At 42.8% G+C, this 71,734-nt stretch overlaps 3 protein-coding genes and 1 pseudogene across 8 annotated transcripts; all 4 read right to left on the reverse strand.

The window, feature by feature from the left end:
• Positions 1-6,376: 6,376 nt before the first annotated feature.
• Positions 6,377-25,456, reverse strand: LOC311143154 (annotated as a pseudogene). Its single transcript has 17 exons — positions 25,411-25,456; positions 22,967-23,068; positions 22,173-22,283; positions 21,138-21,215; positions 20,740-20,903; positions 17,885-17,984; positions 16,960-17,040; positions 14,384-14,505; positions 14,132-14,247; positions 13,608-14,047; positions 13,340-13,490; positions 13,024-13,204; positions 11,142-11,246; positions 10,971-11,030; positions 10,592-10,637; positions 7,579-8,182; positions 6,377-6,625 (listed from the first exon to the last, which is right to left on the reverse strand). The product of its transcript is annotated as an uncharacterized misc_RNA (transcript).
• A 2,626-nt stretch (positions 25,457-28,082) lies between these two features.
• On the reverse strand, positions 28,083-33,570 carry LOC311142036 (eukaryotic translation initiation factor 1A, X-chromosomal-like). Its single transcript, XM_084177582.1, has 7 exons — positions 33,403-33,570; positions 32,749-32,832; positions 30,953-31,056; positions 29,080-29,130; positions 28,898-28,979; positions 28,573-28,664; positions 28,083-28,364 (listed from the first exon to the last, which is right to left on the reverse strand). The coding sequence occupies exons 1-7, from the start codon at positions 33,416-33,418 to the stop codon at positions 28,359-28,361; spliced, it is 435 nt and encodes a 144-aa protein (XP_084033708.1). The 5' UTR covers positions 33,419-33,570; the 3' UTR covers positions 28,083-28,358.
• A 621-nt stretch (positions 33,571-34,191) lies between these two features.
• On the reverse strand, positions 34,192-45,095 carry LOC311142755 (ribosomal protein S6 kinase alpha-3-like). 2 transcript variants are annotated; one of them, XM_084178426.1, is made up of 23 exons: positions 45,050-45,080; positions 44,772-44,923; positions 43,247-43,291; positions 42,185-42,301; positions 41,957-42,038; positions 41,703-41,783; positions 41,516-41,595; positions 40,668-40,774; positions 40,397-40,434; positions 40,045-40,187; positions 39,814-39,884; positions 39,611-39,699; positions 39,357-39,421; positions 39,117-39,219; positions 38,256-38,374; positions 38,031-38,156; positions 37,839-37,928; positions 37,391-37,549; positions 36,123-36,284; positions 35,876-35,952; positions 35,602-35,719; positions 35,321-35,461; positions 34,192-35,203 (listed from the first exon to the last, which is right to left on the reverse strand). In XM_084178426.1, the coding sequence occupies exons 2-23, from the start codon at positions 44,835-44,837 to the stop codon at positions 35,081-35,083; spliced, it is 2,202 nt and encodes a 733-aa protein (XP_084034552.1). In that variant the 5' UTR covers positions 44,838-44,923; positions 45,050-45,080; the 3' UTR covers positions 34,192-35,080. The 2 variants fall into 2 exon arrangements, with proteins under 2 accessions (XP_084034552.1, XP_084034551.1); XM_084178425.1 differs by having other exon boundaries at positions 44,772-45,095.
• A 1,841-nt stretch (positions 45,096-46,936) lies between these two features.
• Positions 46,937-56,143, reverse strand: LOC311142825 (pyruvate dehydrogenase E1 component subunit alpha, mitochondrial-like). Of its 4 annotated transcripts, XM_084178518.1 has the most exons (13): positions 56,010-56,143; positions 55,251-55,271; positions 53,545-54,519; positions 52,836-52,904; positions 52,577-52,750; positions 52,332-52,458; positions 51,224-51,315; positions 50,974-51,066; positions 50,719-50,874; positions 50,564-50,635; positions 50,378-50,445; positions 48,528-48,636; positions 46,937-48,327 (listed from the first exon to the last, which is right to left on the reverse strand). In XM_084178518.1, the coding sequence occupies exons 1-13, from the start codon at positions 56,064-56,066 to the stop codon at positions 48,163-48,165; spliced, it is 2,178 nt and encodes a 725-aa protein (XP_084034644.1). In that variant the 5' UTR covers positions 56,067-56,143; the 3' UTR covers positions 46,937-48,162. The 4 variants fall into 4 exon arrangements, with proteins under 4 accessions (XP_084034644.1, XP_084034645.1, XP_084034646.1 ...); XM_084178519.1 differs by lacking the exon at positions 55,251-55,271; XM_084178520.1 differs by lacking the exon at positions 53,545-54,519 and having other exon boundaries at positions 56,010-56,136.
• Positions 56,144-71,734: the final 15,591 nt, after the last annotated feature.

Genomic DNA, 71,734 nt, shown 5'->3' on the forward strand with positions numbered 1-71,734 from the left:
TACACTGGCTAGTCTAACGTAATGTAGCTACTGTTGGCTAGCTAACGCGTTAAGTTCCCAAATGCTGTGTTGCCGTTAGCTAGCTATGCCGTCTAGAAAGTTAACTTGGTCTTGCATACATCCACATACGACGAGTTGTTTGTAATGGGACATTTCCATAAAAAAAACAAATTAATAATAGCAATAACTTAACTTTCAGTTTGTGTTCAACTAACGTTCCTTCCTTTTGAATCGCCTTCGCTCTGCACTGCAGTCTGGTCCGTCGAATCTGTGCTGCTGAAGTCAAGTGATGACGTCGTAATCTACATAAAAGGTGTGTGGTGGCAGGGAGGGCAAAGATTTTTTTATAACTAAACCAAAGATATACCACAGCCTGTCATTTCCAATAGGAACAACTGAGCCATAGTGGGCAGAACAAGCAAAGAGGGGGGCAGAGCCAAGCACGAGCTAGCGAGATCCTATTGGCGTGTTCTAGCATCATCGGCATAGTGTGCGTGTGCAATAACTAAATTCGCCTTTGCACTCCTTCTAAAAACTTTTGCAAAGGGTGAAGTCTACAAACCTTAGTCCGCTCTGTTCATAATATATTCTAGTTTTGGGAACAGAAAACTGTATTGAGATCAAATGATTCAGCGATGAGAAAATGTGCAGAATTGCGTTCCATCTTCTCGCAGCGGCCTTTCACATTTAAACATTCAGTGAAATATCTGTCTCATTATTCTATCTGTGGCGAGGGTGTGCCGCTGCAAACACTTAAGCTGTCGCTCAGAAACCGTCTTCTTCTATGGTATTATGGTGGTCCCCAAACAAGCGTTAGAAGTGCATGCCGCCGCCTTCTTCTTCTTTGGGATTTAGTTGGCGGATCACATCCAACTTTTAAGTGCATACACCGCCACCTACTGTACTGGTGTGTGAGGCCATTCACATTTACATTTCATTTACGTCATTTAGCAGACGCTCTTATCCAGAGCGACTTACAAATTGGTGCATTCACCTTATAGCCAGAGCCTACCTACATTATATTCTTAGATGCAATAAAACAAAACTGGGGAAAATGAAAAATGACCCTACCACCTATTAACCCTCTATAAAAAAAAAACACCACCCATTCCACTATTTAACCCTACCTAGTCCTACTCCAGACCAACGGTCTGAGAGGACATATCACTACCACTCAACACTCCCTGCAGCTGTTCTGCAGTAAATCCTCGCAACCCCAAATACTTATCTGCTGTTGCCACTACAACCTCTATTTTCTGTGACTTTAGATTAATTTATGCAGTACAATTAACAACCATGGCTATAAAAGCTAAAAAGCCCACCTTACTGAAGCACATATTCTTCCCATCACTCTCGCTTGATCTCTGCCTACTCACAGGAATCCTCTCAGGATCCCTCACCCTGTACCCATCTTTCTCTACCACTCTCTTCACTGCTTCGGCATACGACACTTTCTGTACTACTCTAACCCTGGCAACCTCAATTTGTCTTTCTCTCACCGGACAACTCCGATCTCCAGCCCCATGATCACTTCCACAACTAACACACACAACTTTCTCCACGATACCACACATTCCTTTGTCTCATGCCCTCCTGCACGTCTCACATCTAGGCATCTCCCTCCTACACACTGCTGCAATATGCCCATAACCTTGACACCTAAAACACCGTAATATTTTCAGAACATAAACTCTCACTACTTCACTCTACACTCATCTTCTTCTCAGCAGTCATCACTGCACCTGCCACCACATTTAATTCACCTTCACTCTCGTCCTGTCCCATTTCCTCCTCAAGCTCTTCCAAAAGTTCTGTGCGATCCTCCATTCCATTTTCACTCAAAAAATATTCCATGTCTCTCCTTTTTTCTTGTCCATAATCTTCTCCTTCACCAGATCTTTCAGAAGGCCTGTGCAATCTTCCACATGTTTATTCATAATATGCTCCACTTTCTTCCTTATTTCCTTTTCCAACGTCTTCCCCGCTGAGGCCTTCGCCCCATGCCGCCACCAACTATACGGGTGGTAAACTATAAAGAAAATATCCATTGTAGGAAACGGGGAAAAACCGACATCATACAAAATACAAAAATAAACGCACACACACAAAAATAACATCCCACTCCTTCAGTCACATTCCAATTCAAGTCACATCCCTACACAGGCTCAGGGGCCTGTGAGGGCAGAACATCATTTGACATGATTTCTTTCAATGCCTCGCCTGTAGCCCGATATTTACTCTTAAGGAGCCTACCAATACTCATTATGGTCCAAGGACCCAATATACAGTGCATTCGGAAAGTATTCAGACCCCTCTACTTTTTCCACATTTTGTTATGTTACTAAAATGGATTACATAAATTATATATATTTTTTTACTGTTTTTAATTTTTTTACTGTTTTTATTTTATTTTTTAGACCAGCTGAAAACATAGGTAAAAATTGATCATTTCCCCAATAGATTATGATACATTTCTGGTTTTAAAAAAACGTGGATGTGCACCCCCTATTTTAATTTGCTCAATGGCTCAGGCGGCCAAGTGGACACAAGGCTGTTTGGCTCGTCATCATGAAGAGGAATAACTTTTCAGCTATTTCTGACTAATAAACAATTCCATGCTGGTGTGTGGTAACATTCAAACAAATAAAAATTGGTCCTCCCACGAAAACGTCTGTAGCGTCCGAACGGTTTGAACTAGAAACTATTACCACTCCATGGAAAGGGTAGACTCTCACTCTCTACGACCCCAACAAGTGTCAGGAGACTCGTCTGAACTCAGAACCGTCGATGTGCCAACTTCTGTTTGGTAGCATCCGAACCGTTTTGGCTACAAACTAATGGGAACAGGGAGTTCTCACGAACATGATGGTCTTCTCCATTTTGTTCACGGGACCCGTCTGAAGGTAACCAACGAATGGCAGTATGAGGGTAGTTTTGTGCCTACCCAGAAAAAGGGGTTAAATGTGTGTCAAAAAATAAATATATATTTCCAGTTTAAAAAAAAATTCTCCTAGATTGAGGACAGACACTTCAAAACCATGTTTATGATTTATTTTTTGACTGCCCTTTTTGCCATTTATGAATGTGTTATTCAATGCGTTTCTATGGGCTTAAGTAGTAAAGGCCAAAATCAATATTTTATCAAATCATTGTTATATGTTTTTGATACCTAAATTCTAAATCAAATAGCTAAATAACCCCCTCCCCCCAGTCTTAGACACTAAATAATTAAGTGTCATTGGGGCCTTCAGATACAACAATATACAAAACACCATACATTATTGTTTGAAGGTTTATTAATAGTACTGGTATTTATCATCTTATGCTCATGCTAATGACCCATGCATAATGTCTACAATAGTTACATTTTTTAATTAACTGCAATGCTGCTTTAGTTAGAAATACAACAGAAACTCCACAGTAGGTTTGAACTGTTAAAATGTGTTCTCTATAAACCTGATTTTCTAAATCCCTGGTTGCTTAGTCTTCAGGTAAAAATCTTGCCTCCTTTTGGTGCATTATTTATCAAAATACAATACAGTCCAAGTGGATCCAGTGACTGACCACTCACATCTGTGCATATACACACCGTAATAACTTAATTTGGACAACACATCATAGGTTTTGTCCTATGTCACCAATCTAACATACAAATTATACCAGCTCAGAGGGTTCAGACTTTTGAGTGCTCAGGCACAGCTCAGTACTTTGTAGATCAAGGAAGAAAAGATACCACAAAACCTGCAATGCATGGGTTGGTGGCAATCTGGATTATAATGAGGAATGTTATTGTACAGATTCTTTATGTTGACTTTTGAGTTGCAGTACTATTTGAGCTGGGTTGAAGTATTATGGCACACATGCTACAATCCCAATCACACAGCAGGTTGGATACATACATTGTGACAAGCTTGAGTCTCTTGGGAGTTAATCATGTCCAGGGAGATACGAGCTAGCCTAAGGCATCCACAGCCAGAATTGAAAACTGTAGACTTTTCAGTGGAACAATCTAATTGAATGATCAGTGCATACTAAACTACATTAGGTGGATTCAGAGCAATATGAAACTTTCAATCATTAGAGGAACAACACTGCAATAGCAAAGGCAACTTACTGAAATGATATTCTACATCTGTATATGCCGGGTCTTTCACGATAAAATAAATATTTAAGGAGAGGAGAGGTTATCACCAGTCTGTGCTTCTACCCAACTACATAATAAATGCTTTTGTTTTCAAATGAGATTTAACTAGCTTAGCTAACTGCTTTAGATCATAACAGGTAATCAAGAGTAAATTGCTTCATGGGCACTTTCTTTCATTGAGACATACACACATCCACCCACGTTTCAGACACCACACTAACAACTGCTATATGCAATACATGGCATGACACCGATATCTATGACTATCGTCATGGTATTATTTGACAAGTATAGTAATTCTATTAATGTTATTGTCACTTAAGTTCCATTGTCCAAGGCTATGTGGCCAGATGTATTGTAGGAGGAGGTTGAAGGTTAATGGACATTCAAGGTTGGAGACCAACAAGGAGGATCAAAACTACATTCAGAGTGATTTCTCTCTCATCTCAAGAGGTGCAGAGACTTCCATCCTCAATAACATCAGACAACGCAGATGATTTCCCTCTGCTCCTTCCATCATGGCTTGCCATTCCAGGGTTCTGAAAATAAAAAAGTAATCATAAGATTCTGTGTGTTTGAGAGAAGCTACCCACTGTGCACAAACTGGTTGAATAAACGTTGTTTCAACGTAATTTGTCAACGTATTGTGACTCGGACTCTATGTGGAAAATACATTGGATTTGAAAAAAGTCCTCAACTGTTGTTTTGAGGGTGAAATGTCAACCGCAGGATTACGTCATCATGGTAACCAAATTTCAATGTAGACAAACCATGTATAAAATGTTGAATTTGTACCTTAAAAACAATGTCAGATCTTCAACGTTATAGCCACTATCAGAAAATAAACTATAGGCTGGGCAGCACCTCCTACTGGAGAATTGATCCATCTACAGCAACCCTTTGGTCTCCCATCCAGGGCCTATATAGCATTTACAAAGTCATCAAAAGCTATTGTTTCAATTCAACCCAGAATTCAACTAAAAATAGACAATACAATTGGCCTAGGGTTTCAAGCTCTAGTTGATTTAAAATGTAATGATATTTAGTGATATTGAATTGTGTTTGGTTGACAACACAACCAAATATAAACTTTTAAGGAGATCTATCTTCTGCTTGGACAGTTCCATCAGCCACTGACTTAGTCTGGCTTTATTTCAATTTTGTCTCCATCAAAACCAAAAATCAAAGTTAAAGAATGTTTTTTTTCTATAATTTGTAGACAAATTGGAATTAAAGCAAGACTAAGTCAGTAGCACAGATGGAAGTATCCAAGCAGAAGATACATCTCCTTCAAATGTTGATATTTGGTTGCATTGACAACCAAACAATTCAATATCACTTTTGAAATACAATAAATAGCCTATTAACTTGTCTACAAGTAAAAAAATGCTATGTTGGATTCACGTCTCTAACTCAACCAAAAATAAAAAGAATGGGATTAAGCCAGTGGCTCAGAACTATCCATAGATACATCTCCTTTGAATGTTGATATTTGGTTGCATTGTCAAGCAAACACAATTCACTATTACTTTTATAATACAGTAAATAGCCTAGAGTTAAGGCTCTCTCACAAACTAATGTAAAATTCAACCTTTAAACGAGTAACACATCCATGGCCACATTGAGTTTACTGTAACTATACATGTATTCTTATGTAATCATATAAAGCGTGCATGTTCAATATAGCATGCATAGGTCATCACAGGTCCGTAGAGATCTTCATAACTGCTGTAACAATCTGCGCAGAATCTCAAATGGCATTGATCACTTGTACCATGTACTTTTAATGTAATCTCAACTGCAATCCAGGTCATTTGGTTCTGCTATTAGATGAAGCACAGTGATAACACAATCTGTTGCATAAATAAACAAAATATCTGACATTGTATTCCCATTTGTACTTTCCTGTGCTTTTAGATGGTTGAAAGCATAGTGATAACTCATTGGAAATTCAACTAACTTTTGGCTGTCTTTTTGAGTGGGTGAATATAGGTTGTAATCTCATTGATCAACGTCTCAACCAAATATGACCAACTATCCACGTTGAAATGATGTGGTGTGCCCAGTGGGTAGTGTGAGTGTTTGAGATGATAGGGTGAGAGAGGTATTGTGGCAACTTGAACGTGTGTGTATTTTAACATGTGTAAGCATGCATGTATGAACAGGCTCATCGTTTTTGCATGTGAGTGTAAGATATTATTCTCATTCTCAGATGCATTTTTATGTACCTGACTACTGGATATTGAGCTTGTTTGAGGGTGGAGGATGAGCTTGGAATCGGCGCCGGGACTGCAGAGCCCCTCAATCAGGTTCTTGTTGCAGTCTCCTAGGCTGCCCATGGGGGAGAGTTTGGGGTAGGCCACATGGCCCGTCAGGTCCAGCAGATCCTCCAGGGCTCGGGCATTACTCATGCCGTTGTGCTGGACCTCATTGACTGGGGAGAACTCTGGGATGGAGATAAGTTCCTCCTTGGAAACTGGGCTGAGAGGGGAAGAGAGAGGGAGCAACATCTGTGAAAATCATAATGGTTATTCCATCGATCAAATACTACTATGACCATGTCTGTACATCTATGGGGCATGCTATCCTTGGGTATTCAAGGGCGGATTAGGTGAATAATATATTATGCAAATTGTTAAATGCGAAGCCATTTTCATTATCAATATTCCTCAGGGAATGAGAAAAGGCTGTGGTAAAGCTAAGAGTCCAAATAGGAATTCTGATTATACAATATCCTTAATACTCTACGAGTAAAAAACATAGGTGCGGTAAACAGGTCAATGGAACGAGACCAAAACAATGGAAATGCCAAGGAAAAGATGGGGGAAAGATGCCGTGGGGGAAAGATCCCAAACCTCCTCATTGCCCCCCAGCTATTATTTATATGTGTATTTCACAATATGTTGAGGTAAAAATTGGAGCATAATACTTGTACGGATGTCAACCCCAATACATGTTCATGTCATCGTCACCAATAAACTGCATTACAGTTAAAAACGACAGACTACCACCATTGATTTCTGTATGCTAGCTATGCTACCAGCTTATTCAAACAGGAGTTTTCAATTAGCAGTCACTTCTTCTAAACCTGAAAAGGGACAACTTATAAATGTTATGCAGCAAAAACAAAAGTATATCCAAATTTGACTTTAGTAACCACATTGTGGGCCTGTTACAATACATCAATCATGACAGATTTTACGAATATCCACTTTGTTAGATCAGTTTTGTTGAATGTGTGTCAATCCGGTGTCCTATCACCCACGGTCTGCTTTCCATTGACCTCTTCATCGCATCTATTGCTAGGCTGCTGGCATGGTGGGCAATGTGTATGCAAATGTTCATATTAACCAGTATCTCTTGCATTTATTGGTTCGATCCATTACACATCATGCGTTCCTGTAGATAGACATGGCCTTGCTCTGATGGCTTACCTGACCTCCATGGACTGCACCTCATCACACGCCCCGTTGCTCTTCACATCCAGAAGCTCCAGGTTGATGAGTGGAGGTGGGAGGTGGCCCACTGGTAGGGGTGCCAGGGACAGATTGTTGGGCTGCACCCCTTGTCTGATCAAATTCACGTTTACTTGAGTACTCTCCTGGGTTTTGAGCTGAGTAGTGGCTTGGCTGCTCACCTGGGTACCTTCCTGTTTCTTCACCTGTACATTCACTTGGGGAACATCCGGTCTCTTTGTGTTCTTCAGCTGATTAATTTGGTCAGTGGTCTTTGCATTCACTTGTGCACTCTCCTGCTTGGTCACGTGGGAAGTGACCTTTCCCTTCACAAAGACACTCTCTTGGTTGAGCGCCTGGGCTGCACCCTGTCCATTTACTTGTTTAGCGTCCTGTCCCTTTTCCAGAACATTCTTCAGTGGGGTCACCTGATCAGTGGCTTGTCCCTTCAGCAGGGCACTGTCCTGCTTGTTGACACAGGCAGCGACCTGCCCATTAACCTGAGACTTAACCTTTGGGTTTTCATGCACATTCACCTGAGCATTAGTTTCAATGTTCATCTTTGAGTTCATCTGCATTTCCCCTGTAGAGAACAAAAATATCACATTGCACAGGACTATTCCCTGAGAAAGAGCACCACATGACCTGGCCAAGGACGGCTTAAAGAGATGCTAATTATACACAAATCCCATGCCTCCTCTAAAATCATGTCAGAATATTTAAGCGACCCATCTTACTGCGACAAAAGCATTGTCACATTAGTTAAGTCCATGGCCCTGTTCTCTAACCTATATGTCACATTAGTTAAGTCCATGGCCCTGTTCTCTAACCTATATGTCACATTAGTTAAGTCCATGGCCCTGTTCTCTAACCTATATGTCACATTAGTTAAGTCCATGGCCCTGTTCTCTAACCTACATGCACCACTTTGGCAACATTTCATGAGCTACCTTTGTGAGCCAGAGGTGTTTCCAATATCAAGGAGACAGGCAGATTTGCTAATGTCCTCTGTTCTACATCAGCTAACAAAATAAAGAAAGAGGTCCTTCTCTTTAATTGCATTAAATTGTCTAAATATTTTCAACCTTTCTAGTGAAAAATAATAAGGATTAAGTTACATGCTGAGGGCTGCATTGTGGCGGGGCAGATTAGTTATAAATAGCCAAAGACCTTGAATGGGTGGCCTTTAACACAATCTAGGATGCAGAGTGAATCTGATCGTCTCCTGAGGACAGGTATTGGAAAAACACTGCTACATCACAGCCATGCAGGAGTCTCCTATATTGATGGAAAAGTACTGGGGTCTCTCACCCACCAGACTACCCACTGCTGCCACTGGGTGGGACTCTTACGCAACATGCTTTAGTAAGCATTTATTCAGTCGTGGTCAAAAGTTGAGAATGACACAAATAGTAATTTTCACAAAGTCTTCTGCCTCAGTTTTTATGATGGCAATTTGCATATACTCACTTAAGAAGAGTGATCAGATGAATTGCAATTAATTGCAAAGTCCCTATTTGCAATGAAAATGAACTTAATCCCCCCAAAACATTTCCACTGCATTTCAGCCCTGCCACAAAAGGACCAGCTGCCATCATGTCAGTGATTCTCTCGTTAACACAGGTGAGAGTGTTGACGAGGACAAGGCTGGAGATCACTCTGTCATGCTGATTGAGTTAGAATAACAGACTGGAAGCTTTAAAAGGAAGGTGGTGCTTGAAATCATTGTTCTTCCTCTGTTAACCATGGTTACCTGCAAGGAAACACGTGCCGTCATCATTGCTTTGCACAAAAAGGGCTTCACAGGCAAGGATATTGCTGCTAGTAAGATTGCACCTAAATCAACCATTTATCGGATCATCAAGAACTTCAAGGAGAGAGGTTCAATTGTTGTGAAGAAGGCGTCAGGGCACCCAAGAATGTCCAGCAAGCGCCAGGACCGTCTCCTAAAGTTGATTCAGCTGCGGGATCGGGGCACCCCCAGTGCAGAGCTTGCTCAGGAATGGCAGCAGGCAGGTGTGCGTGCATCTGCACGCACAGTGAGGCGAATACTTTTGGAGGATGGCCTGGTGTCAAGAAGGGCAGCAAGAAGCCACTTCTCTCCAAGAAAAACATCAGGGACAGTCTGATATTCTGCAAAAGATACAGGGATTGGACTGCTGAGGACTGGGGTAAAGTCATTTTCTCTGATGAATCCCCTTTCCGATTGTTTGGGGCATCCGGAAAAAAGCTTGTCCGGAGAAGATAAGGTGAGCGCTACCATCAGTCCTGTGTCATGCAGTAAAGCATCCTGAGACCATTCATGTGTGGAGTTGCTTCTCAGCCAAGGAAGTGGGCTCCCTCACAATTTTGCCTAAGAACACAGCCATGAATAAAGAATGGTACCAACATCCTCCGAGAGCAACTTCTCCCAACCATTCAAGAACAGTTTGGTGACAAACAATGCCTTTTCCAGCATGATGGAGCACCTTGCCATAAGGCAAAAGTGATAACTAAGTGGCTCTGGGAACAAAACATTTTGGGTCCATGGCCAGGAAACTCCCCAGACCTTAATCCCATTGAGAACTTGTGGTCAATCCTCAAGAGGCGGGTGGACAAACAAAAACACACAAATTCTGACAAACTCCAAGCATTGATTATGCAAGAATGGGCTGCCATCAGTCAGGATGTGGCCCAGAAGTTAATAGACAGCATGCCGGGGCAGATTGCAGAGGTCTTGAAAAAGAAGGGTCAACACTGCAAATATTGACTCTTTGCATAAACTTAATGTAATTGTCAATAAAAGCCTTTGACACTTATGGAATGCTTGTAATTATAATTCAGTATACCATAGTAACATCTGACAAAAATATCTAAAAACACTGAAGCAGCAAACTTTGTGAAGACCAATACTTGTCATTCTCAAAACGTTTGACCACGACTCATTGTGTCTTTCCTGCTGGGTTGATAAGGCAGGCAGAGTATCAGTGGGTGAATGGAATGGGTCACCTACCTGGTGGTGAGACAGGTTGAGTCTCCACCTGCCCCTCCTCCTTCTGCTTCAATATGGAACACAGATGGAGGCAACATTTATTATTCCACAGCAAATTAGAGGACAATTATATATAATATTGTGTGATTAAGACCTGTGGTAATCAGGACACATAAACCAATGTATCAACAATGATACAATTTAATCATGATAATGATCACAACATAGATATAAAAACAAAAGCTCTTGGGGAAAGAAATACAAGCCTCAAAGCGTATCCTGTATTGGTATGCAATACCTGACAAGATCACACAAAATCACTTGGGTAATATAGGAGTCAGCAGGTCTCTTTGCTTGAAGCCGTGCAGAGCTATGAGAACGGCAGGCATCTCTACAGTACCTTCATCTCTTCCTGGTTCTCATCACTCTTCCTGGTTCTCTTCATTATCTCCTCAATTCTCTGTGGAGATGCATCAACATACAGATTTTGACATGTACTGAGTGCTGCAGACTGGGTATCAGATATACTGATTCATTCAATAATAATAATTGAATTCTGAGTCATAAAAACCTTCTTTCTCAGCTGTCTTTCTTCCTCCTCTTGCAGCTTCAGTATCTCTCGCTCCTGACGCTGACGCTCTGCATCCTTCTGAGCCTGAAACTCGGCCTCCTCCTTCTTTATTGATAAAGATACAGGATTGATGCTTGGAATAATGTAAGACATGTACTGTGCATATACACAATGTTACACACAAACATGCACATACAGTGCCTAGCAAAAGTATTCATCCCCCTTGGCGTTTTACCTATTTTGTAGCATTACAACCTGTAATTTAAATGGATTTTTATTTGGATTTCATGTAATGGACATACACAAAATAGTCCAAATTGGTGAAGTGAAATAAAAAAAATTACTTGTTTCAAAAAATTCAAAAAAATTAATAACGGAAAAGTGGTGCGTGCATATCTATTCACCCCCTTTGCTATGAAGCCCCTAAATAAGATCTGGTGCAACCAATTACCTTCAGAAGTCACATAATTAGTTAAATAAAGTCCACCTGTGTGCAATCTAAGTGTCACATGATCTCATATATATATATATACACACACACACACACCTGTTCTGAAAGGCCCCAGAGTCTGCAACACCACTAAGCAAGGGGCACCACCAAGTAAGCGGCACCATGAAGACCAAGTAGCTCTCCAAACAGGTCAGGGACAAAGTTGTGGAGAAGTACAGATCAGGGTTGGGTTATAAAAAAATATCTGAAACTTTGAAAATCCCACGGAGCACCATTAAATCCATGATTTAAAAAAAGATTGAAAAGATATGGCACCACAACAAACCTGCCAAGAGAGGGCCGCCCACCAAAACTCACGGACCAGGCAAGGAGGGCATTAATCAGAGAGGCAACAAAGAGACCAAAGATAACCCTGAAGGAGCTGCAAAGCTCCACAGCAGAGATTGGAGTATCTGTCTATAAGACCACTTTAAGCTGTACACTCCACAGAGCTGGGCTTTACAGAAGAGTGGCCAGAAAAAAGCCATTGCTTGAAGAAAAAAATAAGCAAACACGTTTGGTGTTCGACAAAAGGCATGTAGGAGACTCCCCAAACATATGGAAGAAGGTACTCTGGTCAGATGAGACTAAAATTGAGCTTTTTGTCCATCAAGGAAAACGCTATGTCTGGCGCAAACCCAATACCTCTCATCACCCCGAGAACACCATCCCCACTGTGAAGCATGGTGGTGGCAGCATCATGCTGTGGGGATGTTTTTCATCAGCAGGGACTGGGAAACTGGTCAGAATTGAAGGAATGATGGATGGCGCTAAATACAGGGAAATTCTTGAGGGAAACCTGTTTCAGTCTTCCAAAGATTTGAGACTGGGACGGAGGTTCACCTTCCAGCAGGACAATGACCCTAAGCATACTGCTAAAGCAACACTCGAGTGGTTTAAGGGGAAACATTTAAATGTCTTGGAATGGCCTAGTCAAAGCCCAGACCTAAATCCAATTGAGAATCTGTGGTATGACTTGAAGGAGCTGGAGCAGTTTTGCCTTGAAGAATGGGCAAAAATCCCAGTGGCTAGATGTGCCAAGCTTATAGAGACATACCCAAACAGACTTGCAGCTGTAATTGCTGCAAAAGGTGGCTCTACAAAGTATTGACTCTGGGAGGGTGAATAGTTATGCACGCTCAAGTTTTCTGTTGTTTTGTCTTATTTCTTGTTTGTTTCACAATAAAAAATATTTTGCATTTTCAAAGTGGTAGGCGTGTTGTGTAAGTCAAATGATACAACCCCCCAAAAATGAATTTTAATTCCAGGTTGTAAGGCAACAAAATAGGAAAAATGCTAAGGGGGGGGGGTGAATACTTTCGCAAGCCACTGTACACTGGAGAAACATACATCACCATACATAAAGTGACCCCCCCTACTGTGACCCCTGACCTCTCTGTCCATCTGGACCTGTAGCCCCTTCTCCCGGACCTCCCTCTGCTGTTTCTCCACTTCCTCTCTCCTCCTGCGAAGGTCCTCCTGTCTGCTCTTCTCCTCCTCAGCCCGCCGAGCCTCCTCCTCCTGCCGTGCCCGCACCTCTGCCTGTCTCCTCCTCAGCTGCTCCACCTTCAGACTGAGTGACACAGACAAACATGATGACTTACAGTATACGCTATCAGTCACAGTCACGCAGACACACCATCTATGCATCATGTACAGGCACAGAGACACATGGTGACATTTACGCTGGCACACACAGTCTCCTTACCATTCCTCCTCCTCCTGCTCACAACGTTGTTTCTCCTCCAACTCCTTCTGCACCCTGGCCAGGCGCCTACGCTCCGCTAGCAGTCTGGATGCTTCCTCTGCATTTGTCGTCCCGACAACTCCTTTCCCTGTTGGTGTCACTGGCGATGGCTCTGTCACAAAGATAAAGGCAGACATCAGTGTGCATTGAAACTGGTGCCCTTTTGACAATGCACTGATCGATGTACTTAAATATTGACATACACAAAGAGATTGGTAAAGAGTTTCACCTGTGCTCTTATCTGCATTCAGGTCACTGCTGGTGGACTTTGGCATCTTCTTGTCTGGGGTGTCTATTTTGGAGGCTTTCTTATCAGAAGTGTCAGTCATAGAGTCCTTTCTTTCAGAAATCTCACCTTTTAAGTTCTTACCGGGGGTCTCAGTTTTGGGGAATCTTTTTTCTGGGGTCTCAGGGTTGGCCTGTTTTTTTTCAGGGGTGTCTGCTTGAGAATACTTCTCAGGGCTCTGGATATCAGACATCCTTTTCACAGGGGTTTCTGGCTTGGAGACATTTCTGTCATTGATGTTGTTGTGACCTTTGGCTTCTTCAACTTGTCCGTCCTCCTTCTTGTTGCCGTCGGTAACCGGGGTGGTGGGTCTGTGCCTGATGGGAGAGGAGTGGTACTGGCGCACAGTGCAGGGAGACTGCGTACGGCTCTTAGGCAGCAACCTACAACCAGGAGGACATTATTATTCTCTGTCACAGTAACTAGGACATACCATACGGATACAGCAGCAGGACAGTGAGTATTACTTGGGGGTGGCGGGGGAGGCTGAGCGTCTGGTGAACATGGCTGGGGATTCTCCTCTTCTCACAGGGGAGCCTGTCGCTGGGGAGCCAGTCCTCCTCTCTCTGCGTAACCTTTCTTTCTGAAAGCACATACAAGATAATGTGTGTGTGTTTCCGTATGTTATCATGCCAACATGTCTCTACCAACTGCTAGCAGGGTTCTGTAATGGTTTCTCTCTATTCAATAACCAAGTGGGTAGGTAAGACAAGTCTGACCTTGGGGGTTTGAGGGGTGGAGCGAGACCCTCCTGCTGACTCCTCTGCAGAGCCCTGGAGCCTCCGTCGATCAGCCCGGCTTGGCGAGCCCCGATAGGGTGCCCTGTGGGGGCTGCAGGGAGCTGCACAACGAAATACATCAGAGGTCAGAGGTCAAAATAATAATCAAGTGAAGATGTATTGTAGTCAAAGGAGATACAAAGGGGTAATTCCGTCTTTTTAGATCAATACCCACAGTATATTATGGAAGACGTTAACAATACTATCAATTGTTTAAATCAATCATACAAACTATTTTGTCTTTTCACATGGTTATCTGTGGCAAGTTAGAGTGATGTGTGGCATGCGCACAATTACCCAAAGTAAATACTAAATAAAATAGCATGTGGAAAAGAAAAACATCCACACACGCTTTGGATGGCCAAAAAGTTTATGCTGAAGCAACATTTCTTCTGCCATATTATCAGTGGTGTAGTGGCGGGTACTCGCACGTAAAGGCCGTTTATTTATCTTTTTTATTTTACTCAAGCATTTACCCACCGGATAAATGCATTGAAAGTATAGGGAGCGTTACTTTACTCCTTGCGGACGGCGATCTGCGTTTATCCGCCTATTTCTTTACCATTACATCACTGCATATTATATAAGGCATGCCCAACTAAGCAACACTTTTGCAAGTATCTTAGCATGTAGGTATTTCTTCTCCTTGTCACACCAAAACATACACACACAAACCTTGTAGACAGCAGTCCCACCAGGAGTCACACACATTTGAACACATCTACACCCTCAGACACACATGTTCAGAAAAGCCAGACCTAGACATAAATAAAGTGGATAAACAAGTGTCTATCTGCAGAACTGCAAACGCTGTCATACATTCCCTAGTCTCTGCATCACCAATGTGCACAATTTATATGGGGTATTATCAGTCTGGAAATATTTACTGCCTATGTGCAAAAAAATTGTCAGTCCAAATGTATTGTCTAGGTGTTACCTGTGTATCGGTGGCAGGGTAGATGGAGGTCTGCTGCACTGTGGCACCTGGCCATAGAGGAGTGAGTGTGGGTAAGGAGGCGGTGGACCATCAGGTTCTCCACAGAGATCAGGTGACAGCGCTGGGCTGATGGAGGGGTCAGGGGTCAATGGAGGTGTTGGGAGGGAGATGAGGATGACAAACGAAACACAACGTATGACCATGAGGGACATGAGACTAGTGGTGATACTAGTAGAAGGAGTAGTAGTACTAGTGGTGATACTAGTAGAAGGAGTAGTAGTACTAGTGGTGATACTAGTAGAAGGAGTAGTAGTACTAGTGGTGATACTAGTAGAAGGAGTAGTAGTACTAGTGGTGATACTAGTAGAAGGAGTAGTAGTACTAGTGGTGATACTAGTAGAAGGAGTAGTAGTACTAGTGGTGATACTAGTAGAAGGAGTAGTAGTACTAGTGGTGATACTAGTAGAAGGAGTAGTAGTACTAGTGGTGATACTAGTAGAAGGAGTAGTAGTACTAGTGGTGATACTAGTAGAAGGAGTAGTAGTACTAGTGGTGATACTAGTATAAGGAGTAGTAGTACTAGTGGTGATACTAGTAGAAGGAGTAGTAATACTAGTGGTGATACTAGTAGAATGAGTATTAGTACTAGTGGTGATACTAGTAGAAGGAGTATTAGTACTAGTGGTGATACTAGTAAAAGGAGTATTAGTACTAGTGGTGATACTAGTAGAAGGAGTATTAGTACTAGTGGTGATACTAGTAGAAGGAGTAGTAGTACTTTATCAAATTGGAGGACTACCTGTTCCTGTGCATGTTGAATGGCAAATACTGCTCATCACTTCATTATTATTGGGTTATGTTTTCCATATACTCATTGGGATGGGATGGGCTCTCTGAAATAAAAAATAACACTGAGTATTTGGATGGGTGATATAGAGATCGGTAAGATGCATAAAAGCACTGAGAATGTCAAACCTCAACCAGTGTGTTGTGACTGAGTGACATATGCCTTCAACAAGGAGGGAGAGGAGGTTTCAAACAATGAAAAGGTGAAGTGGTGTACATGTCCCCTGTTACTTGGTTCTTTGTGTACTGTCATTTCCCTAGTGCCTGTCATTTCCTAATGGATATCTTCTTCACTCTGTATCCCAAAAGCATCTCTATTGTCATCCTAATGCTCGCTCTTTTGCTTGAACCTGGATCGACTTGCCAGTACCAAAAAATACATCATAATACCCAAGCTGAGCACACACACACCCTCACACATGCAGTACACATACAGATGTAAAAAAAAAATGTATAAAAAGCAGCAATTATACAACATCAATGTGCACTTTGTACAGTAGTACTTGTACGAGGTACACATTGACTTTTCACACACATCCTCATGCTTTCGCACACTTTTTTCTGATTCAGCTGTTGCACATGCATTCTGGGAAATATACATAAAACTTTTTGAGTTGGCATGACATTTCCCCTCAAGCCAAACTGCCATGAGAGCAGTGGTCACTGTGGGGTGGAGAGAAGGAGGAGGGGGAAGGGGATTGGTGGACCGAACGGGAGGGGTTCATAACATTACCGGATTCGCTGGCAGCAGGAAGGGGGGCGGCGAGTTCATGGGGAAAGGCGGAGGCAAGGAGAGGGGCATTCTCACTGTCACCTATAGGTAGCAGGCGGAGCAGAGCAGAGCAGAGAGAGCATGGCGTTATGACCAGAGCTGCCACTCATGGCTTTACCTGATGACCCCCTGATACACCTCTGCAGCCAGCAGGGCGCTCCTGACGACAACTGGGGAGGTAAACCCATGCAGCAAGGCTGGAGGCAATGAGCAGGCCAGGGAGAAAGGCTCTCTCACATACGCACCTTTGTCTTCCATATATCCCTCTATGCCCCAATCCAAATCACACATACAGTACATAAGCCATAAACATAGTCAGAAAACGGTATAAAAATCAGCATCTAGGTTTTGAACATGTTTCTGTATCTCAGTCCTCCATCCCCCACCTCCATCATAATCCTTCAAACGCACCAAACTGCCAGTGCCCCAGGATAGGAGCCATCAATAATGCCCTGAAGCAGCAACCAGTATGTTGTCAATTTTAAAACTGTCTGGTTTGCTCCCCTCAGGGTTGACTGGACTGATGGCTATTTCCATGGTTCACGACAGGTCTGGGACAGGCTGACACAGAGACATTGCTGTCTGACCTTGAGTCTAGATTAGAAGGGTAGAGGAGTAATCAGCTAGCAGCAGCTTCCAAAAAAAGACCTATCATGTGTTAGTATATCTGATGGACCGCTTGTGTGATTGTATAACTGACAGAGAGCAACACCAAATTTGTATCCTATCACTTTAGAAGCCAAAAGGGACATGCCAAATTGAATTAGCCTAGAACATGCATTGCTGTCCCTCTCGCCATTCATGCCTCTCACCATTCCTCCTTCCAGTCACTCCATCATTCACACCTCATTGCACCCTCATCTCCAGCTCCCCGTTGTGGACTCACCCTGTGCTCCTCCAGGTCCGCCCCATGTCCAGCGTTTGGGCCTCTGCTCCAGCTGCAGGCTGCGTTCCAGGGAGCGTTTCATCAGAGCCTCCAGCCGCTCCTGGTTGTGCCGTTCCAGGACCGGGAAGACAAGGGACTCTGTCACGGAGCTGCTCCCCTGGCCCCACAAGGACCAGGCTAGTCGCTCCATAACCACAACCTCTACTCTAACACAGCACAGTCTTACCAGAGCAGGCTGATAAAGACCACAGCTGCTTGGGACTCCACCCCTCCAATCACACACACATGCAGACAAAGAGACACTCTCACACATTCATTCTCGTAGCAAGCAACAGTATTGACACAGGTTGGAGAACAGCTCCCCCTTTCTTTATCTGATTTTCCCCCTCCCCCTTTTCTTTTTCTGGCTGCCTGTTCTACTCAGACTTCCCCGAGTAAATAATATTTCCTCCAAGCTAGTTAACCCTTCCCCACCCACAGTGTTGCCATGGTTCACAGCCCAACAGAGCAGGAGACAAAGCCATCTGGTGGGTGATCAACCATTGCCAACATCTCTCCATTTAAATGTGCTCCATCTTTTCCTCCCATCTATATCCCTGCTCTACCGAGCTAACAAGGTAAAAATCTGTTGTTCTGCCCCTGAGCAAGGCAGTTAACCCGCCGATGACGTGGATGTCGATTAGGGCAGCCCCCCGGCACCTCTCTGATTCAGAGGGGTTGGGTTAAATGCGGAAGACAGATTTTGGTTGAATGCATTCAGTTGTACAACTGACTAGGTATCCCCCTTTCCTTTTTTTCCATGTTCATTTCTTCCTATCAAACACAGACATGGACATGTATCGGCAAATGGAACTACACACACAGATGAAGCCAGCACAGTAACAAATGTATTAATCAGAATGACACTGCACAGAACCAAGAACGGGTGAAGAAGTGAAAACAAATCTTAAATGAGTACCACAGAAAAGCTAATATGACATTAGCCACATGCCATAGGCTCCTCCTGCATTTCTACTGATCTAAAATGACATCATCCAGAGGATATAATCCATCTAATGAGAACACACACGTGCATAGATAATCAATCTGGTTGAGATTGATGGCCAAGGCAAATGCTGTGTCATCCAAAACATGTCCCAAAAATTCTCATTATGCATAATCTTATGAGAGCACACAAAAAATTATAAATCATGTTATTTCACGTCACCTTTTTAGACCAACTTAAGTCTCTCTTTAAAGATTAAACGGTGAGATCAATGTTAGCTACCCCTCTATGACAATAAATGGCCTTAGAAAGTGGCAGTGTGTGACATGGTTTAAAAAGACAGATCTGTGGATAACTTTGTGCTGAGCAGATATTTTGGGACCCATCGAGAAATGGAGGGCAATGACAAAGCAGGATAAGGATCAGATTAAACAAATGGAATGGCAGAGATATTCATTGATTAGTCTGAGGTCCCTGAGATTTACATATAGATCAACACCAATGACACCAGCATTCCCAGAAGCCAGTGTTGACTGGTGTGCAGGGTGGGAAGGACTTCTCTAGAAGGGGAGGGTGGGGGTGAAAATCCTATATAATATCTGATTGGGAGACAACGTTAAGTATGGGGCATACTGTAATTAATTAACCACAGGATTTGAGTAAATTAAAGAGCATATGTCCCTGCTTATCTTTTAGAAGGGGGCTGTTGTGACTGTTGCTGTACTTTCCCACACATACATTCACATACAATCAAAAACGGTGCATCCAAACGATACAATAAACATACAAACTTTTTACTGAAACTGAACTGGAGGTGAAAGAGCTGTCTGAGTGTGAGGACAGAGGGTGACTACATCATGCACTGGAAGATGTAGTGCAGGGTTCCCCAACTGGCGGCCCGCGGGCCGAATTTGGCCCACGGGTGGTCTTATTTGGCCCCCCAAGTTTTCTGAGGAAATAAAATATATATATATACACACACTAACGTTCAAAAGTTTGGGGTCACTTAGAAATGTCCATTTTTTTGAAAGAAAAGCAATTGTTTTGTCCATTAAAATTACATCAAATTGATCAGAAATACAGTGTAGACATTGTTAATGTTATAAATGGCTATTGTAGCTGGAAACGGCTGATTTTTTATGGAATATCTACATAGGCATACAGAGGCCCATTATCAGCAACCATCAGTCCTGTGTTCCAATGGCAAGTTGTGTTTGCTAATCCAAGTTTATCATTTTAAAAGGCTAATTGATCATTAGAAAACCCTTTTGCAATTATGTTAGCACAGCTGAAAACTGTTTTGCTGATTAAAGAAGCAATAAAACTGGCCTTCTTGAGACTAGTTGAGTATCTGGAGCATCAGCAATTGTGGGTTCAATTACAGGCTCAAAATGTCCAGAAACAAATAACTTTCTTCTGAAATCAGTCTATTCTTGTTCTGAGAAATTAAGGCTATTCCATGCGAGAAATTGCCAAGAAACTGAAGATCTCGTACAACGCTGTGTACTACTCCCTTCACAGAACAGCGCAAACTGGCTCTAACCAGAATAGAAAGAGGGGTGGGAGGCACCGGTGCACAACTGAGCAAGAGGACAAATACATTAGAGTGTCTAGTTTGAGAAACAGACGCCTCACAGGTCCTCAACTGGCAGCTTCATTAAATAGTACCCGCAAAACACCAGTCTCAACGTCAACAGTGAAGAGGCGACTTCGGGATGCTGACCTTCTAGGCAGAGTTGCAAAGAAAAAGCCATATCTCAGACTGGCTAATAAAAAGAAAAGATTAAGATGGGCAGTCGGAGATATGGATTTTTCTTTGCAACTCTACAAATGATGATCCCTGATGTAGTGGCTTAGTAGTAAGTCTGACCTTCTCCTCCTCCAGCCTCTGCCTCCTCTTTTCCTCCACAGCAGCTCTGCGGAGCTCCTCTTTCTGTCTCTGCTCCTCCAGCTTCCTCCAGCGCTCCTCCACCGTACGCTCATACTGCAGCAGAGCCCGCCGCTCCTTCTCCCTGATCGCCTGCTCTCGCACCGCTGGAAACACCAACCAACACACTCAGATTACTACCCTCTTCAATACCATTATAACAACCCACAACAATTCCAGAGCTTTGCTTCCTTGAACTGCACATTTACTGGCTGCCGGTTCTATATGGCAAAAGTATAGAGCAATTTTGCTAACCTGCTACAATACAAATACTGGCTTCAATAAGAAATGATTTCCATCAGTCTCAATACTTGAAAGCAAATGTCAGGAACATCACTTACCTAGACCTTTATCTCTCTCCTCACGTCTCTCTTTGGCTAAACGCATCCTGTCGTCTGTCCTCAGATACCCTTCCACATCTGAGGGATATGAAGAAAAAGGGATCAACACAGAAACAGACAAGCTAGACAGAAACAGAGCAAGGAGAGACATTCAAAAGAGATAGTGAGGGAGAGATGTGTTTATAGAGAGGACCCAGTGAGGGAGGGATGTGTTTATAGAGAGGACCCAGTGAGGGAGAGATGTGTTTATAGAGAGGACCCAGTGAGGGAGGGATGTGTTTATAGAGAGGACCCAGTGAGGGAGGGATGTGTTTATAGAGAGGACCCAGTGAGGGAGAGATGTGTTTATAGAGAGGACCCAGTGAGGGAGAGATGTGTTTATAGAGAGGACCCAGTGAGGGAGAGATGTGTTTATAGAGAGGACCCAGTGAGGGAGGGATGTGTTTATAAAGAGGACCCAGTGAGGGAGGGATGTGTTTATAGAGAGGACCCAGTGAGGGAGGGATGTGTTTATAGAGAGGACCCAGTGAGGGAGGGATGTGTTTATAGAGAGGACCCAGTGAGGGAGGGATGTGTTTATAGAGAGGACCCAGTGAGGGATGTGTTTATAGAGAGGACCCAGTGAGGGAGGGATGTGTTTATAGAGAGGACCCAGTGAGGGAGGGATGTGTTTATAGAGGATCCAGTGAGGGAGGGATGTGTTTATAGAGAGGACCCAGTGAGGGAGGGATGTGTTTATAGAAAGGACCCAGTGAGGGAGGGATGTGTTTATAGAGAGGACCCAGTGAGGGAGAGATGTGTTTATAGAGAGGACCCAGTGAGGGAGGGATGTGTTTATAGAGAGGACCCAGTGAGGGAGGGATGTGTTTATAGAGAGGACCCAGTGAGGGAGGGATGTGTTTATAGAGAGGACCCAGTGAGGGAGGGATGTGTTTATAGAGAGGACCCAGTGAGGGAGAGATGTGTTTATAGAGAGGACCCAGTGAGGGAGAGATGTGTAGGGGAGCTAACAACCACAGTGGGGGTGGAACTTACACTGTTTACCTGCATGGTTGTTAGTGTTGTTGCCTGGCAGAAGTAAAGGGGAGGGGAGCCCATTGAGCTGGGGCCTCTTCTCTGTGACCGAGGGTGGGCTCAGCACCTCATCTGATATAGGAGATACAACAGTCCCCACAGTTTGTCAGCAGAGGAAGGCAGTGCTGTACATAGCACTGAACTGCAGTATTACTTTGAGACTGAAGAGGGAGACAGTGCCATGCTCTTTGTTCAGTGAGAGTAATATTTAGAGGGTAAAATGGTCGCAGCCAGGGCAGTAGATAATGTAAAAGGTTGTATGCACTGCTGCCAAGTTGGCAAGCAATCCAAGGACGGACTGCAGCAGTGTATGCGGATATGCTATGTTTTAAGGTGCCAAGGCTAAATATCTATTTAAAATTGAATCAGTTGTTCTTAGTATGATAATTACTAAAGCAAAAAGATCTTGCCTTTGCCAGAAATGGCTCTCTAAAATATTATTTTAGGCCAGTTTCTTTTAAAAAAACATCTAATTGTGCTTTCGTTGTGGTCCCTGTATGAATCTTGAAACCCATCTTCTTGGAAAATAGTGTCTTATAGTAATCCTTCAAATCATAAAAATGACTCAATAATGACTCCCCTTGACATATAAGTATCAAATCATTCAACTCAACCCAATTCCGCCATGGTAGATTGTGATTGTTGTAATTATGGAAAGTAATTATGTGAAGTACCTTTCCAATTCAGATAAGCGCCCAATAAAATCCTGTTAAAACGTTAAGAGTGTGGGTGAGCCATCAGTTGGAGCATCTTACTGTGTTTCGCAGCTGGGCTCCCTGGATAAAGTACCACACGGGCTGGGGAGCCATGGCCGTTGCTTTGGGATCTCTTCTCTGCAACTGATGGCTGAGTCAATCCTTAGGCGGGAGAAAGAAGCAAACACATGAAGAAGAAAATAAATAGAAGAAAGGTAAATAAGTCCAGGATAGATGGAAGCCAGGCCATTGACTTATTCTGGACTAGATTTAAAACAGCAGCCATAATCTGGCCCTGTTACTTCTGCATCACTCACCAAAATCTAATACAGCTCCCAGTCAAGGAGAGACCCATCATATCACAACATTGGGTTATACACTGCATATGTTAATGTAACTTATTCTTGGGAAACTAGGAACTAGGAACTAGCCTAGGAAGTGAGGGGTCCTTTCCCAGACCCAGAGTAAGCCTATTCATTAAAAAGCACTTTTGATTGGGACTCTCCATATCCTGGTTTTAGAGTAGGCTATGGACTTAATCTGGGTCTGCCAGGACCGGGCGTATAGGTAGGTTACTAACACCTTTTCAATGGCCATGTCACATGTCTTTAACCATTGATGAAAGGTCTGTGACCTTGTGTGCTGGTGAGAATCCATGTTTAATGTCATTCTTTAAATATGTGTCCACTCCATAACGATAAGGCCTCAAAACCCAGATGCAGCTATTTGCCTTTGATCACCCCTAAATTCAAGGCTATATACTGGGATTTTTTAGTACAAATTACACCTTTCTGATCACACCTGTACCAACCAAGGTTATTATAGTTTTGTGTTTTTATATTCGTTTTTATTTCTATTAGTTTTTCAATTTTTATTTTCAATTCAGTTTAGTTTCAGACCTGATTTGCTCATTTTTATTTCATTTTAGTTTGATCCAAATATTTATATTTCGTTTTATATGATTTAGCTTCAGTTTTAGTGCTAGAGACAGAAAGCATTTGTGTTGTATAGTTTTTTGGGATGTCACTTCTTGCAACTGTGGGGCAGTAATACTTCAGCAATAAATAAGGTGATGGGTCAGGTCATAGGTTAGGTTTAAACTATAAAGTTATTCTCAATGTGACTTGGATTTAAAAGGAATAGCGTCGAGACAGGTGCAACAAATATGGGGGAAACTCTCATCCATGTTAACACAAATCCATTGCTTTTTAACTTTAGTAGTACATGTAAGAAGAATCAAATTAGCTACCTAGACAATTTACTGTAAAAAAAGTAAATGTTACTGTAATCATAATGAATGCATAAATGAATGGATGAATTAATAACATTCATTGAGGGGAGATGGGGTTTGTATTTCACAGTATTTTACATGGGATTGGTGCAGGCAGGTTGGCTGCTATAGGTAATGTGTTTACACATTACAAGATATCAATGAATATTTTGTGTTTTATATCACGTACACTTCTAGAGGTCTTAACAAAGGCTTCCAAACTGGCAGCACCGGAATGGCAAAATGCTCAACCATTAAAGGTTTAAGACTTGGTACCACTCCAATCTGTCCCCTATACATTTTAAATGGTTGGGGCACCACTACCACATACCAGTTAAATTGGTATGGTTTAAAAATGTAAAGGTTTTCGGCACTCCAAGAATAAGGTATTCTACTGTATTCAATGGGATGGAATAACGGCACCATTCGAAATACAGCAATTACTTCCCTGTCCACCATTACTTCCCAAAATGAACCATAATTTACAGTATGCTGCAGTAAAACGTTTAACAGTATTTTACTGTTGATAATACCCCAAATTACAGTATGAATTACAGTTCAGTTACAGAGTAGTGATAGTGACGCACAAGCCAATCCTTTTTGAAACATCGCCATCTCCTGGCTGCATTTACCCGCCAGATTCAGTAGCTTGAACCCCCCTCCCCCCAAATAAAAAATTAAATAAAAATAAAACCAAAACATTTTCATGATGGTTTTTATTTTTGTTAGTTTTGGAGTTAAAGACAATAGTTTCAGTATAGTTTGTTTTTCTAACGGGTTTATTAATTATTTTATTTCAGTTTAGTAAATAGTTTTCATGATTGGTTTTCGTTTTAGTTTCCATTTTAGTTTACTATAATAACTTTGGTACCAGCGACAGAAAACAAGCCTTGGACACCCAAATCTAGGCTATGCGGGTTAAGACAGACCAAACCATATAAATACGCGTAATGTAGCCTGTGCCTGAGCCAATCAATTTAGCAATTAACAAAGGTGCGTGTTGTCCTTCTGCATCTTGATGATTTAACGACTACGCTATTCATCTTTTTATTTAGACAACTGGCCATAAAAGCCAATGATAAAAATTGCCTCTGCTAGGCTTGGCTATAGCGTATGCTAGATGATGAAGTGAAATGCACAATTTGACGATGCAGGATTGTCGTAGCAAAAAAATACAGTAGAGAAACATTGGATATTATAAACAATAGACCGTTAGTTTTTTTACCCTGCTTACCTGTCAAGGCACCACTGGACGCTGCATTGACTGCCTTCTCTGCCATCTTCGTAGTCACTGGCGGATGCCCCCAAACGTATGTATGCAATGTCGCAAACACCCCACTGCGAAAGGCTTCAAATCAAGTCGAGGGAAACAGCATCGCCAGCTTCTACCTTCAGGCGCAGGAGGATAACATAGGCTACGCTATCAGGGGATGTAAGCCTATCCGTTTTCCACTGCCTCAGCAATCAATATGTATGCTCCCCCGGAATGCTAACGGTGCACAGGCGGTCAGGAGAGCAGAAGGGTATTCGGATGAATGCGGTTACTGAATGAGACAATAGGCTACTATTAAGTGGGCTATTTTGAAGGGAACGGTGATCGTAACTGGGTATCCTTGGATAACTGTTGAAGGACGGAGAGAAAATGATGCGCTCCAGTTCAGGGCGTACTGGATGGAAATCATTACATCATTGATGGAAGGACAAACTAGCCTAATCAAATGCATGAAGTCAAAATTAATTATTCAATTGCATTCAAAAGCTTTAAACGTTGCCATTAAATAACTAAGCTGAACAAAAATATAAACGCAACATGTAAAGTGTTGGTTTCATGAGCTGAAATAAAATATCCAAGAAATGTTCCATATGCACAAAAAGCTTATTTCTCTAAAATGTTGTGCACAAATTTGTTTACATCTGTTAGTATTTCTCCTTTGCCAAGATATTCCATCCACTTGACAGGTGTGATATATCAAGAAGCTGATTAAACAGAATGATCATTACACAGGTGCACCTTGTGCTGGGGATAATAAAAGGCCACTCTAAAATGTGCAGTTGTCACACAAAACAATGTCACAGATGTCTCAAGTTGAGGGAGCGTGCAATTGGCATGATGACTGCAGGAATGTCCACTAGAGCTGTTGCCAGAGAATTGAATGTTAATTTCTCTACAATAAGCCACCTCTAAAGTTGTTTTACAGAATTTGGCATTACGTCCAACCGGCCTCACATCCGCAGACCACGTACATGCATGGCGTCGTGTGGGCAAGCAGTTTGCTGATGTCAACGTTGTGAACAGTGCCCCATGGTGGAGGTGGGGTTATGATATGGGCAGGCATAAGTAAGTTACGGACAATGAACACAATTGCATTTTATCTATGGCAATTTGAATGCACAGAGATACTGTGACAAGATCCTGAGGCCCATTGTCTTGCCATTCATCCGCCATCATCACCTAATGTTAATTTCTGATAATCCATGGCCCCATGTTGCAAGGATCTGTACACTATTCCTGGAAGCTGAAAATGTCCCCGTTTTTCCATGGCCTGCATACTCACCAGACGTCACCCATTGAGCATGTTTGGGATGCTCTGGATTGACGTGTACCACAGCGTGTTCCAGTTCCCACCAATATCCAGCAACTTCGTGCAACCATTGAAGAGGAGTGGGACAACATTCCACAGGCCACAATCAACAGCCTGATCAACCATGTGAAGGAGATGTCCTGCAGCATGAGGCAAATGGTGGTCACACCAGATACTGACTAGTTTTGATCCACGCCCCTACTTGCATATCTGTATTCCTAGTAATGTGAAATCTGTAGATTAGGGCCTAATGAATTTATTTCAATTGACTGATTTCCTTATATGAACTGTAATACAATAAAATCTGAAATGGTTACATGTTGCGTTTATTTATTTTTTCAGTATATTTTATTGGATAGGCTACATTGGACAGTTATTTCGGGCGTTTTATTTTCCATGCGGCTACATTTGTGGGGTTAGACTAAGAAAGCTTTCTCTAAAAAGCCCAATATTATTGCAAATAGATAGGTCTATAGCTGCTAAATGTTTTAATAAAAACACGATTAAGAATATCAAATAGAAGGGAAGAACAGAACAAACAGCATCAAACTTTTTAGTAGACGCGCCTTTCAACCCCTCTGCCCAGAAATGAAATGTAAGCGCGGATAACGTGGTGCTCAGCATCCGAGCGAGACTGGGTCCTCTGCGGAGGTCGCTTTGCGGTAGGTAGGCCTACCTACTGTCAGTCTGACTTTATAGCAAAACCAGCCAAGTTCTAGGCGTCCCACAAAGCCAAAGCAAATAAAACAAATGCGAAGAGAATGGCAGTGTTCGAGAGGATCAAAACCGTAATGTAAATTGACTGACTGAGCCACAAATAATGAGTAGTTATTTATGATGCAAGGTTCTTTGTATATTAATCCGTTGGCAGTCGCCTGCACTGTCGGCTGAAACGTCGAAGAAGCCCAATCATTTTTGCCTGAGTTGAGTTCACCCATGATAATGTTGTGGGCCTAGCACACATCCTGAGCACTGCTAATTTGGAAACATGGCGAAGTAGCTATTTCCTAGGCATTAATGCTTCATTGTTATTAATAGGTTAAATACTGTATGAACCAAAGTAGTATTACATACTAGGTTGTGTTGAGCAAATCCTGTATAGGCTAAAATATTTACCAACAGGTCAGGAACATGAGTTCTACCTGCTTTCACAATTTTTACAAAGTGAGACTTCTGTTGCCAGCCACTGTTTGTTGAAAAAAAGCATATACAAATTATCACAAATATAATTACTTATTTTATTGATCAAAATAAAGTTGGTAAAAAAATAAAAAAATGGGGAGGGATCCTTTGTTATAGACAAAACAAATCTTCAGACCAAACATAAAATGATTGAAGTTTTTATTGTAAACTCTGCTGTTCTGTAATTTTAGAGTATATTCCACATTATGGAATAAAATAATACAGTGTGAACTGAAGTAGGTGTGCGGATGTTCTCAGTGACAGAATCCAGGCTTTAAGCAGTCTCAAGAGAAGGGAAATAAGCTGCCTCAACTGATTTGAGGAAGCAGTGAGTTGTTGGCAAGGTTGCACTGCCTCTGCCAGTATAGAAATGTCCACTTTCCTCTGCATAAACGATGTGGCCCACAATAGTTCTGATTCAGATCTGAGAGGAAGGGGAGAGAGTTATGTTACCAAGTGGTATTACCTGACCCAAAAGCAGACAGACACAAAGACAAACCATTCAAGCAAAATGGACAGAGCAAAAAGCATTTCACTCAATTGAATGTGATTTCAATTGATTGACTGCATCACACCAATTATTACCTATGGATGGCATTCCTTGTAACTTGCAAGAGGAATCCTCTACTTACATCATCAATGTCCTCGTCGTCGTCTCCAATGTCATCAAACTGAATATCCTCATCATCGCCAGGTCCAAATGTGTCAGTCTCATTGATTTTAGCTAGGGTGTTAGAAGATAGCCACAATTAATAAACTAGCCTGCTTTAAAAAGAGTGAACATGTGCCTATAATTTGAAGCAAGACAATTCTCCATTCCTGGCTTTGTGGCTTCAGCATCACATGGCGAATGATGCCTTACCTTAACCTTCTTGAAATTTCATATTAGTCTTAAGTTAGAGGCTATTAACCTCCCTGACTCCCTCTCAGTCAATTGTAGTGGTCCAAGATACATACCATGTTCAGGAAGCTCCCCATAGGCCTTCAAACTCCTGGCCTCGTCTGCATTGTACTTAAGGATAACATCGGCTTTTTGGTCCTTCAGGGAAGAATGTAACCATTAGGACATACTCTTCGATCTTAGGGCCTCCTAGTGCCTTGGGTTGTATTATCATTAAAAAATATATTTATTTTTTTACCTGGTAATCTCGAAGTCCCACAAGGATGATGTCTGAAGTATTGATCCAAACCTGCCCAGGAGCAAAGAACAAGATGTCAGCAAGGACAGCTTGGAGTATAAAAACTATAATACTTCCAGCATAGACACAAACTGCCCAGGTAGAAGTCTGTCAACCCTCATGTCATGTCAAACCCAAAGCATGATGGAAGTGGAGTGTAAAGGATGATGACATTGGATTACATTTATACAGTACACATAAGATCTCAATGGTCTTCAGCCTCCAGCTACAGTGAGGGAAAAAAGTATTTGATCCCCTGCTGATTTTGTACATTTGCCCACTGACAAATAAATTATCAGTCTATAATTTTAATGGTAGGTTTATTTGAACAGTGAGAGACAGAATAACAAAAACAAAATCCAGAAAAACGCATGTCAAAAATGTTATGAATTGATTTGCATTTTAATGAGGGAAGTAAGTATTTGACCCCCTCTCAATCAGAAAGATTTCTGGCTCCCAGGTGTCTTTTATACAGGTAACAAGCTGAGATTAGGAGCACACTCTTAAAGGGAGTGCTCCTGATCTCAGCTTGTTACCTGTATAAAAGACACCTGTCCACAGAAGCAATCAATCAATCAGATTCCAAACTCTCCACCATGGCCAAGACCAAAGAGCTCTCCAAGGATGTCAGGGACAAGACTGTAGACCTACGCAAGGCTGGAATGAGCTACAAGACCATCGCCAAGCAGCTTGGTGAGAAGGTGACAACAGTTGGTGCGATTATTCGCAAATGGAAGAAACACAAAATAACTGTCAATCTCCCTCGTGGAGTTGCAATGATCATGAGAATGGTGAGGAATCAGCCCAGAACTACACGGGAGGATCTTGTCAATGATCTCAAGGCAGCTGGTACCATAGTCACCAAGAAAACAATTGGTAACACACTACGCCGTGAAGGACTGAAATCCTGCAGCGCCCGCAAGGTCCCCCTGCTCAAGAAAGCACATATACATGCCCGTCTGAAGTTTGCCTATGAACATCTGAATGATTCTGAGGAGAACTGGGTGAAAGTGTTGTGGTCAGATGAGACCAAAATTGAGCTCTTTGGCATCAACTCAACTCGCCGTGTTTGGAGGAGGAGGAATGCTGCCTATGACCCTAAGAACACCATCAAACATGGAGGTGGAAACATTATGCTTTGGGGGTGTTTTTCTGCTAAGGGGACAGGACAACTTCACCGCATCAAAGGGACGATGGACGGGGCCATGTACCGTCAAATCTTGGGTGAGAACCTCCTTCCCTCAGCCAGGGCATTGAAAATGGGTCGTGGATGGGTATTCCAGCATGACAATGACCAAAAACACACGGCCAAGGCAACAAAGGAGTGGCTCAAGAAGAAGCACATTAAGGTCCTGGAGTGGCCTAGCCAGTCTCCAGACCTTAATCCCATAGAAAGCTGAAGGTTCGAGTTGCCAAACGTCAGCCTCGAAACCTTAATGACTTGGGACAAAATCCCTCCTGAGATGTGTGCAAACCTGGTGGCCAACTACAAGAAAGGTCTGACCTCTGTGATTGCCAACAAGGGTTTTGCCACCAAGTACTAAGTCATGTTTTGCAGAGGGGTCAAATACTTATTTCCCTCATTAAAATGCAAATCAATTTATAACATTTTTGACATGCGTTTTTCTGGATTTTGTTGTTGTTATTCTGTCTCTCACTGTTCAAATAAACCTACCATTAAAATTATAGACTGATCATTTCTTTGTCAGTGGGCAAACGTACAAAATCAGCAGGGGATCAAATACTTTTTTCCCTCACTGTATTTGCCAAAACACGTGGTGGATATTGTGACTCATGGCACTAACACTATATAGGCTACTGTGTACACCATTACCTTTTTCCGTAGCTTTCCTCGGATGTGGCATAGTCGCTTGACTCCATCAAAACACATAGCTTCCAGTCGTCCATTACCCAACATCTTAATCACCTGTGCATATTCTAGATTAGAACAGAAGTTCAGCCAGTTAGTCAATTCATAGAGGGGGTCACGAGGTGGCTCAAATGTAAGTGCTGAACTGTTAAACAGGGAGTAGGGCTGTTACGGTGACCGTATTACCGCCAGTCATGACCGGAAGTCAAATTCCACATGACCGTTGAGTCACGGGAACTAGGCTTCTTCAAAACTGTGCTCTGATGCCGCTGATGGTCATTAGTAGTCTACCAAACTTGCTAACGGCTAGTGGCCTGGTACTCAGCGCTCTATTGTCCTTCAAATCACTCTGACATCAATGCAAATGCAATCAAAAATCTAATCAATCACTTCATGAGAGCTCTGGCATTCAGAGTTTGAGCGGAATAGGATCACCTGTTGCGCAGCGAGAGCCAGCTCCTCATAGCTGGTTGATGCATGGAGTTAAATAAGGGTTCTTACAATAAGCCCATGTTGAACAACCTTTCTATAGGCTATGCTATGCAATTGTGTGAGAAAACAAGAGTTTTGATGGTAATAGGTGAATTACCCTATGTGAATGCAGCCAAATACAAATTGTTTTTCTTTCCACAGTGCAGTGCATTTCAAATTCTCCTTGCTTGATGTGTGCCTAGCAACTCCTTTGGTTCTATTACTCCTGTACTCCTGAGTGGCGCAGTGGTCTAAGGCACTGCATCACAGTGCTAACTGTGCCACTAGATCCTGGTTCGAATCCATGCTCTGTCGCAGCCGGCCGCGACCGGGAGACTCATGGGCGGCGCACAATTGGCCCAGCGTCGTCCAGGGTAGGGGAGGGAATGGCCGGCAGGGATGTAGCTCAGTTGATAGAGCATGGCGTTTGCAACGCCAGGGTTGTGGGTTCGATTCCCATGGGGGGCCAGTATAAAAAAATATGTATTCACTAACTGTAAGTCGCTCTGGATAAGAGCGTCTGCTAAATGACTAAAATGTAAATGTATTAAAAGCATGCTCCCAGTTAGAATACCTGCCTTGGGTGAAGGCCTTAGTCTGCGTTACCATTGGACCCAATACAGAACTTTCGACATGGGAACGAAACTGCCACATCTGCAGTGACTGAGTATTCCAGCCACTCTCTTCCTATGAACCAGTTGCTATTAAATTAACGTTTTTGGACAGAAAACCTGCGGCTAGGGTATGATTCGAGCCATTATCCTGGCGGCAATTGTGGGAGGGGGGCAAGCTAGCGGGAGTTCGGCAGCATAATTTCTGCTGGGCTTGACAACTGCCTCTGTGGTTTCATTTATGATATCCATTGCGGCAGTGGCAGATTAGCTAGTTAGAGCTAACTAAACTCTGTAGTGGTGGGGCGTGAGGCAGAGTTGAGTGGAGCAGCTTCAACTGTATCTTGTTATTCACTTAGCCTACCACGTTATTCACGTAGCCTACCACAGATGAGAAGCATTTTTTCCCACTTTTTATGGAAACCCAAAAGGAGTCATACCTAACCGCCCAGTGACTTTCCATAGCCGCCCTACACACTGCGCGGCATGTTATGTCCATGGTGCTGATACAGCGCAGTGGAGATAGATTTCGTGCCAACCTGTCACTCAATAATTTCAACTTTGCTATTTTTATATAGGGACATAAACTAAAACTGAGCCGGCCAGATTGACAGTGAGTCAAAACCTGTTTGCCAAATGTACAGGTTAAATTAGGTTGAAGGGGGACGATGAACTCACCTTGGCCATCCTCTTTAAATACCAGCTCTCTCTTTTCTGATTCATTCTCGTTCTTACCACGTCGCCGATTCTTTCCTCCCTTACCTGTAATGAGAAGATGAGAGATAGTGAACATGTGTCATTCCAATTCTGGTAACTGTCATTCCAATTCCACCTGTCATTAGCATCATAAGCCAAATAAACGCTGATAAATAAACCAACCAAATGCCTGTAACCTAGCAACAAAGATTCTTTAACTAACCCCTTTTATATGTGGTAACTAACTAGTCAGCTAGTGAATGTGACAGCGATCAGGGCAGAGGCTCAAGATGATGGAAACTGCTGGGCAGGGATATTGTTGGCCTACCAGTACCACTAGTTGATGGTAACGTCATTCTGCGGCGCCACAATGTGACAAAAGCAAGCAAGGCAGTTCAGTTACCTGGATAATCGCCATTTGAATTCCTTAATTTTTTATAGTCAAATTACGATTAAATAAACAACGCCGATGGTTGTAACTAAGGGTAACGTTTCCACGCTTTCAGGACTTGTTCAATGCCATACGGTGTCTTCCTCTGGTTACGTTGCTAAGCATGGGCCGGGAAGCTAGCTAGCTAGCATAAACTTCAACCCTGAAATGGTTTAACAACCAAAGGCAACGTATTTGGTGCTTACCTTTATTCTTAGGCATATTCCCAAACGAACCAACTTAAACCAGTCCTGTTTTGTCGGTATCGAATTAACTAGCTAGTTTTCTTAAAATGGAATGGAAACCAATCCTTTACAAAGTTAGCTAGCTATCAAACTTGTCAGCTAGCTAAGCCAGAGCTATTAGAGAAAGGAGGAGATGTAAATCTCATTGGGCAAATAATGGAGGAACCTATAACGCCCCACCCAGCAGACTGTCGACCAATCGCGTTCACGTTGTAATGTCACGTCACGCGGTTGCTAAATTAATCGTCAGGCAATCCCTTCTCAAAGTCAGGGTAAATCGAGAAATCTGCCTATTTTCCTCGAAAGTACGTAATGTTACGATTTCAAAGCTGTATGATATTACAGAGAACAGGTTAATTATCTCGGAAAAGATTTGTAATGTTGTACTTCTTCACGAAATTAATACTAATGTTGTTTTTTTGAGCTACCGCCCAATTGACTCCCATTCACTCCTTGAAGGAGACCTCTCCTTATCCCAGAATGGCCAAGAATGCACTGTGAGGCCCATTGACGAAGCATGGGCAACGTACACAATGGGCGTTAATACCATTCCAGTGGAGTTTCCCATCTCCTTAACAACATTTTGCCAGATATACTTTTTTCTTGGGAAACCTCTTCCTCTTGGAACACCGTACTGTGCTTGCGTGAAGCAGTATTTGGTTATAGAAAGTGGTTTCCTACCCCCTATCTGGTCGCCTACATTATTTGACTTTTCAGTGGAGGAAATAATAAAAGACTGATACATTATTTGATTGTATATTTATTTAATCGTGATCAATTTCATTTTTGAAGCTACAAAATAAGCTGCAGTCACTTGCCTGGACCACACCTGAGATTTTTTTTTTTTTTTTTTTTTATCTGTAAAAACATGGATAGACAGATGCCAAAACAGAGGGGAAATACAGTGTCTATTCTCACCTCCATCTAGCTTGTTACATTTCCACAACAGCTTCTTGGCAAGCGCTTCCCTTTCAAACAAAGCTATCCTGTGGCCTCATCAGTCATGCACACCAAGTAGGAAATGTTTCATTCATCCACATACAAAAATAAATTCTTAATAGGCTCTTAAAACTAGACTGTAAAAGTAATCTTAATTGCTATAAGTATATACCTTGTTCACGTTTCCCTTTATAAATCATGAGAAGGACAAAAAATGTAAAGACTGATTAAAAAAAGAAACCCCTTTTGACCCAACACAAAGGTCTGAGAGAAAGTGCAGCAGCAGAGGTTAGCACATGTTCTCCCCCCAGTTTGACAGGGTCTTGGTAAACTGATTGTTGTAGAATTGAGGAGTTTGCCCAATAGATGGGTATAAGCAATATAGTAATAGCTCCATATTGAGTACCTATCTAATATTCTCAGATTTACACAAGTGCATAGGTAGTGATAGGGGCTTAGGTTGATTTGCAATTGGGCAAAGGTCCGTACACAGTTAATGATATTTTTGCAGTAAAAAATCTCATTTTCATAAAATAATATATACTGTCTTGTAACTTGATCTGTAGGCAGTGAAGATTGTACAAGCAAATACATTGTCAAGTTTCTTTTTGGTCTTACACACTGTTATTCTAACACAGTGGGAGTCGAAACTCACACTAATGCACTGGTGCAGGTGAGATTGATACTAGTGGCAGGTGGATCACAGGGCTGTGGAGGTCAACTTCTTCACTCCTCTTCGTTGAGCTAACGAGGAGTGTCCTACAGGGTCCAGCACAGGGGGAACATGCATGTTCAGAGCAGAGTAAGTGGCTTCCATCGCACCCTGTGGGAGGAGAGAGAGAACAGTCTTGGAGTTAATTTATCAATACCCAGCAAATAATTTATTTCAGAGTGGCAGAAAATAGAGAATTTTGTGCATTGAATAAAGTTTTATTGTTACCTTGACCAAATGAGGAGTATCATGTCTATTGAGCTGGGACTTGGGCAACCGGTCCTTGTGTACTATCCAGGAGTGTCGCAGCACCTGAGCAGCAGTTAGCCTCTGGTGGGGGTCCACATGCAGCATCTTGGACACCAGGTCCTAAAGAGAGCAATCCAAAGTTCAGTTTGTGCATTAACCTCAAGTACATTGTGCTAGGAAAAGTATTTACTTCGGAAACTACTATCACAGAGTAATTGGATACTATGGGAAGCACAGTGCTGCCGATGTTCCAGACATACCTTGGCCTCTGCTGAGACAGAGTTCCAGTAGCCGCCCTTCAGAGAAAACTTTCCACTGCCAATCCGAGCCAGGACCTCTTCAGGAGTATCCTCTGGTCCATTGGCAAAAGGAGTGAACCTGAAACATCAAGAGAAATACATACTTCAAAGGACCTATAAAATATGAAAGTACTTTATTGGTCCTCTTGTACTGTATTGTATTTCTGTGTTAATATTATATTTGTATGCACATCATTGGCTATTGCCTGCATTACTGTTGGTAGAGTGCACATACCCAGTAAGCATTGTGTAGAGCAGTACTCCCAGACTCCAGATATCACACGCTGCATCATAGCCCTGTTTCTTCAGCACCTAACAACAACATTAAGTATTGCACACTGCATTAGAATACAGAAAGCAAAGAATATTGTGTCAGCTACTAGACAAATATATTGAAAACACGTTGGACAAGTTATACAGTTAGACAAACATTAGCTGAGGATGCAGGTACTAATCACAGAAACATGTAGAAGAAGAGACACCTCGGGGGCGACAAAGTTGGCCGTGTAGCAGGGAGTCATCAGGAGCCCGTTTTCAGCTCTCAGCTGTTTGGCGAAGCCAAAGTCACAGATCCGGATCGACTCTGGGTTTCCAGACTCATCCACATACAGGATGTTACTGGGCTTCAGGTCTCTGTGGACAACCTGAGCAGGGGGAAAGATATTCCATCAGTGACATCCTAAGTCAAGGAGTCAAATTTCATAGATAGCCAACTCGTATTTCCTATATAGTGTGCGGTAGGATTTTAACAGTGAGGAGGCTGACGAAGTCAATGGATTTTTCTTGCCCAGAGTGAGGCTTTTTATTTGCAAGTGAAGATAATAAAAGCTGTGAAAATGTACAAGTATTTACATTACATTAAAATAATAAACTGGATCAAATAGAGCTCTTCAAACAAAACAAGCAGCATGCCAAACTGTTCTCTGTCCTGTCCCTCAAACAATGAGAGGACAGGCTTTTTATAGCAATACCCATGATGCAACTGACCAATGGGAAACCCTTACACATACTGTAGCTGGTCAATTAACATCTAAAGCACATGATATACCATACAGACATGTTCAAATAAACATACAGTATGTAAATATACCAGCACACATTTCAATAAAGGTGCAACCATGCTTTAAGCATCAATAACCTGGGATAAAAACATGTACGTCTATCGTAATAAGATACTACCGCATTACCCGCACCCTCAAACCATGCGCTCGAACGAGCCCCATTTTCCCATCAATTCTCTGAACAGGAAATTAACAGAACCCTCTTCAATAACGTGAAAAACAGGTACGTTTGCGAACAATTCTTTACCTTTAACCTAGCGATTACATTACCAAAGTATGTGCACTTGAATGTTAATATTGCTAAGAAAAGGGACACTATGATTGAGTAACACAGCACTACAAACAAATGGTTGGCGCACCCAAAACCAAATGACTGTCTACGTAAACTCTAACATGCATTTCTCTCGTTACAGGCGAACGTCGGCAGCACCGAAGGACATAGGTAAACGCATTAAATTCAATAAATATATGTGCATTCTCATGAACCAATAAAGCGTTTCAAATGTCTGGTTATTGATATAAGGTATGTTTTTAAATGATGTGACGAGATCATAAGTCGATCGTCACATACAGGAAAAGGTCCACATAGTGCATTGAAAGTACCAAAGTGCTCTAGGTAAAAAATATAATACATACTTGGAAAGCATAATATATTAGTATTATGTATCATAGTGATGGTGATTGCTTACCCCCTGTCCATGCAGGTACTCCACAGTTTTTGTGATGGTGTGGAGAACTGCACTGGCCTCCCTCTCAGAGAAGAACTTCTGTCGGAGGATCTTATCCAGCAGTTCCCCTCCTTTCATCAGCTCTGTCACCAGGTACACAGAGCGCCCATCGTCATACACCTACAGTCAACAGAGCACAACCTCACACTGTCACCTAGAGAGATACTCACAAATAACATGACTCATTATAGAAGAGTATTCAGCACAATCACAAAAAATGGAGACAAAATTAGTCCGAGGAAATATGCCCATAACTCTCTCAGAACATAGACATACTAGCCAAACAATGAAACAACCAAACATGTGAATCTAGAATAATAGCAACCATCTTGCTGTAACTTTCAACTGTGGCTTAAAAGCAAAACAGTGTTGCTTGCTTCATGAGCATACTGCTGATGTAATGACTCACATCTTTGAGAGTGATGATGTTGGGGTGCTGTCCGTAGCGCAGAAGAATCTCCACCTCTTCTGCGGGGTCCCTCTTGGCCTTACTGATGATCTGAGTTAATAACATCAGTAATAACCGTTAATCATACCATTCTAACATGGGCAGCCCAAGAGTGCGATATTGACCGTGTTTAAGGACAGTGTTACAGCTCACCTTCACAGCATACTCCATACTGTTGCTCTTCTGAACACAGCGTTTGCATATGGAGTAAGAGCCAACACCGATGTCCTCCTTCACATCGTATGCTTCACTGAACTGTGCTGCATTTCTGTGGAGTTGCTGAAGAGACAGAGAGTCAGATATAACGACCAGTTCTGTTATTTCCACACACAACCATATAACAGCAGGGATCATACCCCATAATGTATGTGTTGGTACCTGTATTGAGGTCATGTTGATGTTCTGTGGTGGTTGACTCTCCTCCTCCGAGATGGCCACGAAGCTGAAGCCTTTGAAAAGCTGGTGGGCGTTGGCACTCGGGGGACAGCCGGGAGAGTCTGTAGGGACAATCCTCATGTCAATCCGCTCACTACTTTTCATTCACACACACACAATTATTATTAATAATAATAATAATAATAATAATAGTGGGTGCTTATTGTTCTGGCTATTGTTATGTTCCAGTTCGCCACTTGATGCATGAGTGATGGAAACTGTTGCTAATGATGTCATGTCCAGACTTTGATATACTGTTGAGCGATGTTCCCATTTAATTAACAAAATAATACGATGACATATTAAACTTGATGATTTACCTTGGTGACGATGGTTTGTGGTCGAGTAATCCGGGTTGAATAGCGGTAAAAACCATGCAGCCCTACTATCTGTTTGCCTGTGACCCTATACACCTGACCCATAAACCAAGTGAGACTGCTCTCTAGTGGTGAGAAGACCAAACAGACACAACATACATCAAAATGGCTCTTACACATTTATTTGTCCTATTTCACACATGTACGAGTGTGTATTATACGCATGTGTGAATTGGAAATCATTTGTCTGACTCCCCGAGACACCCTCGGAGAGTGGGGTCACGGGCAGGGTCTGCCACTATCAACAGCGACTCTGGAGCAATGGGCACAGATGATTTTTTTCATCTTGTCGGCTCTGGGATTCGAACTAGCGACCTTTCGGTTACTGGCCCAACTATCTAACCGCTAGGCTACCTGCCGCCAATAACACTGTTCAGATTATGAAACTGTGTATTGTAAAAGCGCCAAACAATATTCTTTTATTTACCTCGTGGAGTTTTTGCAGTGAATTCCGAGTCAAAGTAGACAGTGTCATCAGGTCTGCCACTCGCAGGTTTAAAGGGGGGATGGATCTCTCTCCTGAATAATTTCTACAGGCATACCAAGAAAAAGGGATACTCATTGGAATAAACCTAAACATGTATGTTAAAAACACACAAAACAACATGTATAATACACAAGGACAGAGCAGTGGGCAGATGGTACACATCTGAACAGCCGAACTTACATTCCAGTCAATAGTGGAAAAGAAGGAATGTCTCTTGATCTCTTCCACTCTGTCTGGACCAGCACCTGTGACCAACAAAAACCACACACATTACATCAGGATAGCTGTGGTAATAGGATTGCAGTTCTGCAAACATTCAGTGATGTTTCAGTAAAGTCTGACTAGTTTTTTTCAGTTTGAGTGTGATTTATTTCAGCCACCCATTAGTTACAAGCCACGACACAAAATACATTTTTAGTGATGAGATTGATTACCTAGTCTGTTGCCTGGGTTGCGTTTGAACAGGTTACGTAGGAGAGACTGGGCCTCTTGACTCAGGAACTGTGGCATTCCCAGCTTGGCCCTGCAATGCAAACAAAGAAATTACTATGGTAGATTAAGAACAAATTATGGATAACAATTTTAACAGCCTGGTAAAACTGGTACTAGAGAATGGGACATGTTGAGTAGGACACACTTCAGTATCATTGTCATGGTTTCCTTCCGATCCTTCCCTTGGAAAGGCAGTGTTCCAGTCAGCATCTCAAACTGGGGAAGATGAAAACAGTTTTATTCCCATGTCCACTCAGTGGTACTGTCAGCCATTGGACACATTGGCCCATCCAGGCAGATTTGAAGACACTTGATACCAGTCAGATATTTGAACACATCTCAGAGTAATAAAAGGTTCAAGAGCTACAGCATTCACCATGAGCACGCCATAGGACCACCAGTCAGCGCTAAGGGTGTGTCCTCGGAGGTTCACGACCTCTGGTGCCATGTACTCCACTGTTCCACAGAAAGAGTAGGCCTTGTTGTCATGATCAATGGACTCTTTACTCAGGCCGAAGTCTGGAACAAACAAAGCAGCAAAATGAGTCGAGCTGAAAATGAGCTTGTGTTTAAATTCTATTCATAATCAAGCAGAAATGGTACATAGGCAAACTGAGGGCTCCTAAAATTACATGCAAAGGCATTAATAAGACTAACAATGCTTTCCTATTCTGCTTGGTGGCTGAGTCAGGCTGAGTGTGAATATGAAATATGAAAGCATTACTCACCAGTGAGTTTGATATGTCCCTCCTCATCTAACAGAATGCTGAAAGGACAGAGTGATCTCAGTCAGAGAGGAAAACAACATCCCCCAGCAGAAACTCATACATTAAATAGACAGCATGTAACATGGTCTTCTAAGCTCAAAATAGATTTCACTCAAAATAACATTAGATTTAAATATAAAGAATACACAAGTATTTTCCAGGTTGCTGATTGGAAGAGAAACAAGTACCTAATGTGAATAAGCAATGTTTATAGCATTAGTGTAATAGGTACTTCTCAGGTTTCAGGTCTCTGTAGATGATTCCCAGGCCATGCAGATGGTCCAGGGCCAGAGCCAGCTCTGCCAGGTAGAACTTCACATCCTCCTCTGTGAACATCACCTGGGAGTATGGAGACAGAGACTGGTTAAAAGAACACACAACACACAGCAATTATTCAATAATTGTCCTTTTTTTAAATATACTGAACAAAAATATAAAACAACATCCAACAATTTAAAAGATTTTACTGAGCTACAGTTCATATAAGGAAATAAGTCAATTGAAATAAATTCATTAGGCCCTAATCTATGAATTTCACATGATTGTGCAAGGGCACAGCCATGACTGGGCCTGGGAGGGCATAGGCCCACCCTCTGGGGAGCCAGGCCCAGCCAATCATAATTAGTTTTTTACCACAAAAGGGCTTTATTACAGACAGAAATACTCCTCAGTACCCCCCCTCCCCCCTCAGACGATCCCGCAGGTGAAGAAGTCGGATGTGGAGGTCCAGGGTTGGTGTGGTTACACGTGGTCTGCGGTTGTGAGGCCGGTTGGACGTACTGCCATATTCTCTAAAATGACGTTGGAGGCGGCTTATGGTAGAGAAATGAACATTCAATTCTCTGGCAACAGCTCTGGTGGACATTCCTGCAGTCAGCATGCCAATTGCACGCTCCCTCAACTTGAGACATCTTTGGCATTGTGTTGTGTGACAAAACAATTGAGAGAAATAAGCTTTTTGTGCGTATGAACATTTTCTGGGATCTTTCATTTCAGCTCATGAAACCAACACTTTACATATTGCGTTTATATTTTTGTTCAGTGTAAAACAACCCCCCTCAGCATTAACATTTTGTTCACCTCTTTGGACAGCCGCGTGAATAAATCTCCACCCCTGAGGAAGTCCAGAATCAGGTACAGCTTCCCTTCTGTCTGGAATGCTGCGAAGAATCATGGGTACATGTTCAACTCAAAACTCATCTGTAAGTTTTGATCATCTCAGACGTAAAAAAAATATGGCAGGTCAGTCAGATGTCTGATAACTCACCGTAATGTAGTCGGACGACAAAAGGATGGTTCACCTCCACCAGAATGTCTCGCTCCATCTTGGTCCGGACCCTATCTCGCACTGGTGATACGTGATATTAATAATAATAATAAGTAAAACACGGCTGTATAGAATTCAACAATAAATATATATATATATATATATATATATATATATATATATATATACTGTAGTTGTAAAGTAGCTCTAAACCCAGTGCAAGCAAGATATTCAAAATAAACAAACTAATGTACCTTTCAATGTGGCCTTTTTCAGCACCTTCATAGCATAGAGCTGTCCAGCATCAGGCCCTGTTATTTTCTTCACAAGGAACACCTGAACATCGATAGACAGAGACACAAATCAGTTCAGAGATGTATGATCATACTTCCAACCATTATTCATATGAATAATATCAACATTAAGAACAAATAAAAATTCCGACCACTGCGTCTACAAATGTCAACCTCACAATCATTTACCTTCCCAAAGGAGCCCTGTCCCAGGACCTTGCGCAGCTCAAACTGCCGACGATCAGCCCTTTCAGAGCCCTCTTTAACATGATGTGTGATACTGATCTCATTCACAAAGCCCTCATCCTGTGAAAGAAAAGAGACGCAGTCAAGCCAAAGCCAGGCACGCACCAAATACACAGCACAGCAATGTGGGAAAAGTACAACAATACACAGCCATTCTATAAACAAATGCACATGCAAGTACGAAAACAAACACACGAGACATGCAAAGAATAAGCAAATATACAAGGCAATAGAATGAATCTAATAAAATACATTCACAACCTTTGATGTAAAACCCTACTAAGAAAGAGACCGCATACTCAGCGTCTTTTCTCTGCACTTAATAAGATACTGTGGGAGGATGGAGAAATAAACTCTCATGCTTTCCCACCCAAACACAACACCAAACCAGACCCACATACAGCACACCAGCTTTCAGTGAAGTCCTTCTTTGGCCCGTGTTCTGCCCAAGCGGAGGCCAAATCCCCCATGCCTGTGCTGGACCAGCAGAGCCCCTCTCCCTGTGTCAGTGGCCGAGAGGATGCGGTGCGGGAGACTGCGCTGCACTCTGATCAGCCGGGAGAGAGAGAGCTCCTGACTGACAGCTTGCAACTGGTTGCCATGCCGCCAACACCCCCTCCCATTGCATCAGAGGAGGTGTGGAGGAGGATGACTAAAGACACAGAATGCTCCCTCTCTCTTTCACAGTCGCTCTCACGCTCTTTCGCTACCCCCTCATTTTCGCTACCCATTTCGCTCGCCCTTTACTCCGCCCTTTACTCCCACCGACTCCACCACTACGCCATATTAATACATAGTACTCAGCATTATTGTGGAGTGCCTGAATGTAGGTGTTTCAGTGAGTGAGTGAGTGAGTGTGTGAGAGAGAGAGAGGAGGGAAGAGGGACAGAGAGAAGACAGAGAGAAAACAGAACATAAACACATATGCACACACCAACTGTGGAAATTAGACAGTCAGGGAGAAGACAGAAGGTGAGATTATATAAATATTTTTTTTTTACTTACACTGCATGCAGTATCGTCATCATCCCCCATGGAGTCATCCATGACCTGTACAACACATAAAAAGTTATAATCTCTCTCTATCCCTTAAGGTCCTTGTGTAATGTGTTATTGTACCCCCTAGCCCCATTGTAATTTGTATACTATTTCTGCATACTTGTGTTCCCCATGTACCTTTGTATTGATTTATTATTGTTAATACAAATGTAATAAAAACGTACACACAATTGAGATTGGCTGGTATTTTTTGACACGGTCTAAATATGCTTCAATTGTTCAGTTGATTATAAAACATATAGAAATATAACTGTATTAATTAATAGGCCTTGTTTACACGTTAGAACTTGTCCAATAAACATAGCATGTTCCCTGTAGTGAGTGAGTAGCCCAAAGGCCAGCCAGCCCAGCAGCTAGTGGGTGAGTAGCTATGATTCATACACTGAGTGTCCAAAACATTAGGAACACGAACAACCCTCCTAATTGAGCTGCACCCCCTTTTGCCCTCAGAACAGCCTCAATTCATCAGCATGGACTACATGGTGTCAAAAGCATTCCACAGGGATGCTGGCCCATGTTGACTCCAATGCTTCCCACAGTTGTGTCAAGTTTAGCTGGATGTCCTTTGGGTGGTGGACCATTCTTGATAGACACAGGAAACTGTTGAGCGTGAAAAACCCAGTAGCGTTGCAGTTCTTGACACACTGAAACTGGTGCGCCTGGCACCTACTACCATTCAAAGGCACTTAAATATTTTGTCTTGCCAATTCACCCTCTGAATGGCACACATACACAATCTGTCTCAATTGTCTTATGGTTCACCTACACTGATTGAAGTGGATTTAACAAGTGACATCAATAAGGAGTCGTCTCATTCACCTGGTCAGTCTCATGGAAAGAGCAGGTGTTCCTAATGTTTTGTGCACTCAGTGTATTGCGATTCGTTTTTTTACATTTACATTTTAGTCATTTAGCAGACGCTCTTATCCAGAGCAACTTACAGTTAGTGAGTGCATACATTATTTTATTTTTCATACTGGCCCCCCGTGGGAATTGAACCCACAACCCTGGTGTTGCAAACGCCATGCTCTACCAACTTAGCTACATCCATTTTTACCCACCACAGCTTCCTTCGGGCAACAAAGGTCTGTTTTTACCAAAGGAGGTTGCTGGCACCTTAACTGGTGAGGACGGGCTCATGGTAATGCCTGGAGTGGAATTTTATCAAATACATGGTTTCCATGTGCTTGATGCCATTCCAGCCATTATTATGAGCCGTCCTCCCCTCAGCAGCCTCCACTGGCTTGTTACAATGTAGCAACCTGCACTTGAGAAAATAAGACAGCTTAAGATCACAATGCTGTCCTTTTGTTAATCGTTTAAGTTTTAAAATCCGTTTGTGCGAAACTAAAACGAAGTTGCTGTCCCACAAACTCTAGGGAGGACGTCAATTCACAAGAGACCGCGGCAATCATTGATGACAAATGACAGCTACGGTGGCCATAGGTCATTCATTGGCATGCCTATTTACCTCGGTTTCCGAATTGCCCAATGCCATTTTCTGCCAAGGGTCTGCTCCAAACTGTGCCAATGGCATCTTCGACAGGAATTCAGTTCAGTCGCTAGATTCCAGTGACTTTAAGTTTTCAAGAGTGAGATAAGTAAAAGTATTCCTTGAGGTCTCTGTTCAACGAGAAAAACAAAATCGTTCGAGGGTTTCAATGTAACTGTAGGTATCAACTACTTTTAACACTCTTTCTAATGTTTTCTTGAAACTACATACACTTTATCCACAACAAAATCACTCACTTCCGTTGTCAATATGGCGCCGTGGCTCGGTTTACCTGTCTGTCACAACGAGGCTGAGGAATGCGTCACCCATATGTCATTGGTTGGGAGGGACAAGATACCGTCCTCAAGACAGGTAATGATAAGCAATGTCTTTTACAAACGAACATTTATCAAATATGGCTTGAGATGGCAAATGTCACCTAGGATTTATTACAGTGGGGTCCTATTAGTCAAATAGCCATGTCATTGTGTAACATTGAGCATCCCAACCATGCCGTTTATTAGCAAGGGATAAAATTAAGTCTATATATACACTACCGGTCAAAAGTTTTATCAGACCTACTCATTCAAGGTTTTACATTGTAGAATAATAGTGAAGACATCAAAACTATGAAATAACACATGGAATCATGTAGTAACCAAAAAAGTGTTAAACAAGTGTTAAACAAGTAGCCACCCTTTGCCTTGATGACAGCTCTATTTAGTAAAATACCAAGTCCATATTATGGAAAGAACAGCTCAAATAAGCAAAGAGAAACGACAGTCCATCATTACTTTAAGACATGAAGGTCAGTCAATATGGAACATTTCAAGAACTTTGAAAGTTTCTTTAAGTGCAGTCGCAAAAACCATCAAGAGCTATGATGAAACTGGCTCTCATGAGGACCGCCACAGGAATGGAAGACTCAGAGTTACCTCTGCTGCAGATGATAAGTTCATTAGAGTTACCAGCCTCAGAAATTGCAGCCCAAATAAATGCTTTGCAGAGTTCAAGTAACAGACACATCAACTGTTCAGAGGAGATTGTGTGAATCAGGCCTTCATGGTCGAATTGCTGCAAAGAAACCACTACTAAAGAACACCAATAAGAAGAGACTTGCTTGGGCAAAGAAACACGAGCAATGGACATTAGGCCGGTGGAAATCTGTCCTTTGGTCTGGAGTCCAAATTGGAGATTTTTGGTTCCAACCGCCATGTCTTTGTGAGACGCGGTGAGGGTGAACGGATGATCACTGCATGTGTATTTCCCACCGTAAAGCATGGAGGAGGTGGTGTTATGGTGTGGGGGTGCTTTGCTGGTGACACTGTCTGTGATTTATTTACAATTCAAGGCACACTTAACCAGCATGGCTACCACAGCATTCTGCAGCGGTACGCCATCCCATCTGGTTTGGGCTTAGTGGGACTATAATTTGTTTTTCAACAGGACAATGACCCAACACACCTCCAGGCTGTGTAAGGGCTATTTTACCAAGAAGGAGAGTTTTGGAGTGCTGCATCGGATGACCTGGCCTCCGCAATCACCCGACCTCAACCCAATTGAGATGGTTTGGGATGAGTTGGACCGCAGAGTAAAGGAAAAGCAGCCAACAAGTGCTCAGCATATGTGGGAACTCCTTCAAGACTGTTGGAAAAGCATTCCAGGTGAAGCTGGTTGAGAGAATGCCAAGTGTGCAAAGCTGTCAAGGCAAAGGGTGGCTATATTGAAGAATCTCAAACATAAAATATATTTTGATTTGTTTAACACTTTTTTGGTTACTACATGATTCCATGTGTCATTTCATAGTTTGCCTTCACTATTATTCTACAATGTAGAAAATAGTAAAAATAAAGAAAAACCCTGGAATGAGTAGGTGTCCAAACTTTTGACTGGTACTGTATATAATTTATATATATATATATATATATATATATATATCACACACTTTCTCTTGCTCTTAAAAAACAGCATATATGCCATTTAGCAGACTTTTATCCAAAGCAACATAGTTACGCATGCATACATTTTTGTATGGGTGGTCCCAGCGGGAATCAAACCCACAATCATGCCGTTGCAAGCGCTGTGCTCTACCAACTGAGCCAGTGGACCACACATTCACATATACAAAGCCCAAAACAAGTTCATTAGTTTCTTTCAATGTTTATTTGTTTTGACAGACAATAACGGAGCACATACACTTCCTGATCTCATCACCTCCGGGGGAAAACCAGGACAGATCCCTGTGTAGTGCCCCACTGTTCTGTAGTATGACCATTATTCACTGTAACAGTTGACCACCAAGACTCCCAAAAGAGGCATTTTCTATTCCTTCTTGAAGCAGTTATAGTTTGAGTACTGGTACGTTAGGTGCAAAACACATTCAGCAATAAATACGAGGCTGATAGGACAAAACAATTATTTCAGGGAACTAGAGAGCAGGGGGCATTATGATTTAGAAGGTGATGGTCTACAAAAATGGTGTATGACTAACAACACAGTGAAGGCATGAGGTCAGCAGTATTCAATAATCTGTCTCTGAAGCATCACACCACAATTTCCAGACTCCGCCTTCATTCATGTGGATCTTTAGTGCTCCGCTACGAGTGGCACGCAGTCTAGAGACACATCTTCCAAACACAGACAAGATCCCACAGGCACAGGTTTGATTTCGCAAGATATATAAAAATGCTCACATCCCAACGTAAAGCCCTTTATTTAATATACCCTTTATTTAATCTTATTTGGATAGGGAGAAGAAAAAAAACAATCAAATAGGAATACAATTTTTTTTTTTCATTTTAGCAGACGCTCTTATTCAGAGCGACTTAATTAGTGCATACATTTTATTTTTTTCCACACTGGTCCCCCGTGGGAATCGAACCCACAACCCTGGCGTTGCAAGCGCCATGCTCTACCAACTGAGCTACACGGGACTATGTTATACCAGTAATGTTGATAAGGACAATTGGTCCAAGTGACCAGTCTCAGAACAACATTTGGAGAGGGATAATGAAAGGCTCTTTTTACTTCTCTTGTGTTTTAAGTGACTTTTCAACAGAAAAGACAAGAGCCAATAGTGTGGCATGAGCACTGCAAGTAGCAATGACTCAGAGTTAGTCAATGAGGTATGACATCAGTCAGGCACTCTTTTTGGGTGTGGAGTGTTTGAATTAGGGCTCTCAAGGGAAAATAAATGGGTGGTATAAGCTATTGTCGGCATGGGATAATGTGTGTGTGGGGGGGGCAAGAAGATTAGAGTCCATGAAGGCCATTGGCTGAGATGAGGAATGTGATGTGTGCAAAGATAAGTGTGCGTTGATGGAGCATAGGGGAAGGGCCTGGAAGACAAAAGGGTGGGGCATGAGAGCCTTTAGCTGGTCGACGTCAGCTTGGTCCATGGGGTGGCGCCACGCACTTCAAAGGGCTGATCATTGGCGAAGATGTGGCTACACAGGTCATCCAGAGGGGGCTCTGGGTCTGTGGTAGCAAACTGTGCAGCGTCTTCAATCTCCTTCCTCACCGCAATATCAATCTCCTGCACACATACAGGACAAGGGAAGTTTGGTCATTACATCCTCCAAGACATGCTTCTGTCAGCTGTAACTATTTACAATGCATCAATAATCATGCATTTTTCAAACTTAGTCAAAGATATGAATCTATCTTGACTATGTATATACTGCCTATTCATACTGTGTCGAATGGCCAGTATATTAGTGAATATTTGAGAATCACCTTGAGCTCCTCTATGCTGGCCATGTTGTTGCTAAGCATGCGGTCCTTCAGCATGGAGATGGGGTCGCTCTTACTACGGACCTCCTGGATCTCCTCACGTGTGCGGTAGCTAAGGAAGGGGAAAGAGCGGGGTAGGGGTATGCAGTGTCACTACGGCAGGTAAGAGAATGCAGGGAGGAGGCTACGGGGGGACATAGCAGAGTGCAAGGGCAGCAATATATTAAAGCACTGAAAAACTAGCTGTTGAATCCCTGGTAGGTCAGCACTAGGCTAGGTTTCCATCCAATTGGTGCCAGATTTTCATGCGAATATTCAAAATAATCTGCGTATTTTCCCACCAGAGGTGTTTCCATCAAACTGATTTGTTGCGGAGAAAAGTCTGTGTGATGACGTAGTGCACATAAAAAAGTTCCCATGTACCCAATTTAAAGAAAAATAGGCTGTGGCTGCAGATCTGTAGGTAACCCCCCAGTTCTACCCCCCCGTAGTAGTTGAGTATCCCTGTAATATGCTATGCTATTATATTGGGTTCTGTTATGTACAATACTATCATCATGTGATGTTGCAGACATTGATTCAGCTTTGATCTAACTTTATTGAACAAGCACCAATCGCCAGAGTAGCCTGTTCTCCACGAGTAGAGCAGGGACTGAGTAAGTAGAGAATCCCGCGCATGCGCAGAAGCGTCGGGACCTTTAGCTGTCGGGAAGAAAGGTCCAGAAAAGTCGGATCCGCAGCCACTCCGTAAAAAATATATCAACTCTGCCGAGTGTTTTGTCGCAAAAACGGTTAAATTGAAAACTTGCCCAATCTGGTTTTGGCGCATGCTCTCTAGACAAGTTTGCTGATAAAGTGGTCAGGTTTTATGATGAGATATGGATAAGAGCAAGATCATTTTATTTGATTATTGGCAGCAAACAGCGATTATCATGTCACCAGCATTCAAATAGTCTACCCTCGATATTTAGCCTATTGGAAATGTGCATGATCACTGTGCACTTAACCAGCATGTGAAGTTCATCATAACTTATTTCATCTACCTATATGCTTTCCTGCATCGTGGTGGTAGGCCTACAACGTAACATATTGCGTGACTTGTGGTTATTATATCAATATTTGTGCATAAAAAGGTGTTTCCACCCCCATTTCTCACATAATACATTTTACAGACACAAAAAGATCCCACCCTGTCGAACGAACAAATTGTCTGTCGACATTTATGAATTTTATCCGACATTTCCTGTTTCCATTACCCCTGTCGTGACTGTTTTTATGCGCCAGGTAAATCCTTCGCATTAAATGGTTGGATGGAAAATTGTTTACTGATGGAGTTCAAATAACTTCTACAGAGAAAATAACAGATAGGTAGGTAATAATAATCATGTCTATGGCATCAACAATACTAATCTACTAATCCAATAACGATATACAGAGCATACAAAAAAGAATGCTTGTTGTTTCCATGACAGACTGACCAGGTGAAAGCTATGATCCCTTATTGATGTCACGTGTTAAATCCACTTCAAAATCAGTGTAGATGAAGGGGAGGAGACAAGTTAAAGAAGGATTTTTAAGCCTTGAGACAATTGAGACATGGATTGTGTATGTGTGCCATTCAGAAGGTGAACGGGCAAGACAAAAGATTTAAGTGCCTTTGAAAGGGGTATGGTAGTAGGTGCAGGCACACCGGTTTGTGTCAAGAACTGCAACGCTGCTGGGTTTTTCACTCTCAACAGTTTCCCATGTGTATCAAGAATGGTCCACCACCCAAAGGACATCCAGCCAATTTGACACTGTGGGAAGCATTGGAGTCATTGTTTGGTACACTCAGTTGAGCTGTGGACATTTACCTGACGCCAGGATCGCTCATGCTGTGTCCATGATAACGGTAGGTCTGGAGCTCCATGAGGATAGGGCCCTGAACACAGGTGGAGCAGAGAAACAGTCTCAGTTGTGCTACTTCGACTTAAAAACACACAAACCTGTACACAGACACAAAATCAACAACCCTCCATACTTGTAAGGTTGATGCTCACCTTTCCAGATCGGCAGTGATCAGCTGCAAACTTGGTGGCCTCTCTAACACACAGAACATCCATCCCATCCACCTGGATACAGATACATTACTTGAGTTTAAGAATTACATTTTGTAAGTTATACAGAAGCGTGAATGTATTAGTTAGCAGTCTACCCTGAGGCCAGGAATGTAGTCTCCTCTCTTGTAGTATTCGGTGCTGGCAGCAGAGCGCTCTACTGATGTGCCCATGCCATATTGGTTGTTCTCACAGATGAAGATGATGGGTAACTTCCAAAGAGACGACATGTTATATGTCTCAAAGATCTGACCCTGTGGATTAATAACAATTCAGTCAACAGTTGGGCTCAAATCGTTGTACTTCATATGTTCAATGCATGCAGGTGTTAAGAAGCATGTTGTATGTCAAACCTGGTTGGCTGCTCCATCACCATAGAGACTGACACACAGCTGGTCATTGCCCAGGTACTTGCAGGCCAGGGCTACACCGGCTCCCAGGGGTACCTGAGGGGAGATTAGGCAGGTGTTTTATTTGAGAGGGAGAATCCACCATCTTTGAATGGGATATACAGCTTAGACAAATGATCAGGTTAAAAAAGGAATCAAATGGGATTCTTTCAAATCTAAGATAAATAAATAATGCTAGGCCTTTGTGAATTACCTGAGCTCCCACAATGCCATTGCCTCCATAGAAGTTTTTAGTGTACATGTGCATAGAGCCTCCCTTGCCCTTAGCAATGCCTCCTCTACGACCTTAGTGAGACAGCAAGGGAAGAAAATAGGAAATGAGGGAAGAAAACAATGAGTGAAAGATGTGTGTTTGAATGGTTAGGAAGACAAAATCAGAGGTAGAATGATTAGCTCTTGGTGCTGAGCGATTAACCAAATGTTGCTTTTTTGGTTATTAAACAAATAATTGACAGACATCGTTTCAATTACTTTAATTCCATTTTGTTTTTTTTTGTGAGCCAACGCGCCGTTTCTCTAAAGAGAAATCAAATAATTCACGAGATAAATGAAGCCAAGAACTATATGGGACGCTGGGCTGACGGGAGTTGTAGTTTTTATTAAGCAAATGTTCAACCTAGTTCAGCGCAAAACCGTGGTAATTAACTACAATGACCATAATCCATTGCGCCTGTTCTTTTCCGGCTCGGACCCAGATGGATACACTTTTACGCCTCCTATGTTAGGTTAGATACACAGATAGCATACGCCGCTGCATGAGAGAGTAATGTACACAACAACGAGAAGAACTAGTACAATTATTTCATCAGACAACTCTGCAGCATACTTAAGCAGACTAGCCTAGCTAAATAGGATGACTAAAGACAGTACAGTATGGGGAGAACACAGAATGTTAGATGGTTGTCTGGCTGCTACTGTCTGAGCAGAGGAGATGAGATGACTTAGGAATGAAAAATTATAAAGTCAAAAAATAAAACTAAGTAATATACACAACTGAAATATCTTATTATTTAATTGTAATTTCCTTTTTTTCTATATGGACCTGACAAAGACAATGGAATATTTTCAATGTTTTGGCAATTTAACGTTCACCATTTCTGGCTTTGACATTTCCATTAAAAATCTCTCGTCATTTTAATATCATTAATTCATAATGCATTTAATGTTTAAAAAAATAATAGAAACCGAAATTCGTGATTATTTTTTAATAATCGAACCGACCTCAAAAAGCACTAATCGTTCAGCACTATTAGCTCTTATTAGAGTTATCTATTGGATTGGGTCAAGTCAAGTACACTCACCAGTGAGCTCAGCCATGATCTCCCTGACGGTCCCGCCCCTGGTGAGGGTATAGCCGTGGGCGCGGTATGCAGTAATCAGGTGATCTGACAGGGTGATACCCCCCTCAATGCCAACCGCACAGGCTTCCTATCATAGAATAACAAACAGAATCTCTGAGCGTTTATATTTGAATGAAGTATGTGTGTATACATGCGAGACTATATTTGCTTATACAATCCATGAGAGTGATTGTGTGCGCTCTAACCTGGCCATCATACAGATGACAAAAGCCTCTGATGATCTTCTGCTTGTACAGCTGATCTGCCTTCAGCTCCATGCGTCTTATGGTCTGCATGGTGCGGTAGTACTTCAGTCCCTCCTCCCGGGTCAGAGTGGCCGTCAGAGGTGGGCCCTCCTCCAGACGATGTAGGTCAACTTTCTATACGAGGGAACACACACAATGCGATCTCATCAAGGCAAACAGTGAGAATCAATCAGCTAAAAACGTTTTATTTTTGTCTTACCTTTATGTCAAAGGTGGCCTCAGGAGTGAAATCAGCATATGAACGTGACGACGCCACCATGCTGGCGGCCTAAAATAAAACAGAGGACATTGAGAGATGCACTCCATGTGTACATTCTACCAGACATCATCACGTCTTTTCACAACTACAAAAATACTTCACAAGACCTGCAGTTGGGCAAGCCAGGAGAGGCAGCACAAAAGTATCTGAAATAGGACAGACCCATACATTGATAAAGGGTGGAGTGAATAACCTTGAGATAAAACATAACTACACTTCCAGAGGTTGATCCACACACCACAACACCAACTAGCATGAATAAACACTCCATTGTCACTGAGATCACCAGTGAAAAGTCAGATTGTCTCAATCACTGAACCAATCAGCTAACAAGAACGCCTCATTGGCTGAAACAGACATATCCAGAATAATGTATGTTCAAATGTGAATGGTTAATGAGGGGAAAAAGAGAACATATTATTGTGTTGTAGACCAAAGATGAAAATAGTTCATTTTGGGGTGGGCAGGTTCACACAGCCAGTCAATTCAAACACTAAGGAAACAGTGATCATCACACCATGGGCTTAGCCTTAGTGTGAGAAAACAGCAGGATCACAGCACCTGTGCATAAGGGCATGCAGAGCACTGTAAAAGCGTGAGTGGTTGTGAGGGGAGGAGAGTAAGATACAGAGGGGCTGCCAGTACTCACAGCAAGCTGTGGCTCTGGTAAAGGAGTGTCTTCAGTCAAGCTGAGGGCGATCTCAGGGCGTGAAAGCAACATTATGTCTGTATTCTGGCTCCTCTCTGCCAGCTGAGGCTCAGATATGGATGAGTTAGTAGTGTCGCTGTTAGTACTGATGTCAGGTTCTGAGAGGTTTAATTCCTGGGTCGGTTGGCCTGTGTTTAGAGGTCGTTCTGGTGATGTTAGTTCTAGTGTTAGTTGGTCAAAGTTTATTTCTGCTTCTGTTGAAGAGTGGGCTATGATAGGTGCATCAGAGGTTATTGGAGGCTCTGGTAAAGTCGATTCTGATACTTGAGAGTCCATCGCAGCTGACTGTTCAGATGAGTTTGATTCTGGAATAACTGGGTTTGTTCTAACAAGTGGTTTGGATAAAGTTAATTCTGAAACAATCGGGACATTTAAGGGTTCTTCTAAGGGTTCTGAAACAGTCAAGGCAGTATCTGCCAAGGGTTCTGCTTCTGAAACCGTCAGGGTAGTATCTGATAAGGGTTCTGTAACAGTCGGGCCAGTTGCTAAGGGTTCTGGTGAGTTTAGATTTGGTTGCTCTGATAAGGATAATTCTGAGACTGGCAGGTCCGTATTTATCACATGGCGAAGTGATGTTGGATCTGCAAATGGTTTGTCAGTGTCAAATAACTCCTCTTCAAGTTTACTGTTAAAGGCAGGGGACGGATCAACTAGAGTGGCCTCTGGGGGTTCTTCTTCAGGTATTAGTCTGCTGGCAATTGTAAGTTCTGGGGTTAGTACAGCACTGTGGTCTGTTTCAGTAAATGTTAGATCAGTCTTTGGTCTTTTGAAATTGTCTGCTAGAGGACTGTGTGAGACAGAGTATAAATCTGTGTCTGGCTTGCAGGGTCGTAGTGCTGGGTCTGGCGGAGAGGTTATGTCAGCATACTGCCCCTGGACCGCCAGCAGCTGCAAAACAGCCCTGCACATGGAGGACTGGGGAGAGAAGAGCCAGGCAGATCAGTCACTGCAGAGTCTAGCTGTAATGTCAACACCCACTGAGGGGTCTGAAAACAGCAGCAGTTACCTACTCCAGCTCAAACAGCTAAAGGCCTGGTGATTGTTCTGAAGGTGTTGATCCAGTCCAATAGAAAAGGCTTTTCAACACTTAAAGTGCATCATCTGAGTGCTTTGTTTCATCTATGAAACAAAACTAACCTCTGTGAATTAAAATGTGCCTTTGAAGTGGAATTCCACATAAAAACCTCTCCCAATGAAGGCCCTATGAAGACTCAGGCTAGTTCTAAACCACATTCTCTGCACTCATTAACTCACTAACCAAACAACTTTCCACTCACAATATAAAATAAACTGTACCTACCTACCTATCAAACCACTTTTGGCTTTGCCAAAGCATCTGCACTAGCCTGTTGGCTCTGACACCACTATCCAATGTAAAATAAGTAGGACTAGCTAGAAGATATACATACATATGAGATAGGTTTGTGTGTGCATGTGATAATTAATATATCTTAACAGTATAAGAACTTTCAAAAAGCAACAAGATGAGGGATTAGAAGATAGCAAAGCATTCACGAGATAAAATCATTGAGTGAAAGTATGGCACATACCAAGTGAAAGGGAAATAAATCATTTAGAATAAAGCTGGAGTCAGGTGAGCCACAGGGATTGTATCACCCTTACACTACAGTAAAACCACATCTTACCTCTGACACAACCTGGGCTCCCTATAAGGCAGGGAGTGAGAGAATACAAGGGAAAGACATAAATGGATAAAGAGACAGATCAATGAGAGAATCACATGAGAGATTATATTGTCAGACATGAAAGGGAAAGTTCTGACAATTATGTGCCACATCAAATGTTTGAGGTGTGTTATCCATGGTGGCCAGCCAATCATTGAAAACGTGAGTTTTTAGTTCCCTGTGATTACCTTCATATAACACTGATTCTTTCATCATACTGACACTTCAGTCAGAAGCTTTTTCACATCATTAAGACCTTACCATTGGGTATCTTGATTAATAGCTGACATTGTGGCACAGAAACAAAACAACCAATGATGTGACATGAGGAGATACTCTTGCATTTAACGTTATTAGAATTACTTTGATGATGATGCTGCTGCTGCTGGAGTGGAGATTAGGCTTGTTGAGGTCAACTATGTTGACAAGTTAGCAGCTAGCTAAACGATTGGCTAGTTAGCTAACTAGATAAAGTACCGGTAGGCCTTTAATATGATTCGCTTGGATCTTAGCTAGTTAACATTAACAGGTTTACTTAACTACAGCTAGGCAACAGTCCTATGTGTATCTGAAGCCAGGCTAGCTAACGTTACCCCGGTACGAGTACGAATCCGGGCCTTGCTGTCTAGCAAGGTCAAGACGGCAGCTGCTCTCGTTTAAGAAAAATGCAAGCGGTCCTTTTTATCCTATACTAAAGTACTATCCAGAAACAATACTTACATTTCTGCTTGCACTACCCCTAAGCACGTTGGAGATTATTGTCAGCATCTTTTGCATACTATCTTGCCGCCACCGATCTGCAGAACGTTTCTGCTGCCAGTCTTCTTCTTCTTCGATGAGGTTTAACGGCGGTTGGCATCCAATAAATGTTGCATTACCGCCACCTACTAGACTGGAGTATAACTCCCTTATACTTCGCTTGAAAAAATGGTCTAAATCAACAAATACCCTACACTTCCAGAGGTTGATCCACACACCACAACTAGCATGAATAAACACTAAATTGTCACTGAGATCACCAGTGAAAAGTCAGATGTCTCAAACACTGAACCAATCAACTAACAAGAACGCCTTATTGGCTGAAACAGACATATCCAGAATAATGTATTTACTCTGGATAAATCAAATGTGTGTTCAAATGTGAATGGTTAATGAAGAAAAAAGAGAACATATTATTGTGTGGTCAACCAAATATAAAAATAGTTCATTTTGGGGTGGGCAGGTTCGCACAGTCAGTCTATTCAAGCACTCTAAGGAAACAGTGATCATCACACCATGGGCTTAGCCTTAGTGTGAGAAAACAGGTGGATCACTGCACCTGTGCATAAGGGCATGAAGAGTACTGAGGGGCTGCCAGTTCTCACAGCAAGCTGTGGCTCTGGTAAAGGAGTCTTCAGTCAAGCTGAGGGCGATCTCAGGGCGTGAAAAATATATACAGTGGGGAAAAAAAGTATTTAGTCAGCCACCAATTGTGCAAGTTCTCCCACTTAAAAAGACGAGAGAGGCCTGTAATTTTCATCATAGGTACACATCAACTATGACAGACAAATTGAGGAAAAAAAATCCAGAAAATCCCATTGTAGGATTTTTAATGAATTTATTTGCAAATTATGGTGGAAAATAAGTATTTGGTCACCTACAAACAAGCAAGATTTCTGGCTCTCACAGACCTGTAACTTGTTCTTTCAGAGGCTCCTCTGTCCTCCACTCTTTACCTGTATTAATGGCACCTGTTTGAACTTGTTATCAGTATAAAATACACCTGTCCACAACCTCAAACAGTCACACTCCAAACTTCACAATGGCCAAGACCAAAGAGCTGTCAAAGGACACCAAAAACAAAATTGTAGACCTGCACCAGGCTGGGAAGACTGAATCTGCAATAGGTAAGCAGCTTGGTTTGAAGAAATCAACTGTGGGAGCAATTATTAGGAAATGGAAGACATACAAGACCACTGATAATCTCCCTCGATCTGGGGCTCCACGCAAGATCTCACCCCGTGGGGTCAAAATGATCACAAGAACGGTGAGCAAAAATCCCAGAACCACACGGGGGGACCTAGTGAATGACCTGCAGAGAGCTGGGACCAAAGTAACAAAGCCAACCATCAGTAACACACTACGCCGCCAGGGACTCAAATCCTGCAGTGCGAGACGTGTCCCCCTGCTTAAGCCAGTACATGTCCAGGCCCGTCTGAAGTGCATTTGGATGATCCAGAAGAGGATTGGGAGAATGTCATATGGTCAGATGAAACCAAAATATAACTTTTTGGTAAAAACTCAACTCGTCATGTTTGGAGGACAAAGAATGCTGAGTTGCATCCAAAGAACACCATACCTACTGTGAAGCATGGGGTTGGAAACATCATGCTTTGGGGCTGTTTTTCTGCAAAGGGACCAGGACGACTGATCCGTGTAAAGGAAAGAATGAATGGGGCCATGTATCGTGAGATTTTGAGTGAAACCCTCCTTCCATCAGCAAGGGCATTGAAGATGAAACGTGGCTGGGTCTTTCAGCATGACAATGATCCCAAACACACCGCCCGGGCAACGAAGGAGTGGCTTCGTAAGAAGCATTTCAAGGTCCTGGAGTGGCCTAGCCAGTCTCCAGATCTCAACCCCATAGAAAATCTTTGGAGGGAGTTGAAAGTCTGTGTTGCCCAGCGACAGCCCCAAAACATCACTGCTCTAGAGGAGATCTGCATGGAGGAATGGGCCAAAATACCAGCAACAGTGTGTGAAAACCTTGTGAAGACTTACAGAAAACGTTTGACCTGTGTCATTGCCAACAAAGGGTATATAACAAAGTATTGAGAAACTTTTGTTATTGACCAAATACTTATTTTCCACCATCATATGCCAATAAATTCATTAAAAATCCTACAATGTGATTTTCTGGATTTTTTTTCCTCATTTTGTCTGTCATAGTTGACGTGTACCTACGATGAAAATTACAGGCCTCTCATCTTTTTAAGTGGGAGAACTTGCACAATTGGTGGCTGACTAAATACTTTTTTTCCCCACTGTATACCTTTTTTTTTAAATCAACAAATACCCTACCATCTAACCCTACACTCACTAAAAACCCACCATCCTACTCCACTATTTAAATCTATTTAGTCCTACCTCAGGCCAACAGCCTGAAAGGATGGGACACCACCACTTAACACACCCTGTAACCCTTCTGATGTCAAGTCTCGCAAACCCAAATACCTCTCTGCAGCTGCCACCACCACCTCAATGTTATGTGACTTACGTTCCATCCCTGCAGTACAGTTGATAACCATTGCTATAAATGCAAAAAATCAAATCTTACTGAAAATATATATCTTGTTGGCCTATCCCTCTGTACTGGTACAGCTCTACTATTCACACCACTCCTCTCAGGATTCCGCCCCCTTGACCCATCTTCCTCTACTTTCTTCACTGCCTCAGCATACGACAACTTCTGTAATACTCTAACTATGGAAACCTCAACCTGCCTCTTGCACTGGACATTTCTGATCCCCAGCCCCATGGGCACCCCTACAATTAACACATACCACTACTTTCCCCAATGCTACACATTCCTTTGTCTCATGCCCAGTGGCGGCTGGCCGATAGAGGGCGCTAGGGCGCCGCCCCCTTAAATAAAATTATTTTAAAAAATAAAATAAAAAATAAATAAAAATAATAATAATAATAATAAAAACATCAGTATGTCAATATTTGTGTGTTTGAAATATGGAATGCACACAGTAATATGTGTAAGATATGATATAAAATCATATTCGCAACCTTTCCTCTATTTGTCAAACGCCTCGTCAGCTCTGGGCGATACAGAAAGTGCCCCGAGGAGGCGGGTCTACGTAGCAGTTAAGCCAATTGCTAATTTAAGATATGAATGTATGACATAAAATGTAGCTAATCAGCGATTTTAATTCGAATCCAAGGAGGGCGATTATTTTATCGCCCCAAGCTCGCCCCTGATAAAATAAGGACCGGGCTCCAGTGGCGCCATTTTTACTAGACGACAATGGCGAGCGCAAACGTTACTCCTCCAAGACCCAACCCTAACTCGGTGAAATCTCTCCTCCAAGATCCGTTTGAGAGGAGAACTTTGTCAGAGAAAGTTCGGGTGAAAGAGCTGGGCCCAGATCAACCTGACCTCTCAATCAGACAGCAGGCTAGCGAGAAAGGGAAGCAGTATATGCGCGGCTTCTCCCGTAGCTGGTACACCAGGAAGGCTTGGCTAGCTGGGTGCACTGATGCTAATGCTTTATTTTGCTTTCCGTGCTTGCTTTTTAAAACGACGGGGTCAGATTCAGCATGGACAGGTACCGGAGTGAGGGATATGAAGCACCTGTCAGAGAAGGTAAAGAAACATGAGAACACCAGGGCACACATGGACAACTCTGTAAAGCTAGCTGTATTAGGAAGGGTGAACATTGCTACGCAGCTGGATGATGGCCACAGGATTGCGGTGAGGAAACACAATGAGGAGGTGGATAAAAACAGGCACATTCTATCCAAAATTATCGATTGTGTGAAGTTCTGTGGGGCTTTTGAGTTGGCCTTGCGTGGGCACGAGGAGACTGACTCCTCGGACAACCCCGGCATTTTCCGGGGCTTAGTGGATTTTGTTGCCTCCCTCGACAGTGTGCTGGAGGAGCACCTGAAGACAGCTACCGTTTTTAAGGGCACATCAAAGACGATACAGAACGAGCTGTTGGACTGTATGCTGTCAGTGCTTAAGGATTACATCCTGGAGGAAGTAAAGAGTGCTGATTTTATCGCCATTCAAGCTGACGAGACGACTGACGTTTCCACCCACTGCCAGTTGGTGCTTGTGATACGCTACATCGATGCTAAAAGTAACGTCCAAGAGCGTTTTTTCGAGTTCATTTTGATCGAGAACGCAACCGCCGACACCATCGCTACAGCGCTGCTGGAGAGGCTCAGCACCATACTCTCACATGGACAAAAGGCCAAACTTATTGCCCAGGCTTACGACGGAGCAAGTGTGATGAGGGGAGCCACCGGCGGAGTGCAGCGTAAAATAGTGGATGTGTACGAAAATGCGCACTACGTCCACTGCTATGCACATCAGCTGAACCTCATCATGCAGCAGGCTACTTCACGCATCCCCAGGATCGGCACTTTCTTTTCCGACCTTGCAGGATTTTCTGCTTTCTTCTCCAGGTCTCCCAAGCGAACCACCGTGCTTGACGAAGTGGTTGCGCATAGACTCCCCAGAGCCTCTACAACACGGTGGAACTTCCACAGTCGCGCTGTAAACACTGTGTACGAGTACAGGGATGACCTCCTAATGTGTTTCCAGACCATCAGAGACTCTGGGAACTTTGATGCCCCGACTGTCAGAGAGGCGGGGGGCTTTGTGAGGATGCTCGAAGACGAGGCTTTCTGTTTTTTCCTGGCACTGTTCCACAAGATCATGCCAAATGTGGACATGCTTTTCAGCCAGCTGCAGAAGAGGAACATCGACCCTGTCTTCATTAAAGCACTTGTCCAGAGGTTCACAGACAGCATGCTAACAATCAGGTAAATAACTATATTTACTATTGGCTGATAAAGATGTTGTTAGAAAGATGAATAGTTCACTTACAACAGTTTAAAAGCCTAAATGTGTCTGGTCATCAAAGTGAGTGATTATCATAGAGCCGTCACAATTATATTTGTTTTAGTATTTTAAAAGGAAAGAGAAGACACAATCAGACGTTGATAATAATGCAGGAAAGTACTACACAGTTTGTAATAATTATTCAGGTGTCCACCAGGTCAATTTCTAGAAGAGGCCTAGTTGTTATTGAAGATTAACTTTATTGCTAAGTGCACAGCAGAACAAAATGATGTTGCATCCCTCTCACAAATGTAATAGAAAAAGGCTTTAAAACGTAATAACATCAGTTAATTATGTACATCACAGGTTAAAAGCAGTTACTAGACATAGTTTGTGTGTATATACACACTATCTGTCTGTCTGTCTGTCTGTCTATATATATATATATATATATATATATATATATATATAAAAGTCACTGGTTGTGTGTTGAGGGGGAATTACAGTGAGTTAAGAAGTCTGATTGCAAGTTATCAAATTAAACTTTATTTTTTGGACCCAGGGCCTCAATTCCCTCTTTGTGTGGGGACAGCGCATCTGACGAGCAGCAACAGCCCATCAAGCGACGGAGGATGCTGGGACCAGGAGAACAACAGAGGTTGGCTATAGAGGTAAGTTGTGATGTAATTGTCAGTGTTTCCCCCTAGAACTATTTTCAGGCCTGGTAGTATGTAGCCAAAACCCTGAACAATCAGCACCTTGGTAATCATATACTTGAGTTGGACATAGGCATGTGTCAGTCAGGATCACTTGCATCAAAATAGCTTAATTGCAAATTAAAGCTGATGATGTATCTTTTACAGGTATGTGATACCATCCTGAGTCATGCCAAAGAGAGGTTCTCCTTCACCCAGCACCTCATCAGCGCAACACTATTGCACGGAGAGTTGTTCCCACAACACAGTGTGAAGTTCCCCGATACAGCGCTTGAAACAACCGTGGAGGCGTACCCCATGTTGAACAAGGCCAAGCTCAAAACCGAACTGTCCCTCATCTATGAGAACAGTGAGTTCAAGGCTTGTAGTGGTGCAGTGCCCCTGTACCAGTTCTTCATGGAGAACAACCTTCAGAGCACTTTCACAGAGACTGCCAGCCTCCTCAAGATCCTCATCACCACACCCATGACAACTGCTGAGTCAGAAAGGTGCTTCTCTACACTGAAAAGGATCAAGACCTTCCTGAGAAACAGCATGACACAGGATCGCCTGAACGCTCTGGCCATGCTCTCCATGGAGAAGAAACTTGTCAGGGACATTCCTGACTTTAATCAAAGGGTCATTGAGAGGTTTGCCACTCAGAAGGACAGACGGGCAAAATTCCTGTACAAATAAGATGACAGACACACACACACAGAGCAGCTCTGGCCGCATGTTTCTTTGTATATAGTTGACCTTAGCATAAAAAATCCAGTTATATATGGTACTCTAGAAAGTCTTAATAGTGTCTTTGCTAATATTACTGTATATATGTTGTTTGTATCAATTAATTGTTGCAGTTCTGGAGCACATTAACAATTAGTCACATTTAGTATGATCATAAAATACTGTATGCTATTCTTCCAGTCAAAGGTTTGAGTTCATCCACTTGATATCCATTTCTATATTATACATCCTTTTATACAGTGTAAGATTTCCTATAAACTTTATAATAATTTCATGTTATTGTCCACTTTCCACTCTGTTCTGACAGCATGCCTGTTGCGTTGCCTGTTTACTACCAATGGTGAAAAGTTCACTTTAAATGCAAATGAAAGGCTTGGGTTTGTGTAATATGTTTTTGTGTAAGAATGCCTCAACTTTTTAATATTGGCATTAAATAATTACTGAATGTTTCACTGAGCACTGCTGTCCTGCAGTTTGTGTTAAAATATATCGCGATGGTTACAGGAAAAAAAAAGTATGGCACAGCCCCACCGAGAATATTTTTCACCAGCCGCCACTGCTCATGCCCTTCTGCACACTTCTCACACCTAGGAACCTCCCTCCTACACACTGCTGCCATATGCCCAGAAGCTTGACACCTGTAACAATGTGTTCGGCACAAAAGCTCGTAAGGAATAACTTATATATCCTAACATCACTTTGTCATCCTAACATCACTTTGTCGGTCAAAGACTCAACATCAAAACGTCAGACAATGACTCTTCTGTTTGACCACTCACGCCACCCTGTCTGCGTCACACCAAACGACGAGCATCACAAACATTAGGAATCTTCCCCTTCAGTTGGTCAACTTTCACATTTACCCCTACCTCAGTAATCACTCCTCTCAATGGCGCCCTTTCCTTGAGAGCAAAACAAGTCACCTCTCTTGTCCCCCTTCATTTAATGCGGAGCGCCTGCTCCCTCTGACCAGCAGAAACACAAACAATTATCACTAGACCACTTCTGGTTACCCTCACCGATTCCACAGCACCCAACTCTGTTTTCACCCACCCTGAAACCACAAATGGATCAGCCAAAATGCAAGGGTCAACTTTTTACAAAAATGTCACTCCACAGACTCATCTTTATCATGACCCTCGGTGCAGCCCTTATGAAAAAAGATTGCAGTCAGAGTGCAGTATAACTGCAGTATGCTGCAATTACTGCTTCCAAAGTACCACAGTGCACTGCCCTTTTACTGCAGTTTCAAAACTGTGATCTTTTTTTGTAAGGGAAGCCTCCTGGGCTCCAAAAACTTCACCACACCTACCACCTCAGATACTTCTCCCTCATTCACTTCCATTTCTCCTCCTGTCTTTGATCCGGCGTATAGCTCACTCTGCTTACACTTTCTACCATTCTTCTTTAACAAATAATATCCCTTTTCCCGCCATTTTTAACCAACTCAAGCTCACCCTATTCCTCCCTCTCTCTTCGACCTCCTGCCTCTTTCTCTTTTTCCCTCCATTCCTCCTCCGTATTCCAAGTATACGTCTCCTTATGATAATACTGCACTTCTACTGACATACATCTTGTTCTTGCCCTCCCAAGGGACGCCATTTAACCGGCTGTCACAATCTCCGTTCAATCAGCAAAACTTTTCCATTTCAAACAAGCGCGCTCTTCCAACCACCATCCACAGACCGATTAATCGGTGTTTCTATGATCATCTGCAAAATAAATGCCGTCTAATATCATCTTCCCCTTCAAAGCGCGCTCCTGATGCCTGTCAAAACAACGTTACGGACAAAACAACGTCGACTGCAGATGACGACATGCGCTAACCAATGACGTTTTGGCGCTAAGGTTGCTTCTAATTTAAATGGGTCCGTACTATCTGGAATACTTGGGACGTCCCTACCCGATTGAAGTTTAAATAAAAAATGGTAGGGGTTAGGATTTAGCGTAGGAACGTCCCAAGGATTCAAAGTAACACTGACCCTTCTAAATGTACAGCTTCGAGATAGGGCGCGAGCATAGGCCGTGGTAGCTATAGCAAGGTAAAATAAAGCCGATTTCATCTTCAAGCATTTAATTGCAAAATGAATTACCGCATACGAAACAAGTACGTATAAATAGTCATGAATAAGGATGATGCATAAACTGGTATCTGACTGTTTAAACAAGGACCTTCAGAGGATTAAATTGTATTTCAAAGACTTAAAAAACATCCTTCACATCCTCAGTTCTACTGAGTTCTCCTCAGCACGACTTTATCTGTTTTCCTGTTTAACTGTTCACAGGTGTGCGGTTAAGGTTACACCGCAGAGCACAGGGTTATCCCTTCTCGTATTTTGTGTTGGGTGACTAGTGAAAGGAAAGTTTTCGCTTCGGGTAAGAGTTTGCTTGTCCACTTTTCTTCCTCCATTTACTTTTGTAGCTAGCGTTACACGGCTAGCTGCGGAGACTTGGCTAGCTTAGCTGCAAGGCATAGCTAACCTGGCTAGCTATCCTGCCGACTAGCTTTTCTACCTGGAAGGGAGAATTACTAGTTTGCGCTCTCGTTTAGTTCAACCCACTACCGGTATTGACTAGGCCGAACGTCCCAGCTTTGCTGCTTATCGGTCGAGAGCCACACTTTTGTTAGTCGCAAGACCAACATAGCGCTAACTAGCTAGGCTACTAGCCCAAGTGGTGAACGCTAGTTACGTTTCACTCTGTTCCCGGATGAGCTGTTTTTTTGAGCCATGGAACCTGCTAGCTCGGCCCAGGGAGCACCAAGCAGGACCCCGGCCCATTCCCCAGCACACCCATGCCTATGCAGGGCGACCATTTCGGGCAAGGACACGCACGCCCTCTGTGTCGTCTGCCTGGGTGTCGAACACACGGAAACAGCGTTTGACCGACCCCGGGTCATGCATCCATTGCAAGGTTTTTGCTGCTGAACAAGTCTGCTAAATTAACATATTCTTTCTACAGTTTATCAGCATACACCCAAGACGTTCCCTTTGTTGATGATGCTTATAATGCATTACGGTTTAACCAAAATATTACATGTAACAAAGATTAAATTAAATGGAAACCATGAAATAATGTTGAATGTATTACTATGTACAATATCTAATTATGTTGCAATATGATAACAATAGCCTAATATATTCAACATGCTGTAAACTATTGTCTTAACAGTTTAATTTGTTTTCATTCTCATCACCCTAATAACTGACACACCCCTCACTATTGTCATTGGTTTGTCTACATAACCTGGTTCAAGCGTTCAATGACATTACCCTGAAGAAGGCACAGTGATTCCGAAATGTTGGTGGTTTACACAATAAATAACTGGGAGCTTGTATATAGAGTGCGCAACTTTTTTTTCTTCTTTAAGCCTACAATTTACTCGCTGTTAGTCCCCTCTACCAACTTTTCTGGGTGTGCACCAGCTCATGCTTTTTATTTGTTTGTTTTTTGCTGCTAACAACCTCTGTCGGAGAGTGCGCAGAGCAGCCCAACATGGTTCGTCTCCCACTCTTAACTCGAGTGGGGAGACTGCCTCACAGACCCAGCCCTCATGGGCCGACGTCTTGGATGACTAACCTGAGGACCTTTACCCACTTTTCCAGGGCTTGGTCCCAGTGGAGGGGGAAGGGAACCTCGTCATCGATGATGGCGAGGGTATAACTGACCTCCTTCAGGCAGCAGAGGAGGAAGAGGACGAGGAGGCGCAAGCCGCTCTGCCCTCTTCCGCCCTTAGCGTGGCATTAATGGCGGATGACAGATATTCGCTCATTGACGTCTGCAAACGTGACCAGATTGAGTGGCCCGAACCCCTGTGGGTCGCAGCGCAGAGAGGGACTGGTACGACGGGAGTAGTGTTACAAAATTCCAGGAACTTTCAATAAATTCCCTGGTTTTCCAGAAATAAACCTTTGACTGGCAAGGTCCAAACCAGACTTTTTGTCAACATGAATGTCAAGGACATGGAGGAGCTGGGCCTCGACAAGCCACTGGTGGTCGAGCCATCACTGGCTAACCACCTCAACCCCAGTGCCTTAGCAATGACAGTCACAAAACAGACTGCCTCTCTGCGTCTATCTACCAAAAAATATACGTGTCTGCCGCACGTTCTGTACTGGCGTTGAACCTTATTTCCCTACTACTGGCTTACCAGGCCGAATGATGTTGGAAATGCACCTATCGATTGGCCTAACCCAGACCTTTGGGATAAGATCTGTGTCGACAGACCTCAACCTCAGAGTCTCATAGGGGCGCCATTCAAGGCTGTGGCCGTGCCATGAGCCTTGCAGTGGTAGAGGAGAGCGCCCTGTGGCTCAACCTGTCCGACAGAGAGAAAGCAGATTTCCTGACGAGCCGAAGGAACTGTTCGGAGGGCGAAGCCTTCAACTTCTGTCTGCCCCATAGACCCGGGAATTGTGGCTACCTGAGAGAATTGACTCTACCCTCGAGTGCCCTCCGTACCACGGCTCTAGTTCAAGCAGCTCGGGCAGGAAGCACTGTTCCCATGTTCCAGTGTTTTAACACTGCCCTTTTAAATAAAAAAGCTTCTGCTGTATCCCGGCATCATGCCAAAGACACAGAGTGAAAATACTATGACAAGGAGACTTTCTCCATCACCACCTGAGGGCGTGTCGGCACCACTGGTGAGTGAGAGTCTATCGACCTGTGGGTGACTCGCCAACAGAGCAGGGAATTGGCGTGCATGCGCAGTCCAGCCCTGGATCTGGTCCACAGTGATGAAGGTGTACAGACTTCAGACCTACGGGTCCTCAACAGCTATCTGACAAAGTTCACGTTCCGTATGCTCACATTCAACGTGCTGTCTCATTCTATTCGTTCAGGTGACTGGTTCACCTCAGTCTTCCTGCAGGATGCTAATTTTCACATAAGCATCCTTCCAGCACACAGGATGTTTCTGAGGTTTGCTTTTCAAGGCACAGCCTACAAATACCTCGCTGTCACATTCAGGCTAGCACTAGCTCGCCAAACGTTCAGCAAGTGTGTGGAGGTAGCTCTCGCACCTCTAAGAAACAAGGGGTTGAGAGTCTCCGCCAACATAGACGATTACCTGCTTTGCTCCCCGTCCCGGGAGCAAGCGGTACAAGACACAACTTGCCTTGTAACCCACTTCTCCGAGCTAGGGTTAAAGTTCAATCAGAAAAAGAGCTGTTTGGTGCCAACGCAGAGAACAGAATACCTAAGTGTAATGCTGGATTCTCTCTCTTAACAAGCAACACTCTCGGAATCCACAGGGGGCCCTCGGTCATGTTCATGACGTGCCTCCGAGTGCTGGGGTTGACGGCGTCCACCATCTCAGTAGTACCTCTTGGCCTACTGAGGATGAGAGACTTCGAGAGCTGGGTGTTTGCCCAAATTCTGTGTAAACAACGGCGTCACCTTAATCGTCATGAGGTGACTTCCGCATATCTCCTGGCTCTCCGTCACTGAAAGAGCCACTCGATCTTTGTTCCTGGCACTCCCAGGTGACGACAGATGTGTCACTCCAGTGGAGGCTGCAGAGGGGAGGACGGCTCATAGTAATGGCTGGAATGGAGCCAATGGAATGGTATCAACCACATGGAAACCATGTTTTATACCATTCCATTGACCCCATTCCAGCCATTATTATGAGCCGTCCTCCCTTCATCAGCCACCATCTCATCACTCACAGGCTGGGGTGCAGTTGAAACTGCAGCAACCTTGTTCATATGAGATATATCTGTGAGTTAGCAAGCCCAAGTTTCAATATAAACAAAATGTAATCACATTCACATTTTCAGAAAATATATTGATGTATTTATAGCCCATTTAGACAAATAAATGGGCTATAAATACATAACATTACCACTTCGTTTACACTGCCTAAGGGGGACAGGGCGCATTGGCTGTAATGCAGCTGCGGTTGTAATCCGAAGCCTACAATTGATCACACTGGAAGATCGTCTCATTTTCATCCCGAACAGCATGTCAAATCAATAATGTTTAGGTGTAGGCTGCTGCAACATTTCTGTGAAGAGTTTGTTTTTGCTTGTGTCTGTCGGGGTTGAGCTGTTATCACGTTTGCTAAATATCAGAGGAACGTGGAGAGCGCGCTTTGCTAGATGATATGTCTTGTGCCAGCCCGCGTGACCTGTGATTTCCATTAATCTGATTGGTCAAGACATGCAGTACTCCGATATGAAGGACAGATAACTTGTGCACGAGTTGACAAATCATGAAGCAAATCCGTCAAAAAAAACAAAGACTTTCCTCATATTTGTAATGCTTTTGCATCAATATTTTCATTAAACTCAATCTAAGGTGGTGGGGCGTTGCGGGCAGTGGGGTTCAGAACAACAAGGACAAAAATGCATACCCTCTGGAGGTCGCCCCCCCTCCCGAGATAGGATATGAACACGTCATAAGCCAAGGCAAAAAATTATTGAATTACAGGAAATTAGCTGTAAAACTGCAAAATGTTATCTCAGCCTCATGGCAAAAATTTGTAGAATATCATAAGGTTAGCTATAAAACTGCAAATTGTCCTCTCTGCCCCATGGCAACAGAGCCCCACAGTGGAGGTGTCTTTCGTGTAGGTTTATCCTGGCATGACATTTTGATAACCATGTAAATCTCTCTCGGACAAGGTGACTTTTATCAATATATTAGTCTCTATTTACTGTCAGATTCAAGAATGCTAATTAGCATCAAAGTATACATCATGCAAAACTACAAATCACTGCAAGCTCCTGCACGTCATCTGTAGCTGACACCTTTGCTAACAGGGATTGTGTCAATTTAAAACTTGCACAAGGAAGTTCACAGAATTGTCCATTTAAAGAAATGTAGCCAATTTATTCATTACTACATTTAGCTAATATTAGATAGTTAATCCAGATATTCTTACCTTTGCCTTGATTCGGCAGTCTCGTCCAGATCATCATGGCATTTGTAGTTCTTTATGATAGCCACGTTAGCAGCTAATTAGCATTTCATTTGTTGAGGGTAAATACAGGCGAATATTTTGATAAATGTCACCTTGTCCTAGAGAGATTTACACGGTTATCAAAATGTCACGCCATGGTAAGCCTACACGAAACACTGCCCTTATTTAAAGTGTTTCTAAAAATCCCCTATGGGAAAAATGAATGTTGGAAAAACTATTGGAACCATTTCCCTGTTTGACCGCTAGGTTTTATGGGTATTATAACTTATATTGTGGGACTCTATATGTGTAGAATTTATTGAAGGCTGCTGAGGGGAGGACGGCTCATAATAATGGCTGGAACAGAGCAAATGGAATAGATGTTTGTTTACCCCCAGCCTTTTTGGCATTTAAATGACGCTAGCTTGCTGGCTAGTGAGATAAATTAATCTCGATCTAATTCGCAAGTCTTGGATATGCCGCGTAACTACTTCCAGTCTTTGCCTGCCTTTGAACGGTCTAGGTCAGGGGTGTCAAACGTCCGGCCCGCGGGCCGGATCAGGCCCGTAAACGGGTTTAATCCGGCCCGCGAGATGATTTTGTAAAGTATATAAATGAGCTGCAATTTTTCAATAAAATAAACTGCTGTTCCAATTGTGTCCACTGGATGGCGCAATAGCAATTGTGTTAAGCAAGCAAACTGTTTATACCGGGGCAGAGCAAATAGGTCAAGCAAGTGCAGTCAGTCCGGATGAGCTACTTTGTTTTGCCCGCAATATTTATTACGGCTTCTACTTTTAACATTATGTGCTTTGGCACCCTCATTGCCCCAATATGTCTCTGTCAAAAAAGAGAAAAGTGGACACAGAGTGCAGAGTGTTCCAAGAAAAATTGTCATCCTTCTATTTATTCACGGAATTGAATGGGAAAGCTGTATGTTTGGTGTGTTCACAGCATGTTGCAGTGCTGAAAGAATATAACCTTCGTCGCCACTATGTGAGTCTTCATGCCGACAAATATGACAACTTTCAAGGACAGCGGAGAAGAGAGAAGTTGAATGAACTGTTGGCGGGTCTGAAGAAACAGCAGTCTGTGTTTACTCACAGCCGAGACATCAGTGACGCTGCAGTGAAAGCTAGCTACCTCATTGCTAATGAAATCGCAGTGGCTTCAAAACCATTTAGTGAGGGTGAATTTGTAAAAACATGCATGATGAAGGCAGCGGAGATTGTGTGCCCTGAAAAGCACCAGGCTTTTGCAAATATCAGCCTGACAAGAAACACAGTTGCAGACAGGATTTCCGATCTTTCAGTGGATTTGGACAGCCAGTTGAAGAAAAAAGTAAAGGAATTTATTGCGTTTTCGGTTGCAATTGATGAAAGCACGGACATTACAGATGTTGCACAACTGGCCATTTTCATCCGCAGAGTTGATGACACATTGACCGTCACCGAGGAGTTCGTGGAGTTGGTGCCGATGACAGATACAACGACAGCAGCTGATATTTTCACTGCACTCGTCAGCGCGCTGGACAGGGTCGGAGTGGACTGGTCCCGCGCTGTCAGCCTGGCTACAGATGGTGCGCCCTCAATGATCGGGAAAAAAGCAGGCGTTGTGACAAAGTTCCGAGAGAAAGTGCAATCTGCAAATGGAGGACGTGATTTTTGGATTTTTCACTGTATTTTGCACCAGGAGGCTTTGTGTTGCAAGTCATTAAAGATGGATAACGTCATGAAGGTGGTTATTATTTGTATTATATTATTGTTATATTATTATATTATATTATTATTATATTATTATTATTATTATTATATTATCCAAACTGTTAATTTCATCCGATCCAGAAGCCTGAATCAACGTCAGTTTGACTGCCTTCTCAGAGAGAAAGACCACATCTATGGCCTGCCATACCACACTGAGGTAAGATGGTTAAGCCGAGGTGCTGTGCTGAGGCGTTTCTTTGATTTACGAGAGAAATTGAACAGTTCATGGAAGAAAAGGGCAAACCAGTGTTAGAAATGGATACAGGACCTTGCATTTATGGTGGATGTTACAGAGTACCTGAATAACTTGAACAAACAGCTGCAAGGGTGCAACAAAGTTGCCACGCAGTATTATGACAGCATACGTTCTTTCAAGTTGAAGCTGTCATTGTGGGAGACGCAACTCGCCGGTGGTGATGCAGCTCACTTCCCCTGTCTGAAAAATGTGTGCGCGACCCAACATGTGGCAGACATGAAGCGGTTCAAAGATAAAATAACGGGACTGTTAAGGGAGTTTGAGCAACGCTTTCAGATTTTTGGTGAACTGGAGAAAGACTTCAACGTTTTTTGTTCGCCATTAACTGTGAATCCCTCTGATCTGCCCGTCAGCATCCAACTTGAAATAATATACTTGCAGTGTGACTCGGATTTGAAGGGCAAATTTGCCGCAGCTGGCTTGGACACATTTTATCAGAATCTCTTGCCAGGTTACCCCAACTTGACAGCCCTCGCTGCAAAACTGTTGTGCATGTTTGGAACCACATCTTTGTGAGCAA

This window comes from Coregonus lavaretus (assembly GCF_964263955.1).
Source record: "Coregonus lavaretus genome assembly, chromosome: 15".
Classification (NCBI taxonomy): Eukaryota; Metazoa; Chordata; class Actinopteri; order Salmoniformes; family Salmonidae; genus Coregonus; species Coregonus lavaretus.

Coding starts and splice junctions, on each gene's coding strand:
- LOC311142036 (XM_084177582.1), bottom strand. Junction 29,131..30,952: donor GAGGAAAGCTACGGAAAAAG/GTAATGGTGTAC, acceptor GCTCCTGGGCAG/GTTTGGATCAATACTTCAGA. Junction 28,980..29,079: donor TGGGACTTCGAGATTACCAG/GTAAAAAAATAA, acceptor TCTTCCCTGAAG/GACCAAAAAGCCGATGTTAT.
- LOC311142755 (XM_084178425.1), bottom strand. CDS start 44,837: ATGCCATTGGCACAGTTTGGAGCAGACCCTTGGCAGAAAATGGCATTG. Junction 35,720..35,875: donor CTCTACACAATGCTTACTGG/GTATGTGCACTC, acceptor TTGATGTTTCAG/GTTCACTCCTTTTGCCAATG. Junction 35,462..35,601: donor CTGTCTCAGCAGAGGCCAAG/GTATGTCTGGAA, acceptor TGCTCTCTTTAG/GACCTGGTGTCCAAGATGCT.
- LOC311142825 (XM_084178518.1), bottom strand. CDS start 56,066: ATGCAAAAGATGCTGACAATAATCTCCAACGTGCTTAGGGGTAGTGCA. Junction 51,316..52,331: donor GATCATGGCTGAGCTCACTG/GTGAGTGTACTT, acceptor TGTCTCACTAAG/GTCGTAGAGGAGGCATTGCT. Junction 51,067..51,223: donor ATGGCATTGTGGGAGCTCAG/GTAATTCACAAA, acceptor ATCTCCCCTCAG/GTACCCCTGGGAGCCGGTGT.